At 32.9% G+C, this 60,736-nt stretch overlaps 3 protein-coding genes, 1 long non-coding RNA gene, 1 other non-coding gene and 2 pseudogenes across 11 annotated transcripts; 3 read left to right on the top strand and 4 right to left on the bottom strand.

The window, feature by feature from the left end:
- Positions 1–118: 118 nt before the first annotated feature.
- LOC129295967 (uncharacterized) lies at positions 119–6,387 on the bottom strand (annotated as a pseudogene).
- An 18,215-nt stretch (positions 6,388–24,602) lies between these two features.
- LOC129295970 (DNA mismatch repair protein MSH5-like) lies at positions 24,603–39,333 on the top strand. 6 transcript variants are annotated; one of them, XM_054934561.1, is made up of 35 exons: positions 24,603–24,642; positions 26,068–26,099; positions 26,775–26,869; positions 27,007–27,087; positions 27,161–27,236; positions 27,852–27,915; positions 28,430–28,584; positions 28,837–28,938; positions 29,020–29,047; positions 29,129–29,160; positions 29,229–29,286; positions 29,440–29,526; positions 29,902–29,958; positions 30,127–30,228; positions 30,318–30,362; positions 30,705–30,782; positions 31,026–31,076; positions 31,151–31,232; positions 31,950–32,023; positions 32,103–32,202; positions 32,811–32,907; positions 32,984–33,073; positions 33,174–33,238; positions 33,360–33,418; positions 33,733–33,809; positions 33,902–33,988; positions 34,197–34,258; positions 34,365–34,426; positions 35,511–35,564; positions 35,654–35,739; positions 36,230–36,261; positions 36,339–36,362; positions 36,691–36,806; positions 36,907–37,033; positions 39,203–39,333. In XM_054934561.1, exons 1-34 carry the CDS (start codon positions 24,607–24,609, stop codon positions 36,982–36,984), a joined length of 2,424 nt encoding a protein of 807 aa, XP_054790536.1. In that variant the 5' UTR covers positions 24,603–24,606; the 3' UTR covers positions 36,985–37,033; positions 39,203–39,333. The 6 variants fall into 6 exon arrangements, with proteins under 6 accessions (XP_054790536.1, XP_054790535.1, XP_054790534.1 ...); XM_054934560.1 differs by having other exon boundaries at positions 39,181–39,327; XM_054934559.1 differs by lacking the exon at positions 39,203–39,333 and having other exon boundaries at positions 36,907–37,155.
- Positions 37,790–39,220, bottom strand: LOC129295971 (uncharacterized). Its single transcript, XR_008589671.1, has 3 exons — positions 39,169–39,220; positions 38,521–38,589; positions 37,790–38,066 (listed from the first exon to the last, which is right to left on the bottom strand). It is a non-coding gene; the product is annotated as an uncharacterized LOC129295971 (long non-coding RNA).
- A 1,718-nt stretch (positions 39,334–41,051) lies between the features above and the next one.
- On the top strand, positions 41,052–41,124 carry TRNAF-GAA (transfer RNA phenylalanine (anticodon GAA)). The gene has a single exon. It is a non-coding gene; the product is annotated as a tRNA-Phe (tRNA).
- A 951-nt stretch (positions 41,125–42,075) lies between these two features.
- LOC129295969 (probable tetraacyldisaccharide 4'-kinase, mitochondrial) lies at positions 42,076–49,110 on the bottom strand. 2 transcript variants are annotated; one of them, XM_054934556.1, is made up of 8 exons: positions 48,864–49,109; positions 48,617–48,740; positions 44,961–45,182; positions 44,551–44,700; positions 44,231–44,440; positions 43,254–43,313; positions 42,697–42,777; positions 42,076–42,456 (listed from the first exon to the last, which is right to left on the bottom strand). In XM_054934556.1, exons 1-8 carry the CDS (start codon positions 49,034–49,036, stop codon positions 42,295–42,297), a joined length of 1,182 nt encoding a protein of 393 aa, XP_054790531.1. In that variant the 5' UTR covers positions 49,037–49,109; the 3' UTR covers positions 42,076–42,294. The 2 variants fall into 2 exon arrangements, with proteins under 2 accessions (XP_054790531.1, XP_054790532.1); XM_054934557.1 differs by lacking the exon at positions 43,254–43,313 and having other exon boundaries at positions 48,864–49,110.
- On the bottom strand, positions 46,062–48,014 carry LOC129295968 (pentatricopeptide repeat-containing protein At3g21470). Its single transcript, XM_054934555.1, has one exon. The coding sequence runs from the start codon at positions 47,949–47,951 to the stop codon at positions 46,062–46,064; it is 1,890 nt and encodes a 629-aa protein (XP_054790530.1). The 5' UTR covers positions 47,952–48,014.
- An 8,090-nt stretch (positions 49,111–57,200) lies between the features above and the next one.
- Positions 57,201–60,728, top strand: LOC129295965 (SWR1 complex bromodomain subunit bdf1-like; annotated as a pseudogene).
- The last annotated feature ends 8 nt before the right edge of the window (positions 60,729–60,736 follow it).

The following is a 60,736-nucleotide window of genomic DNA, read 5'->3' as shown; positions in this document are numbered from 1 at the left end:
CGGATATTAGGGTAAATGTGTTTAACTCTTAATTAGCACCCTCATCAGCCTAAGCCTACAAATGTACAAATCTGGCATCGGATTTGTGAGTTGGGAAAAAAAAAAACAAATAACTCACCAGGGAAATAAACAGTTGTTCAAAAAGCTCAGAAGGCTGGATATCCTCAAAAGCATTCAGGATGCCCTCCCTACAAATTAATGTCAAAAGCCATTTAAATGAGATGAGTTAAAGAAAAAAAAATTGTTAGTAATACCAAGTTGGTTATCTAATATTTAAACTCACACTGCCAAATCCTCATCAAATAGAGGTGCCTGTTTAACAGCTGGCACTGGTTTAGCTGCTTCCCACAATTCACGCCACACAATTACCTGCCATTAACATCTAATGAGTTCAGAGAAGGTTTATGAAATGACAGGAGTATAAAGTAACCGTAATTGCTAATGCCTTTTGTATAAAGCCAAGATAGATTATCTTAACAGATGCTAAAGGTCCATTGAAATAAACAATAGACCACGAAATTGTGTTGCAGAAATTAAATGATGGGGCAAACTATACTACACCTTCTTTTTGCATCCGCAGACTTAGAGAACCTCTGTTAGACAATGAGTCACTACTATCCAAACATTCTTGAGCCTCCGCACTTGGCTCCCTTTCTTTCCAATCAGGAGGAGAATACCATCTCACAAAATCTTCCATAATACAGCCCGGATTTGCGGCCTAAAAAATGATATTAAGTAGAACTTACTCAGATAGGATATTCAACACATTCAAAATAGTTACGAGCATTCAGAGTATTGGCAAGAAAAAGTCCTATTCAAGGGCGAACTTGACCTTGAAAGCCTGCATATCAGAGAGGAGTTGAGAACATGCAGCACCAACACTGACCACAAAACAATAGAAAAAATGTCAAGCACTGCCAAATTGATACCAATCACGAGAGAAGAAAAGCTATTGCATCATAACTACAATGAAATCTAAGTTAGCATTTGTTTACTAGTCAAACGAGCTCAAAATGAAACTTGTCCATATTTTAAGAGACAGCACATGATCATTGATAAATTATAAAATAACATTTTCATGCCAAAAATTTGTCAATATGATCTGTTGATGAACTACTCCCAGCAGTTCATTTCTTACAACCAACAGAAAAACATACAAAAGTGGACATCTACTGGTTGAGATTTTGGTTTTATTGCTTAAAATATAAGGCAAACATAAACAAGCCAAATTCCTTCACGAGACTTCTTGATCATATCATTCTGTGTCCATAATAACTGATTTTTGTTGCTTTTGTAAGGTTACAAAAATAAGGGAGTTTTGAGATGCATTAAACATTAGGGAACAAAAAAGAAAGGACAACACAATCAATATTGGAAAAGAAATATTTGGAGCTAGCTCCTTCTAAAGCATGCAAACTAGATCCCTTTAAATCCTAATGCACTAGACATCACCATCAAAGAATGCTACATCACAGAAGACAGAATAAATGCATAAATTCTATGCATTCAATCCAATTGCATATTCTAAATTAGCCTACTCTCAAATTATTATAAACTAAAAATTTCAAGTCACATTTACTAAACCACAACAGCTGACTGATCTATAAAACATCATCATACGATTACGATTCACCACTCGATCAAGAGAACATAATGCAACTTTGTAATGCTTTTCTCAATCATGGAGGGAGATTTATTTATATATATATATGTCAAGCTTACAGCAAAAAGAGGGATAAACATAAAGAATCATATGATACCAAACATCATCAACATTTGAGGAAATTTCTATCCATTTTGAGCCAAGTCTTCTTATAAGGAAAGGGTAATGATGAAGTCATTCTAAGAAAAGTCTTATGGCCCAATAAATGAATATACAAATACAGAGCGAGAGAGAGAGAGAGAGAGAGAGAGAGAGAGAACTCAGTTAACAGTTACTGAATAATTAATTTATTTGTAGTTAAATAGACAGTGCCGACCAATTACTGCCTCCAAACAAAGCAAACAAAAATTTCATCAAATAGACAATAAATAACTCCCAGCCATTAGTTCAACCCGAAAGCAAGATGAATTTGCATATTTATCAGAAAATGTGTGTGACTTACATCAGTGGATGGAGCTGAACAACTAAGGGGGTTGTTCCCAATTATATATACATACACAGAAATACGAACATATAGATAAGTAAAATAAACAAAAATAACTTTAGATCTCAAGTTAACTAACAGATTAAATGTATCTCAAATATTGGACAGACCTTCTTGTCTGCAGCAGAAACTCCTCTGTTTCTTCAATCAGATCTTCTGTAAGCAGGGGTCCTTCCTACATGTAAAAGTCTCAGGAATCTCAGTAATAGGAGCAAGTTTAAGTAGTACTGTTCTGAACATGTAGTGATCAAACCTGGGTAACAGGAGAATAAACAGGCTCGCCAGTTTCCAACAATACCAGATCTCCAGCAGGACACTCAGCGCCAAGTCGAGCAACAAACTGCCCAGTACTTAATCTAGCATACTGGTCTGGACTTGAAGTAATGCTCTCACTATAACCAACTAACTCATCAATATTTGAACCAGCTTTTAGTAACACACAGTCCATAGATTCAGTGGCAGTAACACGGTGCCTTTCCGGGAGATACAACAATTTATTACTTGTAGTTGTTGATGTAGGAGGCATGACTTCAAATCTGGAATCTCATTCAAGGGGACTCTAGGTAAATATTGCTCCTCAGACCAAAGTTTTCTCAGCTGCATAAGTTACATATCACATAAATATATATCAAAACATTCTTTTTCATTCGGAAATAAATAAGGAATTTCAGGTAGAAAGCTGGTAGCATAACTGCATCCTATTTCAATTCAAGTCAAAAATTCTCAACCAGGTCAAGAAGTTCCTATAGGAAACCTTTCTTTTCATTTTCACGGACAAGGAGGTATATATAAAAACAAAAGGTAAAACAACAAAACAAGTTAAATAACATTGAAAAGTTTTAGAGGAAGTCTCAGATGCCCACAATATATTTTATATCCTCACTTCTTTAGTACCAGGGAAGGAAGGAAAGAAGGAGGAAGGAAGGAGGGAATAGATGAAGCAAACTTTATTAGACCTAAGTCAACGGGTAATAAGTTTAGCAAATCACAAGAAAAATACTACTCCCTTCCATAGGATACTCCAACCCAACCGTTATCTATGACCAGTTTTTTAACAGGAAATTAATTATATTGCTCAGAATGGCATCATGTGGTCTTGCATGAAGATGCTTATCTGCTTGAGATGATGGGTTCCATTATAAGGTATTTTGTAAAGCCTCAAAGGAACATGTACTTAATGCAAAATCCAACAGCTTACAAATAAGAGAAAATGACCAAGAGGGTAAACTAAATCTTCAGTCCTAGATTGATATCAATTTTTCATAAAAAAATAGGAAATGAGCAATTTTAGTTAAAACATACTTCAACAACAACTTTGCACCAAAACAGAGCCATTTCTCGAAGGTTCTTAAAGTTTCCAATGACTTCAGCAAGCTTGACAATGAGGCTTTCAGGAGGAGCACCATGAATATCTCTTGGAAAGGATGATACGTCAGTTTCCTCAGAACCATAGCTGATCTTCCTTTCAAAAAATCCCCCCTCTGCAAATAACTTGCAAGAATTACAATAGAAGCGAAAGATCATACAGGACAATGCATTAAAAAAAATGACATATACTGGTAGTTCTGCTTAGTAATTAGCCTACCCAAGGATATCACTGGTGCCTAGTGGTTAATTGAGCTGTCTTCGCTAAGATCTTTCTATGTTGGCCCCTTGCCTACCCCTTTTGGATCCTAAGCATTCCATTGGCACCCTTACCAGTATTCATGGACTTGGAGTAGACTATTTTTACTACCATCTTTTGTTTATCAAACAAATATATAAATAAGAGAGAGTATATCACTGGTGTAATTTTATCATCAGCAAGGAACCTTAAAATTCACATGCCTGGATCAAATAGAGAATTAATCAAACAAAGAACTTTCTCATCATCACTGAAGTTGAGTCTGTCCTCCTTTTCACGCAAAACTAATGCCTTCACTGCAGAGAGCCTTAAGCCTGCCCTATCATGAACAGGTGAAGAACCTCCTCTTGAAGCTATAAAATCTTTCATTGACTTTGTTTTGCCTCCAGCCCTGGACAAAAGGTCCAAATATTTAAGAGGATAGGCTAGTTGCATCATATTCTGAAAACCCTCATGAATGACTAAAACAAACCTCCTAAAACTTTATGCTACTATTGGTTTAGCATTTATGATATGATAAATAACAATTGAATACAATTTATTGCAGGATACCACGAAGGATGCATCTGGCTATTGAAAATTCCAAACACAAAAGGACCATTCAATTGAATAAAAAAATTCCAACAAAACCCTCATCCCACTTAGAAAAGGAATGCAATAATAAAGAACCTTTCAATGGTTTATAGAGAAAGAAGCAGCAAAATGAGGAAAGGTAGGCAAAAGAATTGCAAACAAGTGTAACTTACTCAACAGCTATAGCCAGTTGCTTCAGCACAGATGATGGAGGAATGGAATCTTTAATAGCAAATGGTGGACAAAAGGGATCTTTAGTGGCAGCTATTAAGCTTTCAACTGAGGGAACTGCTTCTGAAACCTTAAGAAATTGTTTTATCGTAAATCAGTAAAGAAATGCATTTGTGTAACAATGAATGAGAAATTGTCAATAACTTATCAATCCTTTTGCTGGAAGACTTCTCAAGCATTCAACCTTGAGATTAACAACTAGTTTAATAAAAACCACGCTGCATTGATATTCAGTTGTATCTTCTTATTAGTCAAAGTAGAGGGCACAATGCCACTATCTGAGACAATATGTTGAATATATCATGTTCATAGTCAGTGTACATAATAAGATTTTCCTAATATATCAATTGCACACAGTAGGAAGACAAAATACTTGAACTAGAATGTTTCAAACCTTCTTACCTTGGCCTCGGGATCATATTTCTTATTGATGACGTCCAAATTTTCTTCATAAAATGGAACAGTCAGGGCTACGCCCCTGAGTTTATCCGTCTCTTCAATTTCTTTTCTCCCTATTCGAATGTTCTTAATCCTATCTTGCAAATCCTGCTTTATTCCTATATACGCAGGCCTCCACTTCAGATGCCTCAATTCACTGTGAATCTGCAGCATCCCAGGAAAAAAATTTAGGAAGTAATGAGCTTCCATTTTTGGATCTATGCTATTTAGTTAGAATCGATACATAACAATGACACAAAAGATAATTAACAAATAAACTTGTAATGGGTTTGTCGAAGCCAAGAGGCATTTCAGAGTTCAGAGTATACTTTTCTTCTCTTGTAAAGTTACAAGCATAGGCAAATGGGAGATTTTAAGCCAAAAGAAAAAAAGAAAAATTGCAAATAATCACGAACAAAATTCAGAAGTTTTCTTCATGCTTCGTGTGGATGCCGAGTTAATTTTCAGAGGGCAACCATAGCAGAAGACAGTGAGTTAAGGATTAAAATTTAAAATAAAAAACAGCTTATTATAATCACAAATTGAACTGCGACACATCGAAGCTCGATTAGCTAATCTAGTTTTTTTTCCCCCTTATAGTTTTCTTCAGTGAAAACCTAACAAAACTAAAAAAAAAATTATGAAACAAATAGTTATACTTTTAGCTGGTAATCAAAATACAGTCATCAGAAGCGAATAAGTTGACGCCAGAGGAACCACAATCACTCCGATTGCCATTACCTTTGACTCGCCGTCGTTCTGAGTAGAATAATCTCCTGGATTCCTAGTCAATGCATCGGGCGATTCTTTGTCAGGACCTTCAGTGATGAACAATTGCGTTAATACATAATGCACATTCAAATAAAAAAATCCAAATTCCATTAAGAACAAAAACACAAACATTACACATGTACATGCCAAACAAAATATGATCTGAATTCATATTAGACGGAGCATGAAACACATGCACAAAACATGAGAAATCATGGAAATAGAAAAGAGCATGTGGCAGAAGAACCTCGCTCGGATTTCAAGTCCACAAGAACCTGCTCCGCTTTCGCAGCCGCAGAATGGAAAGCTGACTTTGCTTTAGAGACAAAGGAGAGCTCCACCATTTTCCTATGCTTGTGATGCGCAGGAAAAAAGCAGGCTCGGATGTTCTCTCTGTCAAGAGTACAGTAAGACTAGTAGGAAATGAAATGTAATAAAAGGAGCGAGAGACCATAGCTAATGGACGGCGCTGTGCTGTATTTGTAGCGTGACAGCAAAGAACGCGTCAGAGAAGAGGAAGACGACGACCGAGTAATACTGACGGTGCTAACGATGGAGAAATTCGTCAGAAAGGGAAACTGGGCGGAGATCAAATCCACCATACTGCGCGCTTCGGTTAAAGTTTGAACGCGACGACGATTTCTTCTGTATTTTTTTTTTTTGGGCCAACTCTTCTGTATTTTTTTTTTGTTTAATCTCGTCATTTATTAATTTATTTATTTATATTGCTGTCACATTTGAGTGTGTTAATGGTAATATATACTCTATCAAAAATATAAAACTTTTTTAAAGTAAGGTGTTCAAAAATGTAAAGTGAGTTTTTTAATGTTAAAAAATATAAATTATTTTTAATTATTAAAGGTGTAATTATTTCTTTTATTTTAAAAATATTTTTATTTATTTTAAAATGAAATACCCTATTTTAATATTTTGACAAATTTTAAAGATCCTGTGTTCAAAAAAGTTAAAATATCCAGCTCAAATTTCCAAGGATTATTAGGATAGAAATCAGTCAAATCGCAAAATTTAACAACGGGCACAATGGATCTTCAGCTATATAAGGGATATAAACTTTGAATTATTATTTTCAAAAATGATAACTCCACCAAAAGCAAGAGGGAACACGTTTCCGTATTTCATTCTGTTCTTGAGTTCTGACAAAGTAAATACGAAATAGTACTAACAAATACTTTTAAGTGATGAATACATTTTGTGTTATTCAAATACATAAGTATTTAATAATGACTGAATTTTGAATTTAAAAGTAGAGAAATTAATTATATAAATAATAGATTTAAGAATATTTTGTTCAAAATGAATATAATTTTGTCATATTATTACAATTGAGCAATCAGCAAGGGGAAAAGGGGAGAGACTGTGCATTCCAGATTATTTTAGTTATTTAAAAGATTAAGACTGTGCATTCCAGATTGTCAACAATAAAGATTATCTCTTCCATATTATTGAAAATTGTAAAGAAAATATTTTATTTATTTAAAAAATGTATTGAATTCACATAAACCTGTCAATTAGAGTCGAATCTATCGAGCCAGCCCTTTTAAATCCAAAAATAATTAAGACCAAACCATTATTTTGAAAGAAAAAAATGATAATTCGAGCTTAAAAGGGTCAACCCTAAGCCCTTTCAAGCCCTTTTATTATTTTTTAAAAAAATTATAATATAAAAAATAAAAAATTAAATATGCAACTCAAAGAAATAAACATATTAAATGTACTCATCCATTCCTCATTCATTTATTAAGATTTGGCTGATAATGTTAGCCAAGTCTAATTTTTATTGGTATTAATTTTGATGTTATTATTTGATGTTAAACCTAAATGTTTAAATTTTCTTTATTGTTGTGGTGTAAATTGATTTAAATTTATTTTCTTAAACTTAATTTTATGTATAATGAATTTTTTTATGATTATAAATATATTTTTTATAATTTTAAATTAAAAATAAAAAAATAGGACCAGCCCTTAGCCTTAAGAATTAAGGTCAAGCCTTGTAAAAAAAAACTCTGACATATAATTGAGCTTATTAGGACCAGCCCATTTAAGCCTTAACCCTTTAAGGGCTAACTCTTTACAGTTGGGTTAGCCCTAATTGACAGCTTTAAATTTATGTGACATCCATATTCTAAATATAAAATATATGTTTATATTTTATACAGGAAATGATACAATTATCATACATGCACTAGTTGAAGCTTGAAAACGTGTACAATTGTTCTATATAATTGTTTTATTTTATACTTCCTTCATTAAAAAATATAAGGTATTATTAACTAAATTTTACTTCTTAACAAAGTAGTTATTTTGTCTTCAAATTAACCCTATCTTTTTATATTTACTTTCATTTAATAAAATGCTTCACTCTAAAATAAATATAAAGTAATTTATTTAATAGAAATATTTTTTAAAAAAAGATAATAATTATATATTAAAAGATTAAAAATATCTTATATTTTTAAATATTTAATTTTTAAAAAATTTTTTGTATTTTTGAATGAATATAATACATTAGAGCATGGTAACACGCACGTATGAAGTTTTTCCCCCCATTTTCTACATTAAGATTTAAGATTATTTTAGCAAAAGACATCGGCAGGATGTTTTGCGCACATGCACACAAAAATGAAGGATGAATGGCATGACAAGTATTTATAAATAATTTTATTCATGATGCATGGAAACTCCTTCTTACAATAAAATTAATTAAAAAAATTAAATAATAATTTAATTTCTAAACTATAAGCCTGAATGGCATAGCAATACAACTCTTGCCATTAACAAAAGTGAATTTTGAATGTTAATTAACCAAAAAATAATAAAAAAGGACTTACAAAATTATAAAAAGGGACTAAGAAAATTTTCTCAACCCCTTTCTATGTTTGTTGGATTCTTATTTTGTAATTTTTGAGTCTTTCCTGTAATTTTTTGGTTTTTTATATTATTTTCTGAGATGCCTCTTTATTAATGATAAGGTAGTGTACTGTTTTCAAAATTTGAGAAAAAATATACGCACAAAATGAGTTCTAGGTCATAGACACTCATCAATCCATAGTTTAATCCCAAAAAAAAAAATTAATAAATTGAATCTATAACAGTCAATGTTATTTTAATTTCAATTAAGTTATCGATTCTACAATTCAGTGCAACGTAAAGGAATACTAGTGAAAAAAAAAAAAACAACAACAAATTGATAGTAGAACCCTCATAACCGGAAGATATACAAAGATTGAATTACCCTTCGTGGAATTTTTTTTTTTTTTTATGCATTACCCTTCGTGGATATTAGCCAATATATTGCCGGTGGAGGATATTCCTGACCACGATTAAAAAAATAAATTGCATTAAACAAAACTAAATCAACTAATAGAACCTGTGAAAGGATACTGACTTTGTCTTCGTGAATAGGCTTTTCTGTTTCTCCCACACACACACACACACACACACACACACATATAAATGCTATATTCGTTATTATCGGATGAAGATGAGCGAACCTACCTGACTTTAGTGTTCTCCGTCCACAAGTAACGCAAGACACTTTAATTTTACTCATTCATATCAACACAACATTTCTTATATTGACGTGGGGCTTCCATACTTGGTCCTACATTGGAGAAGGTCATGTTTTAGTTGTTTTACTACAACGTGTTATTGTTCCTCGTTGAATTTTTCTATCTCACCTTTCCATGATAATTATTAAAAACAATTATCATGTGTCTATTTGTTTTTATTTATAAGTAAAACTATAAATTTCAAGAAGCATTTATCACAATATTTCCAAATTGTCTCACATAAAAGTCAAAATATATTTTATTATAAAAATTTGTTTCTTTAATACAGGGATAATTTAGTTCAAAATTTTTAATTTTAGACTTGATTATTATATTTGATCAACTTTTTTAAATTGTGTAAATTAATTATTTTCTTTTCTTTTGAAATTGGATAGAGTATATACAAGTATTCTTTTATTGCTAACAATAATGTTCAATGCCCATTAAATGGAAACACTTTTTCTTGCAAGAATTAAAATCTTGATTCTTATGAAAAATTAATTTATTTTGAAAGATTTAACCCTGTATATCTTCCCATGCTTTTTAATTTAGATCTTCTAATTTTTCCCAAAAAAAATGTGTATACCGTATATTAGAGAAGTAAAAGATAATTAGCACAGAATCATATGCATTTATACATGCTTATTATATATTATTTTAAAAAATACATAAACACAAAAGGATAAAAATGAACTTTAGATACATTGATTTTGTCTTAATTTTTAAAACATTTAGGACAATATTGTGTGATCTAGTAGCTCATTGACATTGATGTTTGGTTATCTTTGACATAGTAATAAATTGTGGGGGCAGGAACTCAAAACTTTGACACTATCTTGTTTATTATTTTATATTGATGATTATGCTCAAAGTCAATAAATAACGAGCCAACCTGGCTTTTCTGGAGTGACTCCTGTATCTGCAAATATGCGTGATACGTTCCCGACCAGTGTCGATGTAATGTAATGTAATGTTAGTACGATTAATAATAAATATACTAGCTTGCAATATATATATATATATATATATAGTAAGTCGTGTAACTCAGACGAATAATACACTTAATATTTAATTTCATCCTCTTCCAATGCATGGAAAGATATGGTTAATTAATAAATTAATAATTTTTTTGAAAATTGCGGCATGCACGAGTGCGTATATATATGGTTAGTAAATAATGTAATTTAGTAATGTTTTTAATTAATGTTTTGTGCATGTGTATATTTGCCCTGTGTCAGAAATGAATGGAACGTTTTTGTTCATGTCATGTGATCAATTGATCATAAGTTCATAGCTCTTAATACTTATATTTTATGCTTCTTTTAAATTTAAGATTATTTGGATGAAATAAGCACGCAATTCTAGCATCAATAATCTTGTTTATGAGTATGATGATTTCATAATTAGTTTAAATTATTCATACGTAGTTAGGAGAATATATGTATTGTAACCTTAGGAATAACTTTAACATACTTATTTAACAAGATATATTTTGAGGTTTGAACTCGAGATCCTATAATAAATTAATTCAATTTTTTTAACTAGTTAAAACCAATCATGCTTTCTTATAAATTTATAAACAATGTTTCCGTGCAAGTTTCACGTTGTATATTATTATAATAAAATAAGTATAGAAATGAACGAGATTATAAAATATTAGATGGTCCTGTCTTATTTTTATTGCATCATCGTCTTATACTTTTGTTAAAATTACAAACAAATAAAGAATTTCTTATGCTTTAAGAAGTTCACAAAAGAAGTATACAATTGAAAGCTTCTCCCCAGCAATAAAAGTGTGCTTAATTGAGAATTAAGAAAAGCCATTTCTTGAAGGCATTCATCATAAAGCCAACAATAATGCAACAGAAAAATATAAACCCAAAAATATATAAAATACTTAATTCATAAGATTACAAGACTTAATGTTCGCTGGCGCACAAAAAAAAAAAGGACTTCAAGTTCAAGCCGAAAAATAAATTTATTGTACGAGCTAAGTAAGCTAAAGCTTATGATATAATTATGTCAATCGTTTGGTTACGAGTTAAGATATGTCATATTCCATCAAACGTGCAAATGGAATTCATTCGCATGTGCCCTATAATTGAATCTTCCAAATGGCCTGCACTAGAAATTTCCCATTCTCCTCCAAAATAAGAGCTTTGTGATAATCCCTTTTACAATAACAAAAGTTAAAAGACTTAATTTTATGTGTATATCTTTTATTCATAAAGTACTAACAAAACAAATTTTAAGAGGAAAAACAGTTCGAAACATTTAAATCAGTATAAATATTTCAAAATATTATAAGATGCAATGATGTATTGACAATCTATGACAAAATTACAATCTTTGTTTATATTTAATTGTGGAATTTATTGCTGTTGACGGAGATACTGCATCTAGAGGAGGAAAAAAAATTAGACGGTGCTAAAGTATTATAGGGACTTAAATCCTTTGAATTTGATAGTGGTGAACTTATGTGAAGTTTTTCATTTCAAGAAAGAGAAAAAGATTTTACATTTTTTAAAAATGATAAAAAAATAAAAATATTAAAAAGAAAAAATTTCGTCCAAATACATCAATTTCAATTTTAGAGGATTCGAATCCAATGTCTAATTAAGACATTAAAATGATCAAGGATATTTGAACTTTTTTTTTTTTTTTTTTTTGCGATAGGCATTGAATAGAATGATATGAAGTATTTGAACAATTTTATTATTTTATTTGCTGACACACACTAGAATGATCTAAAATTAAATACTTAAGTATGCGCCCGCCTGCATATATATATTTTTTCTAAAGATAAATGGGTTGGCTTAACTTTTGAAAGGCTAACTCATTCAATTTTACCCCGTTTGATATATCTAGTTGTCTATATAAATTAGGCAACTGCAAACCTTTTTTTTTTTATGAACAAGCAAGTACTCTTTTAATTTTTTTTATAAGTTATTTTTATCAATTTCATTAATATTAATGTAAAAAAATATAAAGAATAAAAGTGTGTAGAATTCTAGATATGTTTTGTATAACAAATCCAAAAAGTAATGACATGTTACTTTTTCTTTATGAAAGGTAATTTTAAAAATATTTTTTAACTATTATTTAAAAAGATATACCATAACTTACAAATGAAACTAAATAAATTTTTTTAAATGTGATTTATAAATAAGACTGAAGAGAATAAAAACTATCATGAAGTGTGGGCTGTAAAAAAATTAACTTTATTATAATTAAGTTTTACAATAATCTTAAACTACAACTTGTGGAAGAGTAGTTGTAAATTACTCATTCTACTCAGTAGATGAAATCTGGCCAGCCTTCACTGCCAATCATCGGAGCACTCACCGATAACCGGAGTTCTAGCGACAAGTGGTAGATGAGGCATGAATTATGTTTTTTTAAAAATAAAATAAGATAAAAATATTTTTTTAATTATATAAAAAAACTTATTATAATTAAAGAATTTGGAATTTGATAGCAATTTGTATACGTCATAAAATTTTTAGATGATTGAAATTGCTACCAGGAACTTGACAGTAATTCTTTCTAATCTTATTCATCAATAGTGTTTGAAGGTACATCATTTCATATTAGATTTATCACATTATAGATCGGAGAGCCGCTCCCCCCTCCCCCTCAATCAGGTTTCTTAAAAGAATGGGTATTCCAACATAAAGGCCAACCAAAAAATGGACGAACGATGATATAGAAATTGCAATTAATGTCCAAACATCTATAAGGCCCAAAGACCAAGATAAGACCGTTGCATGAAAATTGAAATCTGGCTTTGAACACAGAGATTTGTTTGGTTTGATTTGAAATAATGGTTAATCTAAAAATCTAAAAATAATTTTTACTTCAATAACTAATCAATTTATATTTTTCAAAATTCACAACTGTTGTAAGACTGTCAAAATATAAATGCGAGTGCGCGACTGGTTTAATAAATACCGTTCTTTTTTCTTTTTGGCCAAAATTAAATACCGTTCAATCAATCAATTCAAATGTTTAAAAAATTGACAACTGTTTAACTTTAATAATTAATCAATCTATATTTTTCGGAATTTTCAGTTATTATAGCTTGTAACACTGTCAAAATATAGATTCGAGTGCTTTAATTAAAACACCGTTCAATCAATCAATTTATATTTTTAAAAAATTGCCAACTGTTCAATTATAATAATTAATCGCTTTATATTTTTCAAAATGTATAGCTATTATAACTTGTAAGACGGTCAAAATATTAGTGCGGTCGCTTTAATTAATATATCTTTCAATCAATTAATATTTTAAAAAAATTGACAACTGTTATAACTTTAATAATCAATCAACTTATATTTTCAAAATTTGCAGCTATTATGAGACAATCAAAATATAAATGCAATTTTTTCATTAATATTATTCCGTTCAATCAACATTATATTATATTTAATTAATATTGTGATGAATTTATGCTTATATTTTTTATAAATTGACAGCTGTTATAACTACAATCAATTTGTCATTTTCAACAAGTTTGCAGCTGTTGACTTTTTTTGGACAAAATTACAGCCATTGGTTTAAGTAATTTTCCCAGGCTAAACTTGTAGCATCCTACAAATGTTGGTGGCACTGATAGCGTAAATGTAAACGACGAGCTGCTTGAGTTGTGTTTGGAAAGACACTATCCTTAAAAACTATTCTAACACACCGGGACGATGGACCAACAATTTTCCATGATTAAACAAGCACTTTCTATAAAGCAAGGAAATAAAACAGCAGAAACCAAAACGAACTCAGATGAACAACACGAAGAGGAAGGTGAGAATTGCCTCGAAAACTCAAGAGGCTAGCGAGCTGCTCTATCTGCACCCATGGCTATATATAGCCTGAAGATGGAGATATGAACATTGGCTCATAATCATCGGATTAAAAGCTCGATTACACTGTCATAAATCATGTTTAAACACCTGTCTAGAAATGTTGGGGGGTTACGCAAACGTAAAACACATTTAACCTCTTGTCTGGAAATGTTAGGGAGACAAAACGTTTAGAAAATTAATCTGGTTAATGGTAAAAAAACGTTCATGGTTTGATTTCAAACTCCAGACAGCCAAAAACTGAGCTTTTTTGATAAGCCAAAAATAATTATTTATTTTGTAAAAATAATTCAGTAAAAGGAACCCATTACCTCTTGAACTTGCGTGCAAGGGGGCGAATCGACTAATTTCACTTGCAATTGCCTTGAGTTGGCCCTTCTCATGTGCACGAGCCCACTTTTCCTCTAAATTCATTTTACTAGCCCACTTTATTTCTCAGTATTTATACATTAGGAGAGTCCTTTATTTAGTCAATGTGAGACTTTTGACACACACACAACAAAAAGCATATGAATGTGAGCGAGCCTTACGCTTCCTTGTCATTCTGGAGACACTGAAGTTCCACTGCATTGTATTTGTGTCTTCTATGGAGTTGCTTGCTTTTGTACTTGGAAAGACCCAAGTCCCACAACGGTCATTGCAAAAGTTCGCTGTGATTTCAGTATTTTCAAAGTTTCAATAAGTGCCAAAGTATCTAGAATATGAGAGAGTCTCTATTTCCCTCCAATTCACCCATGTGAACTATTTATTAATTTTATAATTTTAAAAAATTATTTAGTAAAATAATATGAATGGTTGAGGTTGAGGGAAGTGGAGGCAAATGGAGAGAAAGAAATGGAGAGACCCCGTACGCCTAGAATTTGACCCAAATTCATTATGGTCTTTTGTGAAAGGACTAATTTCTAAAAGAACAATTAAAGTCAAGATTAATGGGTTGGGTTTAAAAGCCTTATTCAAATGAAGGTTTGGGTTTGAAAAATATGAGGTTTTTGAAATAATCAGACTTTAGGGCCCAACCCCAATGAGCTTTGAAAAAAATGGGCTCAGGCCCAAATGGCCCTCCAAGCTCGTTTTACTTTGAAACACAGTGTTTGGTAAATGAGAAAAAACCTTAAGTATTTGATTATTTGAAGTTATCTTGGTCTTTTTGTTTTTCAACTCAACCTCTCCCTCTCGCTCTCTTCTTTCCTATAGCTGTCTCCCCTCTCCCTCTTGCCACTCTAGATGTCCGGGATTTTAATTTGATACTTGATTTTAAGATTTTAATTTGTTTTTGAAACTTTATTGTGAATTATAATGATATCAACTCACATGTATTTAAGCTTTTAAAGAAATTTTTTTTATTCATTTTCTAGATCATGTGAGACATTGATTTAGTTTGTGTTGAATTTTAAAATTAAATTATAATGTTAAATATTTGAATTAAATTATTTTTTAAAAGAATAATATTAAATTATAATATTATTTTTTAAAATTGGGCTTTTGGGCCCGACTCTGAATTCTTTTAGTAAAGATTAAGCTTCAAGATTCTATCAAAATTTGACAAATTGAGTTTCAGGATCTAAGTCTTTAAAGGTCAAGCCCGCCCACATTTTCAAATCCAAAAACAATGCTCTGTGGCGGTTCAGTTAGGGATTTTCTTTTTCTTTTTTGTTGTGAAGTAATTTGGCGTGAAAAAGAATTGTATGTTTGGCCAAAAAAAAAAATAAAGACAAAGAGTTGTGTGGTTAGGAAAGATGATAGCTAACCTAGTTTCCGATTTGAAATTTAGTTTCATTCCTACTGATCTCCAATAGCACGAACTAGCAAATTCGGAGTTAGTTTTGATCAGTTGAGACCGTGATAGGGACGCGGAAGCAGAATCGTGCTAGTTTAGGGACAGAACCCTGAAACAACAAAAACACAAGAACAAAAAAAGAAAGGGACGAAATTTATGACGGAAATAAAGAAAGGTATGAAGTAAACAATAAGATAATGATCAAGGAGAAGATCCTCTAGAGCACCTGCCTCTAGGAACCTCAACCTTCGAAGACACCACAAGAGTTGATCACGCTCTTGATCACGTCGGTTTCTCACACGGGATACCACCACAAAGCACTAAGGCTCACAAGAGTTATAAACTCTAAAATGAATAATTTCATTCAACTTCTGTGTTCTTTACAATAGGGAGCATGCCTAATTTATATAGGCTTATAGAAAAATATTTCCTAAAATTAAAATCCTAATTTCCTAATACTAAAAGGAGAAATAATGATAAAATATTTAGCCACATAATTTAGGAGATGTGATCCTAAAATTATGGGATTACAAAATTTAGAAATTAATATTATAATTAATTCTAACCTTTGACTAGACTCAAAATAGAAAATCAAATCAAAGGACCATTAAAATAGGAAATAATTTAGGAGACAATCAAGGGATCATAAAGGATTTGAAATCACGCCACTCTTGACTTCTTTACTAGGGTTTCATGTCTCCTTGCATGCAAGAGGCTCAACTTGTAGTCTTCCTTGCATTGGGCTAAGGTCTGCATCTCTTGGGCTTGACTCTTCATGAGTTTGGATCTTAAATACATTATACACATATAGATGCTCTCCTTTGGACTTGAGGGGAGTGCCCCAATGCTCTCCAAGCTCTTGAACTTCTTGCACAAGACTGAACAAGGCTTGCTTCATAGCTTTGGTTCGGGCTCTTGTCATTGGACCTCCAATATGTTGCAATGGGTCTTTAGGTACGTTGGATTGGAAGTATTGGGCTCCTTCTATGTCACCATGCTCATGATTACCATCCTCAGGCTTCGTTGCCATTAATGTTATGTCACCTGTGCCATGGGGCCCATCATTCCCTCCCAGTTGGAAAGGATTCGTCCTCGAATCTGCAGAATCATATAAAGATAAATCAGAAACATTAAATGTGGCACTAACATTGCCATAAGAGCTAGGCAAATCAATCTTGTAAGCATTATCATTAATTCTTTCCAAAACTTGAAAAGGTCCATCTCCTCGAGCTTGAAGTTTGGACTTCCTTTGATTAGGAAATCTCTCTTTCCTTAAATGTAACCAAACCCAATCTCCAGGCTCAAAGATCACACGTCTCCTGCCTTTATTAGCTTGCTTGGCATATTGCTCATTCTTTCGCTCTATATTTGCTTTAACCTTAGCATGTAAGTCCTGCACAAACTTAGCTTTTTCCTTGCCATCAGTGTTAGCATGCTCAGAGAAAGGCAAAGGTAAAATATCAATAGGAGATAATGGATTGAAACCATAAACAATTTCAAATGGAGAATAAGAAGTAGAAGAATGAACAGCCCTGTTGTAAGCAAATTCAATATGAGGTAAACAATTCACCCAATTCTTCAAATTCTTCTGAATTATTGCTCTTAATAATGTAGTCATAGTTCTGTTAACTACCTCAGTTTGACCATCAGTTTGTGGATGGGCAGTAGTGGAAAAAAGTAACTTAGTCCCTAATTTATGCCATAGGGTACGCCAGAAATGACTAAGAAACTTCACATCTCTGTCACTCACAATAGTCTTAGGTAAACCATGCAAACGAACAATCTCTTTAAAGAATAAGTCAGCAATGTTAACAGCATCATTAGTCTTAGCACAAGCAATAAAGTGTGCCATCTTAGAGAACCTATCAACAACAACAAATATGGAATCTTTGCCTGCAGAAGATTTAGGCAATCCAATTACAAAATCCATAGAGATATGTTCCCAAGGGTGAGAGGGGACGGGTAAAGGAGAGTAAAGTCCATGAGGTTGGATCTTAGATTTTGCCTGTCTACATTTAATGCATTTATCACAAACAGATATGACATCTTTCCGCATGTGAGGCCAAAAGAAATGATCAGACAAAATAGCCAAAGTTTTATCTACACCAAAGTGTCCCATCAAACCACCACTATGTGCTTCCTTAGTAAGCAACTCACGCATAGAACAAATAGGAATGCATAATTTATTTTTCTTAAAAAGAAATCCATCAAATTTAAAGAAATCACCAGATCCATGATTTTCACAAGATTTCCAAATATTTTCAAAATCAGGATCAGTTTTATAAAGATCTTTTAGAATCTCAAAACCAAGCAATTGAGCATGCAAATAGGAAAGTAATGTATACCTTCGAGATAAGGCATCAGCAACGATATTTTCTTTACCTTGCTTATGCTTAATCACATAAGGAAAGGTTTCAATAAATTCCATCCAACGAGCATGTCTCTTGTTTAACTTACCTTGAGACTTGAGAAATTTTAAACTTTCATGATCAGAATGAATGATGAATTCCTTGGGCCATAAATAATGTTGCCATGTTTCTAAGGCCCTCTTTAGAGCATAAAGCTCTTTGTCATAGGTGGAATAATTCAAAGCTGCGCCGTGAAGCTTTTCACTGAAGTAAGCTATGGGCTTAGAATCCTGCATTAAAACAGCACCTATACCAATACCAGAAGCATCACATTGAATTTCAAATGCTTTAGAGAAATTAGGCAAAACAAGTAAAGGGGCATTAGTCAATTTATCCTTTAGGGTTTGGAAGGCCCTTTCTTGTGTTTTATCCCATTTAAAGGTCGCATTCTTCTTAACAAGTTCATTAAGAGGGGCAGCAATGCTAGAGAAATCCCTAACAAATCTCCTATAGAAGCTTGCTAAGCCATGGAAGCTTCTCACTTCACTTGCATTCTTAGGGGTTGGCCATTCACGAATAGCCTTAACTTTCTCCTCATCTACACGAATTCCCTGTGATCCAACAACAAATCCCAAAAAGATAACAGAGTCCATACAAAAGAAACACTTTTGAAAATTAGCATATAATTTATATTCCCTCAAGATGTCAAACACATTTTTAAGATGATTCATATGATCAGTCAAAGATTTACTATAAATCAAAATATCATCAAAGTAAACCACAACAAACTTGCCTATAAACTTTCTAAAAACATGATTCATTAATGCCATAAAAGTGCTAGGAGCATTAGTCAAACCAAAAGGCATAACTAACCATTCGTATAATCCAAATTTAGTTTTAAAGGCAGTTTTCCATTCATCACCCTCTTTCATACGAATTTGATGATAACCACTTCTAAGATCAATTTTAGAAAAGATAGAAGCACCATGTAATTCATCAAGCATATCATCAAGTCTAGGGATAGGGTAACGATACTTTACAGTGATTTTGTTGATTGCTCTACAATCAACACACATCCTCCAAGATCCGTCTTTTTTTGGCACCAAGATGACAGGGACAGCACAAGGGCTAAGGCTCTCACGCACAAAGCCTTTCATCATCAATTCCTCTACTTGGTGCTGGATCTCCTTAGTCTCTTCAGGGTTAGCCCTATAAGCAGGCTTGTTTGGAATAGCAGCTCCAGGCAAGAAATCTATCCTATGCTCAATTCCTCTTAAGGGAGGAAGTCCATCAGGAATTTCATCAGGGAATAGATCTCTATAATCCTGCAACAAAGAGACAACACTAGAAGGCAAAGTGGGGTCAAAAGTATTAGTAGAAAAATAAATATTCTTGGGAATTACAATAAGAGCTTGCTCACTCATCAAAGCCTCTTGAATCTTACTTTTCCCACACAATAATATTTTTTTTTCACTATTTTCCTTCACTCCCACCATTCTATTTTTTCTTTTCTCACCTTCTCACCACTCTTTTTCCTCTCTTTTGATTGATTTTCAAGTAAAGTAATACTCTCTTTCTTTTCTCTCTCACTCATGCCACAATCAAGGAGATCTCTCCTTTGCTTGTAATCTTGAGTAATCTTTAGTTGATCTTCATAGGCTTGGATGGGTCTAAGAGGATTTAACACAACAGTCTTGCCTTTAAAAGGCACCTTGTAACAATTTCTAAAACCATCATGAGTAGCCTTACTATCAAACTGCCAAGGCCTACCTAATAACAAGTGTCCAGCAAGCATAGGGGCTACATCACATAATACATCACAAGTATAAACTCCAACAGAGAAAGTAATCAACACTTGCTTAGAAACCCTAATTTCAGCAGAATCATTCAACCATTGCAATTTGTAGGGCTTAGGGTGTGGAATTAAAGGTAAAGATAATTTATCTACAAGTAAAGTGCTAGCGACGTTAGTGCAACTACCACCATCAATTACCATGCTACACACTTTCTCTTTGATGAAGCATCTAGTGTGAAAAATATGCTCGCGTTGCTCATGTTCATCATCCTCCTTTGGTTGAATATTGAGAGCTCTTCTTGCCACCAAGATAGAGTCAACTACACCATTGCATTCAAGCTCATCATTTGATTCATGGGAGGTAGAATCATCATCAACATTATCAGCATCATCTTTATCACTTTCATGCACACTATCATAGCCACCATCATCTCTCAAGATCATAACCCTTTTATTGCTACAATCTCTCGCCATGTGGCCCACACCATGACATTTGAAACACTTAATAGGAGAAGTGTTAGATGAATAAGAAGAAGGTTTAGGGTTAGAAGTTTTACCCTCATACTTGGTCTTTATTTCTTCCTTGGCCTGGGATGTATCTTTGGCTTTGGAATCCTTCCATTTAGAAGTTGTCTTGGAGTCTTTCCAAGAGGACTTGGAACGTTTGTTCTTATTTCTCTGCTCCAACTTTATAGCCTTGTGTATGAGCTCTTCCTTGTCCACAAAAGTGTACAAGTCAAGCTTATCTCTCAACTCTGGCCTCAAGCCATCCATAATTCTTGACATTGCTTCACGTTCATTTTCTTGAATGTTTGCACGAAACTTCAAGATATTCAACTCATGCACATACTCCTCCACTGTCATAGATCCTTGAGAAAACATTCTCAATTTTCTATTCAGCTCTGTATAGTAGTAGCTGGGGACATAAGCCTTTCTCAAGTACCTTTTAAGCTTCTCCCACGTTTTAATAGGCTTTTTCCCAAGTTGGCTTCTTTTGTACTGTAAATCTTGCCACCAATAAACAGCATAGTCAGTGAAATTCAAAGAAGCAGTTTTTACCTTCCTTGACTCAGACAAATCAAGAGTCATGAAGATTTGGTCCATCTTCATTTCCCAATCAAGGTATTTTTCTGGATTGTTACTACCCTTGAATGAAGGATACTTTACTTTTTGGTCCGGTAAGTCAACACCACGCTTTGAGGATTTCTTTCCCTTAGGAGAAGGGGGTTCTTCATACTCCTCATCATCGCTGGGGATCTTATGCTTCTTTCCTTTAGAAGAGGAAGTCTCCGGCTCATCTTTATCCTCTTTATGGAACCTATGATCAAGTTCCAAGCGAAACTGCTGCAACTGTGTTTTGATAAGTTCTAAAACAGAGTTCATATCAATACTAGGGGATTCATCCTTGTTACTCATGTTCACAGAAGCACTAGAAACCATATAAGATAAAAATAGGTCCTCACACACACAAACTCACGTGTTTACTCTCAAGATAAAGTCACTCGTGATTCACAAAAAAAAAAAGTAATGGCTTTCTTTTTTTTTTTTTAATAATGAAAAACACACTTGCCTTTTACCACTCACTAAGCTTGTGGATAGAATCCAATGGTGAAACCCACAAATCAAGAAACTAAGGAACAATCAAGTGAATATCTTCTAAATTAAGGAAACTAGAAAACAAGCACAAGGTGAAAAGAGGATTTTTTTTTTTTTGCAATTTTGAAACAAATAGGAAAGCAAAATTTTCAAATAAAATTAAGCTTGTTAAAGGAAAAACCACACGTGACAACAAAAAATAAGAAAGAAAGAAATAAAAGTCAAAGAGTCAAATACTCAAAGACAAAAATAAAAAAAAAACTAAATAAAATAAGAGAGTAGCACAAATAGCAAATAAGAGAGTAGAGAATTTGAAAAGTGCTACCAAAAATAAAAAATAAGAAAGTGATCAACGTAAAAGACTTTCTTATCACCCAAGTTGACTTTTCTCTTTAAGTAACCTCTTGGTGACTTGGAGTTCAAGAATAGCCTTTTTCTACAGTCATAACTCACAGCAATATATTTTTTTGTAAATTTTTTTTTTGAATTTTCGGATTTTTTTTTCTTTTTTTTTCTCAACACACTAACACTTTTTTTTTTGCACGAATTTCTAGGTATTTTTTTTTCTTTTTTTTTAGAAGGCTAATAAAATGAAAACTCACATAAGATAAAAAGTCACAAAGATGAAGAAGAAAAAAACCAAAAGATAGAAGTAGATGGGGTAGATAAGAGATGATCACAAAAAAAAAATAACTCAAGATGAAAAAGAAGAAGGAAGGACAAGAATTTAAACCAAAACTAGCAACCAAAGCTCTGATGCCAATCTGATAGGGACGCGGAAGCAGAATCGTGCTAGTTTAGGGACAGAACCCTGAAACAACAAAAACACAAGAACAAAAAAAGAAAGGGACGAAATTTATGACGGAAATAAAGAAAGGTATGAAGTAAACAATAAGATAATGATCAAGGAGAAGATCCTCTAGAGCACCTGCCTCTAGGAACCTCAACCTTCGAAGACACCACAAGAGTTGATCACGCTCTTGATCACGTCGGTTTCTCACACGGGATACCACCACAAAGCACTAAGGCTCACAAGAGTTATAAACTCTAAAATGAATAATTTCATTCAACTTCTGTGTTCTTTACAATAGGGAGCATGCCTAATTTATATAGGCTTATAGAAAAATATTTCCTAAAATTAAAATCCTAATTTCCTAATACTAAAAGGAGAAATAATGATAAAATATTTAGCCACATAATTTAGGAGATGTGATCCTAAAATTATGGGATTACAAAATTTAGAAATTAATATTATAATTAATTCTAACCTTTGACTAGACTCAAAATAGAAAATCAAATCAAAGGACCATTAAAATAGGAAATAATTTAGGAGACAATCAAGGGATCATAAAGGATTTGAAATCACGCCACTCTTGACTTCTTTACTAGGGTTTCATGTCTCCTTGCATGCAAGAGGCTCAACTTGTAGTCTTCCTTGCATTGGGCTAAGGTCTGCATCTCTTGGGCTTGACTCTTCATGAGTTTGGATCTTAAATACATTATACACATATAGATGCTCTCCTTTGGACTTGAGGGGAGTGCCCCAATGCTCTCCAAGCTCTTGAACTTCTTGCACAAGACTGAACAAGGCTTGCTTCATAGCTTTGGTTCGGGCTCTTGTCATTGGACCTCCAATATGTTGCAATGGGTCTTTAGGTACGTTGGATTGGAAGTATTGGGCTCCTTCTATGTCACCATGCTCATGATTACCATCCTCAGGCTTCGTTGCCATTAATGTTATGTCACCTGTGCCATGGGGCCCATCAGACCGTTAGCTGGGGAATAAGAGACTGGGAGTGATCAACGTTTGTGAATTTTTAAGACCATTAGTGAATTTTTCAGTGTTAAGAATATCAACTTCAGAGTCACCCACCTCTTCACTTACAATGCAACTCATTTTGACTATGGCATCATTTTGTTGATCATTTCCATCTGAGTCGGCGCCTCAGGTATTTTCCTCACACGACCTCTGAAGTAAGCCGCTAATGGTGGAGGCACATGTAGTATGGTACTGAAAAAGTTGGCTGGAACAAGATTGGTATCGTCCTAGTTATTTGTATTTCACACTGGAAATATTAACTACCATCGCGAAGTTGGTTCCTTTATCTACACAGTACTAAATTTCCTGTTCCTTTATTGGTTTGAATCTACATTGTCATTATCAGGTGGTCATTGAGGCTCAACAAAATGCTGTTGAGTTCCAAGACAATGTTTCTGTCTATGGTCACTTGTCTTCGGTGGAATGGCGGTTGTTGTCTGTACTGAAAGATCATGGGCTGGACATGGCTTCCTGCTTTATCTTCATCTTCAACTGTGGTATCGTTGTGGACAATCCTTGTTCAATCAGAACTCGAACATGTTCAAATTTCTATTCTGAAACTCATTTCTACAATCTTGATGTGGAAGTATGAAAATGGTAGTATTTAGTAGCCATTCCGCTTTTGGATTCTATACAAAGCATTCAAGTTGAACAGACGGAGCAACAGTACAATATTGAATATTTAGATTTTAGAATTTCAACATCTGTGTTTTAAAATGTAATCCAAGACTATTCTTAGAAAAAGTTTATGCATTTCCCAAATACTGGCTACTCAATTGCTTTATTTGTTGGAGAAGCTCCTCGTTCTCCGTAAAAAGTTGCCATTATTTTTAATTTATTCTTATTAAATTTAAAATGTTATTTACAAAAAAATTATTGGTAATTGTATTTATGAAAATTAAATTTAAATTATTGATATGTAAAAAAATGAAATTTTAAAAATATTTCATTTATGACATTTTTTAACTTTTTGGCGGATATTGATGACACGTGAATTTCGCGCGCACTTCGTTTGTTTTCTCTTTCGCTCTTCCTAGCACAGAAAAAAGATCGCTGAAAATGGAGGAGATGGACGAGATCGAAGCCGTTCCTCAGGTACACCTTTTACGCGCCTTACTTTTAAATTTCTGCCTCTTGCTGTTTGGCTTCAGAGAATAGAAAAGGACATTTTCAATTTCCGTTCCACAGGGATAAGAACTTCATCCGACGTGATTTCATTTCTATTTTAGAACGAGAAGTGACTACAAGTTAAAGAATAGAAACAGGACAAAATTGTTGATTACGCTTATCGAAGTTGATGAACTAAAATTGCAATGAACTCGAATGAGTTGAACTTCCCTGGTTACGCTCAGCTGAATGAAAACTATCTTATATTTAAATTTACAGCTCTGAAAATATAACACTAGAAGAATCTTCAATTTCTCAGGACCTAGTTAATTTTAAATGTAACCTTTTTTTAATTGTAACATTTATACTTATATGTTTTCAACTCTTAATCATAAAAAATATTTATATTCTTAGAATTCTAGCTTTTACGGGTAATGGTTAGTTATCTTTATAGCAGGAAGCATAGCCTTTGTCTTTGTAGGTTATGGATGTGCTTGGCTTTTCAAGAGACGGTACTTGAGTGCTAGTTGATCCGGTATATGATTGTGTTTTTGTTCAATAACAGTGACAAATAGTTTTTGTTCTTTGTTTTGTAACATTTTCAACAGTTGTCTTGAGGTTAATGAGCAGGTATCGCCGCATCGTGCTTGATAGATAATGGAAATTGTCCAATTGTAAGAATGTTGATTGACTTAACTGCAGAGATTCGATAAACTAATACGATTATCAAAAAGGAAAAAAAGAGGCAGGGAAAGTAAAAAAGAATGGAAAAGGGGCAAAAACAATCAAAATTTTAGCCTGGAATTGCATGAGGTTCTGTAAAATAATTATGATTGTTATATGAGAGTACCAAATATGTTAACAGTAGAAATTAACTTCCAGTTGCAATATTTAAGTTTTATTTAATTAATAATGTTCTGATTAACATCTTGTAGTGTGAATTAAAGTGAACGAAGTCTGAATAAGGTGATCCTATAAATTTGAATAGCATACAACATATTATGTGCCAGTAAATAATAAAAACATCAAATAATTTTTCATTTTTTACTAAAGAGTGAAATCACTTCAAGCTAGTTATAAACCTGATCTTTTGGTTTACCACAGGGCTTTGTTAATATTACAAAATGGCATCTGTATAAGAAATACCATATATGGGCAGATGATTAACCATCAAAGAGGGAAGAGAAAATTGCAAAGAAGTGTGTCATCTTATGATTGTTGTTTTAGCAACCAACAGCTTTTTACTTGATACAATGAACGAATCTGATTATCCAGGGAAATAAACTAATTTGTCCTTCCCATGGTATAAGTCATAACCATTAAATGTAGTTCTTCATAACCTACTACCTACGTTATTACATTTTTGTCATCACACCCTTTTAACTCAAATCTAATTTTTGAACTTCAATGCAGGTTTACATGGCATGCATTTTACACGGTCATAGGTAAAAGTTCCTTGTATTTTTAGAAGTATCTGCTACCCAACTCCACAAATGTTTACTTGGTGCTTAAATAAAATTAGATTTTCCTTGCATAGGCAGTGAAGTGTGCGAAGAATAGTTTTATTGGAAGGTCATTTAATATTGCATGGCAAAATTTTCAGAGACTTGAAAAAGCTTGAAAAGAAAATGCAAGGGCAAAAATAATAGTGGTCAGTCAAGCAGCTTTTGTTTGCATTATCTTATTGCTGGTGAACATCTTCAAGGAATGTCATTCATTCCTAGAGATCACTCATCATCGGTTCTGTGTTATAATTCGGGTGTTATTCACTACACTATGTTCTAATTTCCCTCTATTCTTGTTTTTTCTAAGTCTTTTTGGTATCTTGTGGCACTTCAGTGTATTTTCTGATAAAGAAATATTCAAAGTCTGAGTGGGCTTATTTTACAAGAGAAAAAAAAGATTCATTTTAATTAAATTTCCATTAAGCATGAGATTCATTTTGTAGGAGCTCTAAAACAAATAATGAGCAAAAGAATTTGTAAGATAGCTATAAACAGATAATGTCACTGAGCTGAATTGTGTGCACGTTATTTTTCATATATAATTTCTATTTTATCTTCCTTCAAAATGGTCCGTTAATCTTCTGAAGTTGAAGAATTCCAAATCGATTTGTGCAGAATAGGGGTTTCTTATTATGATTCCAGCCATCGCCGACTTTACGTGCTTGAAGCTTGGGATAATGGTGACACAGGTTTCCCACTGATTGATCTAGGTATAGTTTCTTATCATTGTTATATTTGAATATTCCTCCTAGGTCTCACGTTGCGTGATTGATTTAGTTTTCTGCATCTCGGTTTCATTGTAATTTCGTTGTGTTACTGTTTTGTAACGTCAATAACTTTTTTACAGTGAAATATCAAGCGAACCCTTTGGTCATTTACACCAGCACTAAATGTGAAGAAGCCTTCTTGTCTGCTCTGCAACGAAGTGGTATAATGCTTATTATGTGGTTGAGGTCTAAAATATCAGGTTATAGGACCCTTAAACTATTTCAGTGATGCAGAAGGTCAAGTAGACAATGCTCCTACAGTGAAGCTTGTGAAAAGCTCAATATTTAGCTATGAACAAGCATGGCACAGGTATTGAAGTTGTCATGATGTTGAAGGGAAGATATGGTTTTGAATCATTTTTTGTATTGAAATATTTAAATACTAAATTTTGATGTCTGTTCTTGATAATTCACATTGATATGTTTGCTCTATGCAGCACACAAAATGAAAATGGTTTCACTAGCAAAAGTAACAAAGGACCCATGTTGTATTCTTGGTTGGCCTTTAGTGATTTGCAGACACCTAGTTAATGGTGGATGTTTAGGGCCATCCTTTTTAGCATATATAATCGTGACGGGGCATCATCACCTCTGTCATTGCATGTGCACAGATGTGTGCAACAGAGTTTCCTCTGTTAACTTTAATGTATATTCCTTTAGTTGTCCAAATTAGGTGTAATGGCAGTGAATTAGTAGTTTTTTTTTTAATCTAGGTGTTATCCTATAAATTTATAGTAGCTTCATCCAAACTTTTCAATTCTCATCTTAAATTCTAGTTTATTTAATCAGAGCACATGTAACTATTATCGATATTATGGCGCCTTTTTGGTGAATCTACCACAAATGGATAATGAATGAAAGAACAGCATGAAAGTGGGATGCGATCTGAGTATTCTATTGCTCCTTCTGCTTTCTGATTCTACAGATTAATCTATCTTCGGGTACCAGGAATGGATGATGGATTAAATGTCAAGGAGAGGATTTGCTACGTGAGTCAGGATATATCTAGTATTGTACTTGATCATCTATGTCTCTGTATATCATAACAATGGATGGTCCATTTCCTGAGGTTGTCGTCCAATAACTAATATTAATGCATGCACATGGTTAGTAATTGTAGTCTTTCTTCTTGGACTATTAGTTCCTTGTATATGGTTCCAAAATTGATGAGGATTCAACAGCTGGACCCTCAGGGTACAATGCATATTTAATCTATCATCACATGAAAATTAAGGTACTTTTATTGTTGATAAATTTGTTTTATGTTCTTTGCTTAAGTTAACTAAGTATTTTAACCAAAATCTGTATATTTGAAATCTCGACAACAATTTGTATGAGATCTACTTTTATAGTATGTTCTTACTGAAGTCACTTCCTTTGATTGTGTAAAGTGATCTAAATGTGTAATATTCCTATGTTTTCTTTTCCAGTGATTGTTTGATTTCTGCTGTCAATCTCAATATTCTAAATTTCCATGTTCTTACTTCCCTGTTGCAATTGCAGTTGAATTCCGTGATAGACATGAGAAGTGAAGTGCAAGTTCGTGCCAGCGGTGGCCTTCTTGCAATATTAGAGAATGAGAGGATTGTAGACACTCTTGAACAAAAGGAATCTGGCAATGCATCAATAGCAATAGATTCTGTTGTAGAAATTTCACTGTATCCTTTTACTTATTCTTCTTAACTGGGCGTGAGCTACGCACAGCATGGACTTTAAGAAATGAGTCGACGGTTCATGGCTTTTATAAATTATCCGGCTTACTATTGATTTTATTAAAAAAAAAAAAATAGTGAGCCCAAAGTGAGCTCTTATGTAGTGCAGTTTTCTACACTTCAGGCAATCCATCTTTCAATGTGTTAAACATTATCCTTTTTGAGAAGAGATGTTTAAACTTCACACTGACAATACAGAAATAAGTTCCTAAAACTTGATGCGGCAGCTCATGAAGCATTGCAGATATTCCATATAGACAAGCATCCAAGCCATATGGGCATTGGGAGGGCAAAAGAAGGGTAATTGCTAATGCTGACTGAACCTTGAACTTTTTACTTTAAATATGTGAAAATATTCGAGTTCATATTCCTGAATTGCAGGTTTTCTGTATTTGGGATGATGAATAAGGTTTGCTACCGTTGTTTGAATTCAAATTTAGATTATGCCAATGTGGTAGCACGCATAACTAACCATTTGTACTTCATGCAGTGTGTGACGCCACCTGGCAGGCGCATTTTGAGGTAATGAGTGTTAAAATATGGCAGAGTCAACATCTACATCACTCCATAATTTTTTTTTGTCATTTCAGAAGCTGGTTCTTGAGGCCTGTACTGGACATTGAAATTCTGAACTACCGGTTAAATGCTGTATCCATTTATAGTTTAGTATATAAGCTCTTGCTATACTTTCGTAAGCTTCAGATTCATGAGAATGAGGTTAAACTTCAATATAATGTCCCTTTGCAGTCCACTGTATTTTCAATGAACCATTAAATGCAAATTTTCTTTGATGGAAAATAGATATCTTTCTTTCTTTGCTCAGAAGAACTGGTTACTTCTTTACGTGAAACCCTGAAATCTGTGAAGGACATTCCTTACTTGCTGAAGGTAACAGATTAATTCAACTCCTTTTTTCTTGTCTTCCACTAGTCAGACTAAAAATATTAGTTTCAGTAATGTCAGCTCAAGAGTCTCAGGATACTCAAGTAATTGAAAAAAGCATGATTTGCACAACACAAACTATATATATTTGCTAATTGCATGTCGAAATTTTGCATCAATCGTTTAAGTAAAGTGGTTTTCATCCCGCTACGCTGGGTTCCTGAAAGTGTAAACTACTGTTATTTGAAGATTGACCAATATGATTCGGCACGACGAAAAATTATGATGTGCCAATTGTTTAGTGAAATTTGCTTTCGATGCTTCTCTGTTCTGCATTCCTTTCAGACTAATATTTTTAGATATTTGTTTTCAATATTGAAGAAATTTGATTCCCCAAGCTCGACATGTACCAGCTCTGATTGGACAGCTCTTCTGAAGGTAAACATTCCTAATATGAAAAAACTTTGAGGTTCTTATTCGGATGCTGGCATGAAGAATGCTTGCTAATTTTTTTCTTGTTCACCTTTGCTGTGAATCCATGTTTGGTTTTACCTGTTGAAAAAAAAAAAAAACTATTTTTCGTTTAATATTCTTGACATCTTCTAGAGCATTTGTGCACTGTTGCACATAAACAAGATATTTGAAGTTGGAATTTCTGAAGGTCTACGAGAAGAACTGACACGCTTGAAATTGAATATCATTGAGAAGGTGCATATCTTTTTTCTTGAAGTGTACGTGTGTACGAGTACGGTTATATCAAAGCCTAAATGATTTCTTGGTGTTTAACTCTGTTGCAGGCAGTTTCGTGCATAACGACAGAGCTTGCTTATGTGTATGAGCTGGTAACTTTATTTATTTCACTGACTTCACCTTCATTGAAATGGTGACTAATGTTTATCATATTTTTGGAAACTAATATCATGGAAATACATTTTGTATTTGCGCAAAACTTTCCCTTGAATTGGGTGGGCGGAAGTTTAACTTAAGAGTAGCGATAAAATTTCTGTGTTGATGTGGAGGTGCCGAAGCATAAAACTGATTTAAGCAGGTTAATGGGCCTGAATAAGTTATCGGGCTTGATTATCGTCACAAACAAAATTTATCCAATGAAAGGTGCATGCTTAAAAGGCATCTGATTTCATCACAGCTAATAATCAATGCTTGACCGGTGATGTGTTTTGCAGGTAATTGGTGTTATTGACGTAAACAGAACGAAAGAAAAGGGGTATGCTACGGTGGTTAAAGAGGGTTTCTGTGATGAGGTTAAACCTAATTTCCTTGTTTTTTATTTCCACCTTGATATGCCAATAAAATGAAAATATGCTCCTAGTATTGAGCTTTGACATCAATATCTTTCCTCATAAACGGGGCTTCTTGAATGAGATTGTAACAAATAATTTAGTCAATGGATGTTAAGGTTCAATTTATGCATATTTCATAAGATCTCCTTCTTTCATGAAGTAGTCTTTCTTATAGTAAACCGTGAACAATTTGTTATGGAGTAGTTGGATGAGCTCAGGCAAATATACGAGGAACTGCCTGAATTCCTGGAAGAGGTGACTTCTATACAAAATTTAATTCAGCAGAAAACAGTTTAAATTTATTTTAATAATGCTAGATATTTTGACAGGTTTCGTCACTGGAACTTGCAGAACTTCCTGATCTGCGCAAGGGCAGGCTTGTTCCTTGTATTGTATATATACAACAAATAGGTGGTTCTGACTCTTCTGAAGTGTATTTGTATTAGAGAGAGAGTAATAACTGACGATTTTTCATTGCCCTTCTAATATGAAAAAAGTGTGCTTCGTCTACTAACAGACTTCCTTAAGTGTTTATATGTGCGGTGGTAGATATTAAGCGTAGCGTTCCTCTTTAAGACAAAACATGTTCAGAAGGTAAAGTTATTGCTGTACCGTGCGTTGAGTGCACTAAAATTTTTGTTGGATTTTTATGTCACATGCCAAGGCATGTCCGTGTAATCGCTAAACTAGTGAGCTGAAGGGAAGGCTATGGAAGAAAGGTTGGAGACTTTAGAAGGGTAACGAAACTTGTTAATGTGAGGATTCTTTAGGTCAGTGATTGCAGTTGTGGAGCAAAATTAAGTACCAGAAGATTGTGCCTGTTACGTAGAGAAGTCTTGCAGTTTTGTATCAATTTTTTTACGTGATGCCAAGATGTGCCTCTAGGTTTTCAGATGTTGAATTTAGATATCGTATGTCAAAATTTGGTTGTAGAATGTATATCTATCCGGGAAGGAGCTTTTTCCTCCACCACAGATTGGATTTAATTCAGACATGTTAATTTCCTGATTTTTAGCGATGGACGTGATCATCTTATCAACATAAGGCTAGCTTAGATGTGTAATCTACATTTTTTTCCCTTGACCTTACGTAGATTTCATTATTGCATGTTGTCTTTTTTCATTATAGGTTATTTGATGTGCATTTTTGAAGAAAAACTTGAAGAAACCACTATGGAGAAACTTGAAGACTGGGAGTTTACAGTACGTTGATGCTTGAGTATCAAGAGTGAATATCTGCAATCAACACATTCTGCTTCAATGATAATGATTTCAAATGTAGTTTTCAGATGCAGATGGAGAGACTAAGAGATTCTTTTATCGAACACCAAAGACACGAGAATTAGACAGTCTTCTAGGTGACATCCATCATAAAATTTTAGGTATCAGTAGAAAAATATTCTCCATTTTTAATTTTAGGTATTAGTAGAAAAATATTCTCCATTTTTATTAACTTGTGATGTCTACTTATTTTCAAATAATTTTCTCTAAATAATGAACTTCAAATTTTATTTAAAATTTTCTATATCAAACTACTACATAAGCCAGGTATAATAATAGTTTAACTTGACTGTAGATTGCAGCAGCTAAGAAGCATACATTACTTTTTTCTGCATCATCCATATCAAATGCCTGTACTGCATACTCGCCCCTTTATCCCCAAAGGTTCTGGTCAAAAAGTTTTCGGCAATGCCAAAACAGTTTAGAACACCCAAAAAAAAAAAGAAAATGTGGAAAATAAAAATGTAAACATTTTAAGATGCAACATGACGAATAAAAATGTTAAGAGATATTCTTGGAAAGCATTGAAACTAAACAAGACGCTCTAAAATACTCAAAAATGCATGCTCTAATCAAGTCAGAAATTGAATTGAATAACTTTTTAATGATGGATATTGTATTATATATTCCACTGCTTTTTTTCATCTATTTTTATTTCAAATTACACTGTAATTTTAATAGTTTATTCATGATACCCTTTTATAACAAGATATGGAAAGGGCAATTACTAGAGATTTGCTGTCACATATACTTTTGTTCTCATCCCATTTGACAAGGGCAACAAATTTTGCAGCTGAACTGGACTGGTAAGAGAAACTTCATCATTATTATAACTAGTACTTGCTGTGACTTGTTCTTGATAACTTGATTATTCTCTTTCAGCCTTTTGTCACTGGCTCTGGTTGCTCGTCAAAACAACTATGTGAAGCCTTTACTGACTGAGGAAAGCTTGATTGACATAAGAAATGGAAGGTGCAAGCCATCTTGCTTTTTGGTTCTAAAAATTAAAGTCAATCTCTGAAAAAGTAGAAGTACTAGTGTGGTTAATGGCCAATATCTGTGCTGTTTATAGGCATGTTCTGCAGGAAATGACTGTGGACACATTTATACCTAACGATACGAAGGTTCTTCAAGATGGTAATGGATGTTTACATACATTTGAATGTTGTGCAAATCTCAATACAGTGGAAACCTGCCTAGTTAGATGATACTTACTCGTGTCCTTATTCTTTATATATTTTCTCTATGCCTATTTCAGGAAGAATTAATATAATCACTGGTCCTAATTTTTCTGGAAAGAGCATCTATATAAAGCAGGTTGGTTGTCAGTTCTTTATCCTTCCAAGATATAGTAGTCTCTAGGGCATATGGTTGGTAATTTCTTCCTTTTCGTTAGTTCTTTACTTTCTCTGATATGTGATCTTTGGCATTAGAGAGTATAACTACAAAGTATGCATCCTCTTAGCAAGGACCCTTCTGTAACAATTATTCTGGGCCTTTCCAACAGATTAAACTTCTGGGATGTTTATTTCCTTGACATACTCTCCCAAGTGAAGCTACTGAATAATATCAAAGTGCATCTTTGTTCCCTGTTGCTATATGACAATAAGTATGGCAAAACTGTTTTTCAGGTGGCATTAATTGTTTTCCTATCCCACATCGGTAGTTTCGTGCCAGCTGATGCAGCAACTGTGGGTTTGACTGATAGGTTTGATTAACTTATAACCATTGTATTTCTTATGCCAGTAGTTAAGTTATCTTTGTAACTTGGTGACATAAATTCCAATCTTAATGTTGCAGAATATTTTGTGCAATGGGAAGTAGGCTTATGACTGCTGAACAATCAACTTTTATGATTGATCTTCATCACGTAGGATTGATGCTAAGGTATAACTAGAAAAAAGCTGGTTGGAGTGGCTAAAATACATTGAAAAATGAACATGACATCTCAATCGCCTAGAATTTGAATTATTTCATTGTGTCTAATGCTGGACAGTCCTCTTTTAATAATTATTGATTTCCTAATAGTAATTCTCCTTCCACGTGCTTGTCATCCAAATGATTAAATAGCTCAAAGGTTTTACAAAACTTGCAGGCATGCAACCTCACAATCTCTCTGTCTGGTAGATGAATTTGGTAAAGGTACTCTTACAGAAGGTTAGTTCTCTCTAAGTTAATGTGCTATGTACATCATTAATATCGAATATGAATATCTACATTGCAGATGCTAGTTTCTAGCATACATGTTTTTATCTCCTTTCAGATGGCATTGGCTTGCTTGGTGGGACCATAAGCCACTTTGCCAGTTGTAATGAAACCCCAAAGGTTAATGGATGTTTCTCTTCCTAAATTTTTGAACCTTGCTTGGTGTGTACTATAGTTGGTTAATTTTTGAACCTTACCATCCAGTTAGTTTTCCCATTGCATTCTAAATTCAACTTCCATTTCATTCTCCTGGCCTGCGCCCTTTTGCATCTAAGTGGCAGTCAAATCTAATTGGATTGATTATTTCAATGTAAAAATACATCCAGTTTCTTAATTAAAATTATGGGTTGTCTAAGAGGGAGAAAACCATGTGAATAACGAGGTACTAACATTTGTTTTTAAATAGTATAATATCGACTGATCTCTTCCATTATATTTTCGGTTTTGCATCCGCTTCAATGAGTGGTTTCTCCTATATGAAGCTCCAAATCCTATCTTTACATCTTAGAGGAAGGTGAAGATCTAGTTTGCTTCGTGATGACACCACCAAGTAGGTACCGTAATAGGGAAAATGCAGAAAAAGATATAACTAAAGGAAGCTCAAGATGGTCGACATCATCAAGTAAACGAGTTTGCAATGCTATAGCAATTAAAGTAAAGCCTTTTGCCATTTTATAGAATTAATAATCCCTTGCTAAGCTTTCCGTTTTTACTGTGACTCATAAGTCAGTTTAAACTAGAACATTGTAATCTTCCTGCACTACAACAACAACAACAGACCTTATTCCACTAATGATGGTGTCTTTTTAACTGATAGTTACTCTTGTAGGGGCTGTTAACTTGCAATTAGGTTTTGATCAATTCCAAAGTCCCCTGTTTATTCCTATTTAACTGGTTAAGTTCCTTCGACTGGCTTGCATTTGCCAACTAATTCTCACTACCCGGGACATTAGAAGTTAAAAGCCAAATTCCTTTGTCTGTGATAACATGTAGATTCAGTTTTACACATTTCAAAGCATCAGTTTTCAGGACACCCAATACTACATATCCAGGAAATCTTTAATAAGGAGGAAGTGTTGTCTCATACTGTAGATGAGTATATGCACTTCCCCATTTATCTCTAGAAATTACCAGCCCCAACTCAAGAAGAGAGTGATAGGGGACTCTAACTCGGAGTTTGCTGAGTGAATTTTGTAACATGCAGGTATTTGTGTGCACTCATCTCACTGAGCTATTGGAAGAGCCTTACTTAACAAAGGTTATGCTAATGCATCTTTTTGTGGTTCAAGTTTTTGAACACTCATTGTTAAGTCATCGCTAACATGGCTATCTATTTGTGTATTTTAGTCCAAGAAGGTTCAGTTGTACACAATGAGTGTACTGAGGCCTGACGACAATTCCTCACAGATGGAAGACGTTACATTTTTATATAGGTACCTTTCTATCGCCTCTGCCAAGCCATTGGGCTAAGGATTCTATCTACCACGAGATGGTCGCTTTATTTTGGAAAATTCGGTTGGATGGAAATCGCAAAATGTTTCATCAAATTCATTAACTTAAGATATTTACAGACCTAATATGTTGGAACTTTTCTGCAAGATTGGTTCTATCATAGAATAAGGAAAGGGGAAACAGTTTCCTAAAATGTTAAATTTGAGCATGCATGTGTCGCAATAAGCTCAGTTTTAGTTCTTAGCATGTTTATATAGCATTTGGATGAATAAACGGCCGGTGACTCCTCCCACTTTGTGTATTGTGATTACTTGGCACTACATTGATGTAGTCCTACGACCTTACTTGAACAGGATCTATTCTATAGGCTCACATCTCTGTGTCCTTGAGTTTCAAGACAAGGACCACAGGTTGATATAGTCCTGTTGCTTTAAAGATATTTAATGTTTGTTTTCATATTGTTCAATGCAGGCTTGTTCCCGGGCATGCACAATATAGCTACGGTACTCTTTTGCTTTCTTAATCTGGGTATCCTCTGAAATGTTGATGAAATTGACGCTAGGTTTTTTATATCCTGCAGGGCTTCACTGTGCACTACTTGCTGGTATATCTACTACAGGACAACTTATGTCTTGATAATATTCCTATTTCCAATAGCAGATAACTCTATAAGAAATTCTGTTTCTTTTTATGATTGCATTTATATACTCCGAATGCATAAGCATTAGCAAATAACTGTATAAGCATTTGTACGGGAGCTATTGACACTTAGGTCCCTACTTCAATCTCAAAAGGGTCATTTGTTCCAGAAACTAAATCGTCAATAGTTTCTTTAAAAAGACCCAAATAACATTCACCCTAACTTTAATTTCGCTCTGTACAGTCCATGAACAGTATCTATGAACCATAATACAAACCACACGTACATGCAGGCGTTCCAAATGAAGTTATAGAAAGAGCAGAAGTTGTGTTGGATGCGGCTATAAATAATAAGCGTGTTGAGCGGCTGTGCAATGAGAACATATCAGCTCAAGATCGTCAATATAAGGTGTCATTTTAACTTTTAAGAGTTAAATTTCAGACATGTTTGATGGATTTTTTTTTTTGATACTTTTTAACTTGAGTTTATATTTACGGATTGAATGCAGGATGCCTTAGAGAAGTTGTTGCAATTTGATATTAACAAAGGGGACTTGACCACTTTTTTCCAGGACTTATTTCCTTAGCCTGTGACTGTGTTCCTTCATTGAGGAAAATGATTGCTTTTTCTTCAAGGTATTTTCTTTCTTTTCTGAAAAACTAATATGAATGTTTGTCTTTACTATCTTCGGATTCTTTAATTAAAGGATGATAAAATAATAACTACTTCCATTTTAAATATAAGACGTGTTTTGAAAAGTCTCACAATTCAATGTATGCAAGGCATTTTACATATATTTCTATAGGGCAATTAATGTCTTCCTTCTTAAAATGCTCAAAAGAGCATGTTAAAATTATTTACTCTCACATCACTATGGTTCATTCATTTCCCATGTAAAGAAGGAAAAATTTGAAAAAAAAAATTAAAATCTTAACTGCCTAATTGTCTCGGTAGGTGTATTTGAGTATGTTAGATAAAAATGTCTTATACTCTTTCCATCTTATTCATTAATTTAAACTTACTTTCAACATGTTTACTTAGAAATGTTCACTCTTGTAAGAGCCAAGAGGCATTGCTTTAAAATTTTGGGGCCATGGACATTTGTGAGCAAACTTGTAGATGTTTTTAGAACGGATAATGTAACACACCAAATTTTTTTTTTTAAATAATTTAACTCAACCATAGTTGGGTTACAGACACCCAACACATTTTTATATCAATAATTTCAATATAAAATATTTTATAATTAACATTTCAGATAAATTTTTACCTCCCACATGCCATTAGGCTAAATCACATTTGTCCATCCTTATACTCCCAACAAGTAAATTAAATCACATTAGTCCATCCTTATACTCCCAACAAGTAAAATAAGCAATTTAATAAATTTTCAACACAAACCAGTTATTTGGCCTTATAATCATGCCATTTTAACCAATCCAAAGTAAACCAAATATTAAAATTACAGTCATCCAAATTGTACTAAAAATAGAAATAGTTTGAAAGGCATGATTACATTTATATATTCATATAATTGACAATAAACAAAAAGCCCTAATATTGGCAATATAACACATTATAAATCATAAATTAAATGCCCAAAAGAGACAGTGGATCTATACCACTAAGCCTCTGGGACTCCTCCACGTGTCACTCTTGGCTCTTCTCCTGAAAATTGTTAACCACATAATGAGACTCAAAAGTCCCAGTAACCAAAGCCAATTTATGATAGTGTATACAAACAGTTAAGTGTGTGCTTACTAAGTGAGAATTAAAAATAATATAATTCCAACAAATATAAGAAATATTACAATACACACAAACAACCATCCTTATATCCCTCCATTAACCTCGAGTCGTAGCCCTCACTCGGTGCTAAATTACCCGGCCAAAGGTAGATTAGCCCGAGCCCTTACAAATCACCTATTGAGCTCCAATAGGGGCGTACCACGTGGCACATAAATACAACAATAATAGCAAGTCTCCCAACACCTCCCACAATAATTAAACAAATTCATAATAATATTGCACAATTATACAATATTAAAAAATTTCATAATTTTCTCAATAATCACCCAATTAACATGAAGTAACACTAATCGCAAATTAAAAGCATGGTTACCTTGTGGCTTTTTCAATAAATTATTCCTTAAAATTTCTCTCTCACCACAATCTTCACCAGTAATACAATCTACAAAATAACATATTATTTATAAATATTAGTTTCAATTTTTGAAACTAATAAAATAATTCTAATAATAGAATTAAAAATATACATAATTCCTAATCTCAATCTTAATACAAATCTATAGTTAATACTATTAAGTATAATTTTTAACTCCTCTTTTAATTATCAATATTTTCTTTTTATTTTATAAATTCGCACCTAAAATACTCAAAAATTAAAAATTAAGTCTCTAGCTTAGAATCATAATCCTATAGCCATAATAATTCATTTCTCATCCCAAATAATCATCTAAACCTCAATAAATCAACATATATTTTCAGATCTAGTCTAAAATTTTATCCATAAGCCATAAATTCAAAGATCATTAACAAATTTATACTCTATAACATTTATTATACTACTAACAACCTCAAAAATCATATTTATTCAACATAAATTCATCCCTCTTTCAGATGTTAAATTTTCTACCACTACAAACTCAGAAACCAAAGAAGAAGGATGACTAAGAAAAATTTTTAGAACACTTACTTAGTCTTGAAAAGCTTAAAATCACATCCTAAATATCCTATTAAAAACTCTTACCTTAAAACCCAGCACCGGTGAATTTGGCTCACAGATGCTCTCTCTGCCGAAGCTCACGCACGAAAGAAGGAATGAAGAAATGAAGGAATAGGTGAGTTTTTATAAAAATTCAGTGGGTCCCACATTTTTTTTATTATTTTCTCTCTCTTCTTCTTCTTTTCTTTTTATTATTATTTTATTATTGTTACTGTTGAGGCGGCGGACGAAGCAAATTCGTTTTCTTCTTCTTCTTCCTTTCTTTTCCTTTCTTTCTTTTTATTATTATAATAATAATAATTTAATAATATTTTATTTTTTTATTTATTATTATTATTTTTTTTATTTATTTTTTTATTTATTTTTATTTTTATTTATTTATTTTTTTATTTTTTTTTATTTTTTTTGCATACCTTTTTTTTTATAATAATAATTTAATAATACTTTTTAAAATTTTTATTAACCCAAATTAACTATTAAAATTTAAATTGGGATGTTACAGATAACATTTAGATATTTTGCGAGAAAAAAATTGAACACGTTCTTTTATAATCATTTTTTAAAATTCACAACTATTCCATTTTTATTAATAATGTCCCTTTACAATCACATTTTAAAGATTCACAATATGTCATATCAACCAATACCTATGTTGTTGTAAATAGGACGTTGTAGATTTAATCTACTTGTTATCTCAAATTGTTAGCTTTTCTTTATAATTCAAAAAAATAATGTCATGCCATATTAATAACATCCATTTTAAAATTGGGGGAAAATATTAAAGGAGCAAAAGATTGAACTGGTTTAAAATAAGGACTGAATTTTTTTAGTAGATTAGTCTAAAAATGTACTACTCTCATTTCATGTTTACAATTATCAAAACAAGAATTTACAAGTGAAATTCACTAATTTGTATAGAAAAAACTTGTTAAATATATCATTTTTTTGTTGTCTTTTTTATAGAAACATCATTTACAACTATTTGCTATTGCTACTTTTGTACTCTTATTTGCAATCTTCAAAACATGAATTTACAGGTAATATTGGCTAATTTGTAAAATAAAACAATTTTCAAGTAATGTTATATTTGATAAGTTTGTTCTTTACAATGTAACCAGGTTTATGGTCTCTATTTGTCATTGTGGCCAATAAACCATTCAGGATTACTACCCACCGCTCAAAAAATATAAAATAGCCCCTTTCTGCCACCCGTTTGCATTGCACATAATGAGACAACCTAATATATGGGGAATGACAATTAGGTCGCAGAATTATAAGTTAATGACAATCAAGTTTCTGACAATTTTTTTTAAAAAAATTAGTTAAAAATATGAAATGAAATAATTAAAAATTTAAAAATTTTATTACAAATAAATATTTAAATATTAAATATAACTTGAAATTATAACAGAAATTTTTATTTGTAACTATTTGAATTAATATTTATATTAATTTTATATAAAATTTTGTTAAGAACTTAATAGTTCTTAATTCAATGTTATGAGATCTCATTATCATTCTCCCTAATATCAAGCCTAAAAGACAAGAAGAAATCAAGCCAAAATAAATGAATAAATAAAGCAAAGCAAAGTATCACGGAAGAAAACACATTATTTGGCAATATTGATCTCTCGCTGCTCAAAAATAAGATTTCTCATCTGCACAATAAACCCAGCAACCAACCCGGTATCAGATTGTTTCCATTTTCACCATTTTAATTCTCCAAAGAAGGCGATCTTAGAAGTTCCTCAGAGAACTATTGATAAATTGTCTTCACCACTAATGGAGCTGAATCCACAAGTTCGATTGTTGTTGGAGGCTTTGTTTCTTACGGGGTTGATGATAGTGGGGAGATGAATCTGAAGCATAAATGATAATGAAGAAATATTAAAAAGACACCAGATGTGGCGGGGATAGCTCAGTTGGGAGAGCGTCAGACTGAAGATCTGAAGGTCGCGTGTTCGATCCACGCTCACCGCATATGCTCCTTTTTTCCCCCTTTGTTCTAGCCTTTTGGGCTCCCTTATTAGGGCCTTTTGCTATTATGGATTCGGGCTCACCTTTTGTCCTTATCCATTGGGGTCTACGGGTAGGTGAAGGCCCATTTGAGGGATGCCGCGCTACTATCAAGTAGTATTTCTTATCCAAATAGCAGCGTGTGCATCAAATAAAAAATTCTTTAACAGCGGATGCCACTACAAAGCCCAACTTTTTTTTTTTTGGCCAACACTGTAAAGTCTAATATGATCAATCAAGAGTCAAGAAAGTGACATTAATATTATGTACTGTTTCAAGTCTGCTATCATTTATCCCTTCCAATCAGAGAAAAGTAACGGAAAGAAAAAAGGAAAAGGAAGTGAACCATGATCCTTCCTCCAATCAACCTCCCATCCTTTTTTTCTCTCTTTATGATCCTTCGTGATCAGAAGACCTGCAGTTTTTACTTTTTAGAATCTTTAAATATAAGCAAGGGAGATATGAATGCCACTACGTCGCATGAGTATTGACTTTATACTCCTGTCATATTTATAAGTTGTTTTTTGTATGATCTAATAAATTTTTATTTTTACTTCCAACACTTTCTAATTATTGATCTTGTAAATTGTGAGCAGAGATCTTTATAAAGGTAAAAAAGATAACTTAGGATGATTTTTTTGACAAATTTAATATTACAGCAAACTTTTTTTAATGTACATGAAAAATTTTTAAACATTTTATAAATAAAATTGGAGAGAGTATACATAGCAACATAAGCCCCTCAAACACGCACAAGTCAAGTTTTAATGTACTCAATTTATTACCTTGAACACACGCCAATTCAACCATCTTAACTCGCATTTCTTTCCCACCCAGATGATTTGATTGGGTTGCACTGGACCAAAATACCCGCTCTCTCTCTCTCTCTCTCTCTAGATCGAGAAAGGTCAGATCTTTAAAACGTAATCAAGATTTTAAATATGTCAAAATCTTACAAGATCGCGATGAGACTGCAATCCAGATAAAAACTCTTTCTTCGAACCTAAACCATCTTGATAGACACAACAGATAAATAACTAATCTAAAAACTTAATTGCAATACTAAGAGGGCATACAAATCTGAATATTTTGAGCATTTGCTTGTAAGGGTATGTTTAAAATAAGGAGAACTAGCTAGTTCGCAGCAAGAAATTTGAACTTCAGCTGATCCCTCAGAAACCTCTTAAAGCTTTCCTCTGAGCTGTTGCAGCAAGGCACCACCTTTAATTTAGAACACAGAACAAAAACTTTGAATGGATATAATTGCTTAAGGATCTCTCGGTCCCTATCGTAATCCTGGCAACAAGAGGATGAGTTCAGGTATCAGCATAAGCATGCATTGTGTGTGTGAGTCAGATGGGTGAATTTAGAAGGGGATTGATAGGAGTTACTAGTCAAGGTGAGATTAAAAAAAAAAAAAAAAATCTTTGGGAGGGTTATCCACAATTGGACCCAAAAATACTCGAATTTGACTTGGTCAAATAGCCATATAAAAAAAAAAGGTGTGCTCGAGTGCAAGGGAATAGTTTTAGCCACCTTTTCGGTCACTACAACAATTGGCTTCAAGCCAAACTTGCTCTCTAGTTCTCTAATCCTGGCTCTGATCATCTCAATATCCTGCATTAATCCAACATATGAAATTAACATCTCGGTCTTAAATGCAAAGACATGAGGGAAAAAGAAAACACATGAAATTCTCAAAGTAGGCAGCTTAATTCTAGTGTAGTTTTCTCTGCATTATTTATTTAATGCATGACATGAATTTACAACGGAAAAGCCTTAAAGTTCTCTCACTATGACGTTTGAACCATCTTTTTAAGAGAGTTAATGCATTGCTAGGTTGAGGAAAAGGGGGCGGGGGGTATTCACATGTCATAGTTTTATCAAATAATTTAAACATCGATAACTCCATCTGCATTTTGTCCTTCAATGATATCCAAGAAATAACATGATAAGTAGGCTTTAAGCTTAATATCTGTATCAAGCTTCTTTAGTGTTTTGCCCCCTTCTTATTGTTCGTTTTTCTTCCTGGTTCAAAAATGCAGAGACGTGTCAAAACAATCATTGTCAAACACCAAACCAGGAAATTACACCTCAGCATCAAATATATGATGATCGCTAAAATCAACTCGATCAACATAGACAGCTCCCATCTGCATCAAGTTATATGCAATTTAGAGTGAAAAATACTCATGGATGTAAAGTAAAGTCAAACATCCACATAGAAGTGCTAGAACATAATAAATATCAAACATGATGACTTAATTCAGTTTCTTTGGTCGTCAGCGATACCAAGAAAAGCATTAGCATGTGTATACACATCCTAAATTAGTAAAAGCGTGATTGAGTATTATTTAAAAAAAAATAGCGTATACATGATCACCATTTGGAAATTGGATCAGGAAAGAAAAACGTAGTCATTTTCATTATGATCTATGCTACATTTCTTGCATTTTTTTATTTTTTTAATTTTTTGGGGAATAAACGTGCTTTAAGCATTATGGGTCAGCTTGATCTGCAGTATAAATTTCTTTATTTTAAGGAAGACGATAGCTCAATGGATTAGACAGATTAACGTAATAAGATAGCCCAAACTTAACAAGAAGACTTATCCATTTAAACTATTTTTATGGTTATAGTAATGTATGTCTCTTTCGTGTCTTGTCCGTGAGTTAATATTTTGCAGTGTTTCAATGTAGAATATTGAAAAATTTCACACATTACATGTTATGTGAGTGTTTGGGGGGTTTTCAGATCACAGTTTCCCAGCACCTCAAGAAGCAACTTTCATGCAAACTAATCCAATTGAAATAAAATGAGGGAGTTAGTTAGATGAGTTAAAGGGTACTTAGAAGGGTTACGTTGTTAATAAGTAGGCTATAAATAAATGGTCATTGATAGTTGTAGTTAGACTCTGAATAAATAAAATTTGTCCAGTTCTCTCTAGTATCTCTCATCTTCTACCTATTTATCTATCTTTCGCTCTATTTTCTCTCATATCTTCTATTTCCTATTCTACCTTCTACTTCAAATCCTTCCTACACATCACAAACAAATTAAGGAAGAATACCTTTTGGACCTGCTTCACAAAAGAATCTGCAGAACCGATGGCAGAAACACATAATACATGAGCATCATGTAGAGCCCTCAAAGATATTTTAGAGTTGATAATTCTCACGTCAAATAAGTAAGATGGATCCATTCTTGTAAAGAACACAGGAACAGACTCTTTAACTTTTCGAACAATTGACTTGATATCATCAAGAGTATCTTCAGAAACCTGTGAATCTCCCAAAGTATTAGCTTCATCACATCGTAATTTTATATCTGGAAAATGTGCGGAATTAAAAATTACATCAACAGCATTGGAGAAAAAATATGATAACATACTAAGTCAGCATGATGTACAACAACTACATCTGCTCGTCGAAGTGCAGTCAAAGGTTCCCTTAATGGTCCAAGTGGCATTAGTTGAAGGTTACCCCAAAGAGTTAATCCATTAACCATCACAATCTCCAAATCTCGCTGCAAGCTCCAATGCTGCCTTGCATATAAATTATACAATTCAAAGACAACAGCAGGTCAATGTAAAAATATTTTTTTCATCGTAAATGTCTTTTGGCAATTACCACCAAAAATTTAAATCTCAAGCAATCAAAGTGCAGCAGACAAAACTGAGAATGAACATAACTTAAGGAGCATAACTTAGCCGGGACATCAGATGTTTAAATAAACAATATAGAAGAAAATATGTAACAGTAGATCAAGGAAAGAGGAGAGGGCAAGGAGAATCGCATTACCTGCATTGCATCATCAAGAACTACAACTCCAACTTTTTTGGAATCAGGATAACTTTCCTTCTTCCTATCAAGGCAAAGTTCTTCATGCCATGAACTAATATAGCCGTATTTTTGGATGAATTGACTTGCAACAGCTACTCGATTTGCACCAACACCAAATTGAATTGCTGTCCCAAATAAACGTCTTCGAAGCATGTTGACTTCATCCCCACCTCCATATCCCTGCCAGGCAAATGAAAAATGTGGATCACTGAGCATGCCTATTTCAATTTTCACACAAGCTGCCTTCAGAACTAAACAATCTATCCCGGTCAAAATGAGCCAAATAAAATACACAGTGGTTTCTCATGGAAGTATCCTATTATTTATTATTTGAAAATTTTGGATATGATCAATAATTGAGATAAAAAAGAAACAGACGTTATTTTAGTAGTAATGCAGCGACAGGTCATTAGAAAATCCTACTGAAAAATGAAAGGAGTTGTATCATGTTAAAATGATAAAGCTCAATTGCATAATATAATACACTTAAGTTGGAAAAAAAAATACACTTAAGACATCATAAATATATAAGCAAGGTTGTTATACCATTTCTGACTCACCATATGCAGTAGCCAATAAGACTACAGTTCAGACACAAAATAATCTAAGCCCCTACGCTAAGCCTTTTATTGCCTTGTATTCTCTGAATTAAGCTAAGAACCTAGCCAAAAAAAATATTTGATAAGCCTAGACATCAAGTTCATTTTCAAACAATCTTTGGAGCACTTTGTCAGTTCAAAGTCACATTACTAGAAATTATTGTTGCCAAACGTCACTCTATCAGGATTGATTGTGGAAACATATGGACAAACTTACAACTAATTTTCAACCCCCTGCTTTTGACTTCAACACATAGTATATCTCTCACCTTAAACTCTTGACAAAATTGTAATCAGTAAACTATCTAATTTCATGTATTTGTGCAGTTGAAATATTGGAATGTTAACCTATGGCGGGAGCAGCATCAACAGATTCAATCTTGATGTAGAGCTCCAAGACCTATTACAATAAGCTCCTTGCATGTTTCTCACTAAGCCATAACTGAGTTTACAACAGTGGTTATTTGGTAACAGCACAAAATTGACATTCTGAGCCACTAGATATAACTGAGCTACAACCAGGGGTTTTTTGAGATCCTTCATTCGCCTTGGCAATCCTCACCCTTTCAGCTTTCTCCCATTTTTCAGAAGCCGCATAGATATTGGACATAAGCACATTGTAAGAATTATTGCCAGAAAGAGAGTCCAAACTTTGTGCCCTAATAATATCCTTCATTATTTGTTCAGCCATTTCCAAAGCTGAATGAATCTGGCATGCACCAAGCATTGCCCCCAGAACTGTGTCATTGGGTTTCATTGGCATTTTTTGAATTAACTCATAAGCCTCCTTTAATCTCCCTGCCCGCCCCAAGAGGTCAACTACGCATCCATAATGCTTGATGCTTATTTCCAATCCACATTTCAGCATTTTGGATATTACTTCTAACGCTTCATTGACAAAGCCCCCATGAGCACAAGCTGTGAGTACAGTAAGAAAGGTGATGCCATCAGGCCTTACATTTGAATTCTCCATTCTGCCCAAAAACTCAAGAACCTCGAGACATTTTCCATTGATAGCAAAGCCAGATATCATTGCATTCCAGCAGAAGATATTCCTTTCATTAAACTCTTCAAAGACCAATCTTGCATTGATCAAGTCCCCACATTTTGCATACATGTCAATTAATCCACTCAGAACAAACTGATTCGTCTTCATTGCTCTCTTTCTTATCATATGGTGGATTTTCTTACCAGCATTTAGAAGCCCTAGCTGGGAACAAGCAGATAAAATACTAACAATAGTAAACTCATCAGGTTGAAACCCTTCGTCTTGCATATCATCAAATGCTTTCAGTGCTTCCTCACCAAATCCATTCTGGACGTACCCAGAAATCATGGAATTCCAAATCTCCAAATTCCGTACTGGAACCTGCCGAAAAATGGCCTCAGCCTCTTTGACATTGCCTATCCTCGAGTACCCACAAATCATACATGACCAGACAAAGAAATTCCTCTCAGGCATCTGCCCAAAGATCTCTCTGGCAGCTTCCATATTCCCTTGTCTAGCATACCCATCAGCCATCACAGTCCATGTCCCCACATTTTTTAACTCAGGTGGACCATTATCAAACAATTGCCGAGCAGTGGCAATATCCCCACTCCTTGCAAACCCATCAATCATTTGATTCCAAGTTACTTCTGTTCGTCCTGGCATCTTGTCAAATAGAATTAAAGCAGAGTTTGTGTCCCCATTCTTTAGGTATCCATTAATCATGGCATTCCAAGTGACAACATTTTTCTCAGGCATAGATTCAAACACTTGAAAGGAATCAAGAACAGCACCACACTTGGCATAAATACTGATTAATGTGGTTCCAATCATTACATCACTGTCTGAACCAGCCTTAATGGACTCTGCATGCAAAGCCTTCCCATAATCAAAGAACGAAAGAGAAGCACAAGCTTTGAGTAACAAAGGGATCGCACCAAAAAGGTATACTCCTTCATGGCGAATTTGTTTATACACGACTAGAGCCTCTTTCCATGATCCTTGGTAAATGTAATTATTAATTAAAGAAGACCAATTTGGTACATACGGGAAGCTTCTGCTGGTGCAAAATTGAAATGTTTGATTGACACTTGCAGGATGTGGGAGCCAAAATCTTTGAAGGTTTCGAGGTAGAGGTGATACTTTTGATTGAAAATATCTAGTAAACGGATGTAGGAGCAAAGAACGTTGAAGGTTTAGATGTAGAGGAAGCACTTTTGATTGATAAAATCTAGCAAAAGGCTGTATGTATTGCTCAAGACTATGTATTCTAGCTATTCTCTTTTCCATGGCCCCTTCTAATCTAGAGGGGGCGACTGGAGATGAAGAGACAGCAGGTGAGGAGGATGAGTTCGAAGTCATAATTGAAGGTGCTGAAGAAGCGCTCCATCATTGAGTTTTTTGAAGTTGAGAAGCAACTGCAGACTGAAACCATTTGAGATTCTGGCGCTTAGTTAGGATGCAGATGAGATGTCTGTTATGGTTACTAAGTTCTAATAGTGGTCTCACAGCTCAAATGTGCCGGGATCCAATCAGTTGAGAGAAATTATATTATGTAACAGCCGCACCAGTTTATTTCAAGAATCATACCAAACCAGCTGAATGACCTGGTTAGCCCATAACATGATACAAACTTTTCAAGTTAACGATTAAATTTCGAGAAATGAAGCCAAATTACTAAATCGCATGACTGTGTTTGGGAAGAAAAACTGCAAGCAACTTGCATTATTATAGTAGTAAATAATAATAGGCAATAGATAAACAGGTTTTATATTCAGACGAAAGTTGAAACAAGCCAGTCACATAGTATGGTCCCACTCATGAACAGTTCAGTATTAAAAAAATCAGAAAATTTATGAAAGTAGCATGTCTTTGAAAACGGAAGGTGGGCAGGTGGATTTTGAATACAAAACTTTGAAAGTTCTCTCAAGTAAAACATCAAACTGACCAGCTAAATGTCATAAAAAAATTGGCCAGAGAGGCCGCACATCCAAGAAATTGGAAAACGGTGGAACAAATGAAAATACCCTTGAAAGAATCAGAGGCGAAATTCCACAATCAGCTAACCAGAGTGCGATGAACTCAACCATCGGTGTCTTCCCATTGCCTCCCCATGTCAAATTCCCGACACTAATAACAGGAACGGGCAACCTTCCAGATTGAATAAGCATAATAATCAACATTAATTTTCCTACTGACTTTCTTAACGACCAAAAAAAGCATTGGAGGGGAGAAGAAAGAGAGAAAACAATGAGATAGAGAAAAAGGGATCACCGGTGCCTTTGAAAGAAGCCAACTTCGTAGAGAAAGTAGCGAAGAGAGAGAACGAGCTTGTAGAGAGAAGAGGCCGCATAAAGAAAAGGGACGAGAGAGCGTTGAAGAGGAGGAAGCTTAGCGAGACTCTGAGCGTAGGCGATCTCAGTAGCAAGTCTTCTCAGTTTCTCCATGAAGGCATCTGAGGCACCATCTTCCCCAATCCCCACGACGACGAGAATGAGTTTTGAGGCGCGCCAAATGTTTATTTGGGGGAAAAAAAAAACAAATATTCTAGTTTTGGCGTTCATTCGTTCCTGTTTTTTTCCCCCTCTTCCATGGGGAAAAAAATAAATCAATTATCGATTTCATTATATCAAACATAATAATGGATTTTTTTTTACAAGTGTCCAAATATCCATAAGTAATGCTCGGATAAAAATAACATGTCATTCAGAAATAACAACAACTAGTTGAAATACTAGAAAATTAAATTTATAACATATATTATTTTATTTAACATTATATTATAATTTGTCTCAAGAAAAAAATTAATCTTTGACAATTGACAACCCACTTTATTTTAATATTGACAAGTTATATTTAAATATTAAAAAATAATTATTTAAATATTAACAATCTATTCAAAATTAATAATTCAGAAATATTTTAAAAACAAAACTTTATATATATATATATATATATATATTTTTTTTGTACTTTTGGTTCAATGATTTTCTATGGTTTGAGGAACCAAGATTATTATGACATGGGTTCAAACGCCTTGCTCCTTTATTTACTTGCTATTTAAATACAAGCCCAATGTCCTACAGTAAAATTTTAAATTATGCGGAGCTTGATTTAAAAGGATCACATCTTTAAAATCCATAAAATCTATTTCAATATATATATATATATATATATATACACATATGTAATTTGTAAATTTTTTATTGGAGGTATATCTTCTAAAGATGTATCTGCAAGCTGCCAGTTCCTAAGGTCAAAGAACAGGAGAAAAAAATGTATTGTTAAATAAATATTAAATAAGCCTCACCCCAAATTACATAATATTAGGCAATAAAGTAAATCGATCCTTAAATTATATCTCTAAGAATGTTAGGAATTTTAAACTCATTTTTTATATAATATATCTTTCAATTTTTAAAAATAGTGTAATATAATTTCTACCAATAATAAAAATTAACTAAAAAATGACAAAACTATCTAATTTTTTTATCCTTTTCTATAATTTTTGGTCTTTTTATAATTTTTATATATTTTTTATTATTTTTATGTCAAATAACATTTAAAATTAATTTTTATTAATGATAAAAGTTAAATTATATTATTTTCAAAATAATATCAAAAAATAAGTTTAAAATCTCAATATTTTTAGATTTATAGTTTAGAATCAATTCGCTCTCTTATCTTATATAGTTATAATTTAGAAATTTATAAATATCATAATCTATCCTCCATACTCCAGAGTCCCTCTTTTTTCCATATAAATATGGTGGCTAGGGTGACAATGCATGTATTTGGATAGAAGAGAAAATTAATTTTTCAGCCCACAATTAATTTTTTTAAAAAAATTATCCAGATATCACAAAAAAAAAATCGATTAAAGAAGCAAATGCACGTTTTCACGTAAGCTCCTTCCATCGCTTTTTGCCAAAAATTTGTAAAAAATGTCAAAAAAAATTATAAAAACGGGCCCAAAAAATTACAAAAAAAACACATAATTTAATAAAAATAAAATTAAACTCTCTTCTTTTTTCTTTTTTTAAATAAAATTTAAACTTTGTATCTTCAAATAATTAATATTTGATATTTAAAAATTAAATTATATAGTAATTTATATAATTAAAAATTAATTTTGATTAAATTATTTAAATATTTTTATTTTATTAAAATTAATTTTAAAAAAACAATATCCAAATAAATTATGTTATAATATAATTAATTATAATTAAAATTTATCACTTAATTAATTATTTTTATAATTTATTATACCCACTGAAATTTAAATTTAAATGGACACAATATCTTTTTGGATCAAACGAACCCCAAATCAATACGCTCCTCCTTTGTCCTCCCACAAATCGCTCTTTCACTTTCTTTATTCGGTGCCTGTTGTGTTCAACTTTCCTTGTCAGCAAAAGATACAAACATTATTACTCATTAATATATATATATAGAGAGAGAGAGAGAGAGGTGTAAAGACCTAATGCCGAACGAAAGGCAACAAACAATGCACATGTGACGTGTGAAGTAAGCACCGCACTTGTCTCCAAATAACAGGAGATCCCACCACCTGGTGCCCCCCTCCTTTTTTTATCTCTTCTTGATCTTTCCACATGCTTGTTAATTATAACCTTTTCTTCTTCTTTTTATAATTTAAGTATCTTTCTCTTAATCAGCCACCAAATGACACTATCAATATATTATTATTATTTATTATATACATTAAAAAAGTGACTTTGCTAAGCACAGTTAATGTCTTAATGAGACTGATGTGTTAAATTTGATGCCTCCACATAAACTTCTTTTCATTAGAAATCGAGAAGAGGGCTGTATTTGGAACGAAGTGATTAATGCTCCACAGACTCTTATAAGGCCACTTGTATAAAGGATCGAATATATTTTTTTTAGAAGATGTTAATGAATTTGGTTTTTTAAAAGGGAAAATACAAGTGTTAGTTTTTATAGTTTTAATTTATTTTGATATAGATCCCTTTTTTTTTTGTTGTTGCGTTAGGCCGGTCTCTTAACTTTTGATAAAATGACACTGGCAATATTAAATATGCTCTAACTAAAAATACTAATCTATTATTAGTGAAATTATGATTCATCATATTAATAGGACCGTTCAGCCTTGTTATGTTTCATATTTTAGGTTTTAATGTGTTAAAACATGACTTCATCTTAATACAAATATTAACGACATTAGTCACATATTAATATATTTAATATTGCTAGTATCATCTTATCATTTTTTAAATATAATAAAAAATAATAAGAAACTCGAAACAATGAAAAAAAAAATTATAAAGACTAATAATTATATTATAAATCAACTTTAAATCATAAATCAAATTTAAACCAGAGCCTTCAACTTACCTTTGTCTCCATCCCCCTCCAACCAAACGGATAACATGCCCCGTGACCTGAAATATTATGCGATGCCACAAATTCTCAACCCTTGTTGACGTCATCATTTACATTTTTAAGAAATATTTGCCTCGTTGAAAATCATATTAAATGCGTTTGACTATTGAGATTGTCACAAATTATTTTTTTTAACCCTTTTACACAAATTACACACTTTTTCCAAATATTTATTTCTTTTTTATCTGCAACTTCGAAAATTCGCTTCTAACCACCATAGCAATTCCTTGTTTTTAATATAAAAAATATTCAGAAGATAAATTGTTTAGTTTCTCACTCTTCACTCAATTATAATTAAATCACTGAACTTTAATCCAATATAACCTAATATTTATAATTTGATTCAATTATAACTTTGGTTGGTATAACCCAATTCTTAATTTTAATTGTTTAAAATATTAATTATTAGAGGTGTCCACATTTAATATTCAATCATATAATGAATAAGATATTTTAAATAGAAGGATGTATATAAGTAATAAAAAAATTAATCATTAAACCTCAATAAATAACTTTACTATTTATAATTTTTTTAAAATATATGAATTAATATTTTAAATAATTAAAATTATAAAGTTTGAGTTGTGTCAAGTTAAAATTTAGGGATTAACTTATAATAAGACAATAATTATAAAAATTAAATGATTAATTTTATTTAAAAAAAATTTGTAGATGACATTAATTGACTAATTGTACTACCATTGCGTGAGTCAGTGTGTACACAAGAGTGGGGTCAAGTTCCAATTAGTAAATGAGAATTGACACATAATCGATGGCCTCGTTTTTGACATGCCGTGTGCCACAAAAATGGGAGTCGCTTTCTACATCCTCTATTTATTTTCTTCATCCCCGTAAAGAAAGTATCAGCCTTCATTAAAATTTCCTCCCTCTATTTTTTTTTTCTTCATTAAGTCAAACGTATCAAATTTAATATCTCTATTATCCAAATAAATATTTTATATTTCCATGATGTTTTTGTTTAATTTTCTATTTTTCCTATTAACTATGGTGTTCTCCAAAATTTTCACAATCCCAATTTGCAAGGGCCAAAACTCAAATTTGGAATCTAATAATGATAATGAAGTTCCAAATTTCTAAATTTGCATTTTCAATAGATAATTATAACTTATTTTTAAGAAAAAATTGTCAGACCTAATTGTTACTCTTTCGATAGAAAATCAAATTAATTAATTATTTAATCTATGCTAACCTTTACCAACTTTGCTTATCTTTCTTGTCCATTTTTTATTTAAGTCATTTGACAAGGAAAACATAAAAATGATGTACAAGTTAAACCCAAAAATATCAATTTTTTTTTATTCCTTGTCCTTCCTCTTAAACACAGTTATGAACTTCTACAAAGAAGTTTTCACAACGCGCAAACTATTAGTATAAGCAAACACAGTTCAAAGGGAGAGGGCTCTCTTCATTTTTCTCTATTTCTTCCATCCTCACCATTCAAATTATTTTATTAAATAATTTTTTTAAATGATAAAATTAATAAATAGTGGGGATGGGAGAAATGAAAAGAAATTGAGGAAAAAAAAAGTAGAAAGACCCCTCTTCCCAATTCAATAATTATTGTGGTCAATTAGTACAACAGTTTTAAATACTTAATTTTGTATACTTAATATATTTTATCCAAACAAATTAATATAAATAGATTTTAATGTGTTGGTAATATTAATAATAAAGGTTTGGTATACAATAAATAATTCATAAAAAATACGCGTGTCATTGTTTAATTGATAATAAATACTTTTAATATATAAGTCTAAGTATATAATTTTTTATTTTAAATTAATTTCCTAACTGTTTTTCTATAACAATCCTGAGAGTAATTTAAACGTATTTTTTATATGAAAATGATCTTCAATATGTATTGATGAGTAGTACGTATGGAGAGGAGAGAATAATGAGAACTTGCAAACTTGTATTCGTTGGAATTTTTAATGAACAACAGATTTTTAATTAGGCCTTGATAAGAATTTTTAAGTCAATAAACAAAGGATACATCTGCAGCTGTCTTCCAGTAATTTTCTTGGCATCCTTAATGAATACTTTGAAATTCACATGAGGCGTAGAATCTTTTTTTTTTTTTTTTTGACCAGGTGAGACGTAGAATCTAATCCCTTGAACTTTTGGTTGTGTACATACAACGAAGCGGGTTCAAGATTTCTCCATTTCATTTTCTCTTGAAAGCCCACCACATAGTGAATCACACACACACAAATGTATATAAACGCTTCCTTGCCTCATAAAGTACGTATGATAACGAAAACCCCTGGGATGGGTTGGGACTAACCAATCGAATCCCATTCTCATAAATGCGCACCGAATTTTTACATATAATATATATATTAGTTTTATCCATAAATTACTTTTAACATATGTTATTATAATTTAAAAAAATTTAAAACTCAATAAATTTATTTAAAAATTTAATAAATTTTTAACTTTACTCCTAGTAAATATACATACTTTAATAAAATATGTGCTCTGTCCAATATTTAATGAAAGATAAAAAAATTATGATAAAAATTTAATAACGTGACTTATAAATAAAAATAAATATCAATATGCACTTTAAACCTTGAACTATAATATTAGGTGTGATTTAAATTTTAAATTTTTAAAAGATACATTTTGAACTCTAAATAATTAAAGTTTGACAATTCCGCTTTACCGTTAAATTTCGACAAATGTCAATCAAATTTGGCCTTAATATTTGATTTTTTTCAAATTTCACTCTCTCTTTTTTCCCACCCTAATTTGGTAAAAATTACATATTAGGCCTTAATTTTACAAACGTTTATCTAAACTTAACGGTAGGAATAAATTTTCTCTAACTTTAGTTGCTTAAATTTCCTAATGCACCTTTTAAAAATTTAGGATTTAAATCACTCTTAAACTTATAGTTCAAGGTTTAAGTTACATATTAACCCCAAAGATAAAAAAAAAATCTCTTTCTAACATATAAATAAAACTAGAGGGAATACTCCCTTTTATTTTCTGTTTTTTAATTACAAGTCATTTTTAACTATTTTGTTGAAATCAAGAGAGGTTGTTAAATCATTAAATTTGTATCAAGATTATAAAATATTTCAACTTTACTTATATTATAGGGGAAATGAAATATAGCACTTGAGGGGTCATATAGAAATATTAAATTAACAAGATTATTTTATAAATAATTTATTAGGCATAAAATTAGAAAATTTTAATTAATAATATTTTATATAACTTATATTAAGGACCAATAAATTCAAAAGAAGAAAGTATCAGCATTAAAAAACTCCCTCCACCACAGGACCCCATGCAATGCACAATCAAACTTTTATTTGGTATACAAATATTCCATTTGATCTCTCTTAACATGTACAAAACTTACCAATGTTTATTTTATACTCGTATGCTCTTATTAAAGGTAATTTGTTCAAGATATCATTGAACATTAAATGCAGACATATCTCATAATGGGTTTTTATATTTTGATTTTTCACACCATGAAGAACTAATTTATTCTTTTACTCTCAACCTCCCTTGGAGTTTATTAGCCCTTGATATCATAAAACGGATAGTTGGATTTGAATATGATAAGTGGCACAAATCTGCTTACTCAATGAATATTTTAATTATGACCATTAGAGTCTATTGATGTTTAGAATTTATCAAGATGCATATGTTTTCTTTCAAAAATTCAGAACGATTTTTATGATCATAATACCTTTTATGTATATTGTCCACTTCAAAAATTCAGAATAGTCAATAGCTTGATTTGCAATTTGATTTGGTTGGTGATATTTAGTACTTTATTTATTACAAAATGTAAGACATCTTTAACCAAATCTCACTCCTAATAAAATAGTTATTTACTTTCAAACTAACATTATTTTTTTATATTTACCCCTATTATATACCTTATAATAAATATAAAGTTATTCGTCAATAAAAACACTTAAAAAAATAATAATTATATCTTAAAAGACTAAAATATCTTACATTTTAAAATGGAGGGAGTAATTTTTTTTAGTATCATATGAATTAGAGGGAGTATATTTTAGGAAAAATAACTATTAGGTTTTAAAAATTTGAATTAATAACAATTTGGTCATTGACAATTTTTTTTTAAAAAATAATTTGATAATGATGATTTAGACAAACAAATTCAGAAGTTTTAAACACAAATAAAATATTTAAGTTTTAAAAAACCTGTATACTTATGTTATGCTTGGCAGGAGAGAAAAATAGGGAGAAGGAAAAATTAGAAAGAAAATGACATTTTTTTATACTCAACTAATGAGAGAAAAATAACATAAGGGACTAACATATTTTTATTTTTGGCTTTTCTCTCTAAAAATGGAAAGCTTTGAAAAGAAAATTTAATTTTCAAATTTAACTGTTAATATTCTTGTTTCCTACATATTACTTCCCTCAATTTCCATCATCATTTTCTTTCCACGAATTTAAATTATTATATATTTAATAATTTATGAAATAAAAATTAAAATTGGACAAAATAATTTTTTGCTTGCATCGGATAAAATAATTCAAAATTATATTTGTATTTAATCAATAAAATATGATAAAAATTATATAAATAATATTTTAGAATATTAAATTTATCATATATAAATAATAAGATAATGTGAAATTAATAATTTTTCTTCCTCCTATTTTCTCTCATTGAGCCAAACATAGGAAGAGAAAATCATACCCTCCACTTTTTTCTTCTCTTTAATTTTTTCCCTACATTTTCTCTTCTCCCCATTTTTCCTTATGAGCCAAGCATATCATTAACCTTATATACTCAAGATGTTTAGTTTTTAATTAAATCTAAACATATAAATTTTTTATAAATTAATATCATTAACAGAGCAAATCTATTCGTCCTGATAAAATTACAGGAACTTAATCTTTTCCTTTGCCACTTTAACGTTCTTCCCACATTTTGTGGATTATATTTATGCATATGCTTAAATGTAAAAGCAGGGATTTATTACGGGAGGAGGGTTGGGTTTAGTGGAAGCCGGTAAGGGAATGGGGTCCGAATCTCTATAAATTTTGTGCTGTGTGGCCGCCCTTAGCTGTTGCCCCCACTATCACGTTGCCACGTGGCCATCACTATTGTCCAATTCCGGTGGGACCTACCATCAATCAATGCCCACCCCCCAACTTGCCCCTCGAAAATAATGTAACCAAACCCCAAGAGAGAGAAACAGTAAACGCTTTGGGGTTTCTAGAGAGAGAAAGACAGAGCAAGCGAGAAAAGGAAAAAAGAGGCTGCGGTTCCACCCATCAGAGAACAAAAGCCGAGTGAGCTGAGTCGCAGATCGTCGTCCATGGGTCAGATCGTGAGGAGGAAGAAGAAGGGACGCCCTTCCAAGGCCTATCTCGCCCACCGTTCCGGCGAATCTCCGGCTCCCGCTCAGCCCGACCTCCGCCGCAGCCTTCGCCGACGAAATGTGAGGTACAACATCGAGTATGACGACTACCTTGACGAGGACGACGAGGACGAGGACGAGGACGAGAGGAGGAGGGAGAAGAAGCTGAAGCTAGTTGTGAAGCTTAACCAGGATAGGGATAGGGACGAAGAAGAGTCGGCGCCCAGCCGCACGCGCGGTGGGGCGCGTGGGAGTCACTCGCGGGACTCTTCGGAGGAGGACGAGGGTGAAAGGAAGCCCTTGAAGAAGAGGAGGATTAACGGCGGCAGGGTTGGGAATGAAGACGGCGAGGAGGAGGACGAGGAGGAGGAAGGAGGGGATGATAATGATGAAGAAAACGAAAACGAGGAAGACGAGAATCTCCGTGACCATAATGATGATGATGATGATGGCGTGGTAAGTTCTGTATCATTGCCGTGAGTATTATGATTTTTAAATTGTGGCTGTGATCGCCAAAGCAGCTGCATTTCGATTGCTGCAATTGGAATAAAAGTATAAAGCGAAAGAACAGCTGGGGAATACAGATCTAAACCTAAAACTCCATGGAGGAGACCAAAGTGTCTGGTAGAGCAGCAGCGTGGGAGCCAAAGAATTTCAGCAGAGTGTCCAGCTCAGCGAAAATCACTGAGTATTTTTATTTTGGTGCTACAATTGGTCCATAATTCAGCATCCTTCTCTATCTCTCCGTAACTCCGTTTCTCTCTCTAGGTCTTTCTCTCTGTCTGTGTCGGGATTTTTGAGAGAGATAACTAACGGGTCAACTGTCAAAAACTAACACCCGCAGAATCTGATAAGGGCTCCCACACACTCTCGCACACTCTCTCTCTACCCACATCCACCTCTCTATATCTTCTTTCTCTCTCTTTTACTCTTACGTTTTGTCTGCCTTGTCTCTGTCTCTGTCTCCATCGAACGCTCTCATAAACGCAGCCTTTGCCTTTTTATACCTGTATTACATTATTAATTATGTTTCTTGGGGGCTGTGGTTATGACAGGTAAAAGGCAGAAAAGTGGATTCGAAAGGGCTCCACTCTGTTTCAGGTATGTGCTGACTTATGGGTTTAGGTTGTGATTCGTAAGTCTCTTTAATTTTGATGCTGAGCAGTACAGGTTCTATTTGCATAGTCATTTGTGATTTTTTTGAACCCTTTTTGTTTTATCAGGGACTCCGAGAAAATCTTCATCTGGAATTCCGTTACCTGATAAGAGGACATTAGAGTTGATCCTCGACAAACTTCAGAAGTATGGAATTGGAGTTTCGTTTTTGCATTTCTTCTGCTCTCGCTCTTCTTTGTTTAGACACGAAATCTTTAGGAGAATTTGATAAAATTGTGGCGAGGGATGTATTTAGCACTCATCTATGGCATATATATACATTTATTGGCATTATTTTTCGAATGTGATCATTGCCACGTGTCTATACGATGACAGGAAGGACACATACGGTGTGTATGCGGAACCTGTTGATCCGGAAGAGGTGTGATAATTTTTACAGTGAAAAGTGATGATTTTATTGTTGGAATATATTCTGAGGTGAAGGTTGAAAGTTTGTTTGAATGCAGCTTCCTGATTATCACGATTGTTGAGAATCCAATGGACTTTGCCACAGTACGAAAGAAGCTTGCTAATGGATCATATCCCACGTTAGAACAATTTGAGGTATGTAAATGTATCTACCCAACATAAGTTGACTCTTTCTTTTCCTGTTCAATGATTTTGGTTATTGCTTCTTGTTGGCTTATTGACTAGATTTGGATGTTTATGTGTACTTCTTTTTCTGCTCAGTGTTGTGATATATATTACCTATACTTGTGACTTGAAAGACATAGTTACTCATTTCTCTCTTTAAAACTCATGACTCATGATGTTTGGTACCTTCAACAGCACCACTTCTATCTACTAATCATTTCCTTGGTATATTGAATGTGATTTAGATATAGTGGTCGAATTCATTTCTGTCTGTGCTGAGTCCTGCCTTTTGCTCCATTTCTTCAATGGGTTTTATTGAATTATTTTTACTAGGAAAGCAGTGGCATTTATTATCTATGTCATATGATGCACCTGATGACCCTAATTATCCTTATTACTTTGTTGCACAAAAGGTGGCAATTATTATCTATGTCATATGATGCACCTGATGACCCTAATTATCCTTTATTACTTTGTTGCACAAAATTCTTAACTCGAAGTTTTCCCTGAAAACAGTATACTCTCATTAGAGGATTGTACTTATTCGACTTTAACAATGTCATGAATATGATCAGTTGCTGTTTATTAGCCACAGGAAGACTTGTTTTAATGCTATTCTGGATTTTATACAGATAACTCCAAAATGTTTCTTACTCAACTGTGACTGATTGTGCTCAACTCTTGAAAAATTCTTGAATGAATTTACTGCTGATTGGTCTGTCATCTGAACCAGTTTTATGCCAAGTATTGATGCCATTGTCCTAATCCTGTAAAATACTGGAAGAGCAAATATTTTATTATCATCACATTGACTTGTTAATGGCATTGTTAAATGCAGAGTGATGTATTTTTAATATGCACAAATGCAATGCAATACAATTCGGCGGAAACTATATACCACAAACAGGTATAAACTGTTTCTCCTTGTTTACTACTTACAAAAGATCATGTTTAAAATAACTGGGTGTCGTTAATCTTTCTGTTGTTTATTATGACTATTATATTTGTACAGGCACGATCAATACAAGAATTAGCTCGGAAGAAGTTTGAGAAGTTAAGGGTTGACTTTGAACACTCACAAGGTGAGCTGAAATCAGACCAAAAAGCGAGATCAAATTCCTTGGGCAAGAAGCAGACAAAGAAGCCAGTTGGTCATTCCTCACAGGAACCTGTTGGCTCTGATTTCTCTCTGCCGGCGCGACTCTCGCTAACATTGGAGATGTGCTGCCAACTTCACACCCTATCCCAGGTGGCATGTTTGAGAGGCCTTCCAACAATGATGCCCTTGGCCGATGGTAATGGTTTCTTAATTGATGCAAATCAAGAAAAGCAGATGATGTTTTATCAGGTATTACTGTGCAGGTCATTTCTCTCTTCTCTGGTTATCTGCTTACATTTTGTCTAAATTATCAACTTTTATGTATATTCTCCTGGGTAGGATACTTATGTTGCTATCCACTTTATTACTTTGTAACCTCATTTCTTTCTTATTTAAGGGAAGAACCTTCTCTCTAAGTTGGGAAGAAAGCCATTTGGGCTTGATGATAATCGTCGTGGAACTTATAATGCCTTTATGCAACCTGTCACCAA

The sequence above is a fragment of the Prosopis cineraria genome, unplaced genomic scaffold, assembly GCF_029017545.1.
Source record: "Prosopis cineraria cultivar Desert tree isolate PC_DT_omini unplaced genomic scaffold, ASM2901754v1 PC227, whole genome shotgun sequence".
NCBI lineage: Eukaryota > Viridiplantae > Streptophyta > Magnoliopsida > Fabales > Fabaceae > Prosopis > Prosopis cineraria.
The sequence above is the reverse complement of the archived record's forward strand: the minus strand, read 5'-3'. Positions and strand labels throughout refer to the sequence as shown.

What these genes read in the sequence shown, in the direction of transcription:
- LOC129295970 (XM_054934561.1), top strand. Translation starts at nt 24,607, where the DNA reads ATGGAGGAGATGGACGAGATCGAAGCCGTTCCTCAG. An exon ending in AGATCGAAGCCGTTCCTCAG is followed by an intron (nt 24,643 to 26,067) that starts GTACACCTTTTA and finishes ACTTCAATGCAG; the next exon opens with GTTTACATGGCATGCATTTT. An exon ending in GTTGTAATGAAACCCCAAAG is followed by an intron (nt 34,427 to 35,510) that starts GTTAATGGATGT and finishes TGTAACATGCAG; the next exon opens with GTATTTGTGTGCACTCATCT.
- LOC129295968 (XM_054934555.1), bottom strand. Translation starts at nt 47,951, where the DNA reads ATGACTTCGAACTCATCCTCCTCACCTGCTGTCTCTTCATCTCCAGTC.
- LOC129295969 (XM_054934556.1), bottom strand. Translation starts at nt 49,036, where the DNA reads ATGGAGAAACTGAGAAGACTTGCTACTGAGATCGCCTACGCTCAGAGT. An exon ending in TTGTGAAGCAGGTCCAAAAG is followed by an intron (nt 43,314 to 44,230) that starts GTATTCTTCCTT and finishes AACTTGATGCAG; the next exon opens with ATGGGAGCTGTCTATGTTGA. An exon ending in ATCATATATTTGATGCTGAG is followed by an intron (nt 42,778 to 43,253) that starts GTGTAATTTCCT and finishes GGATTAATGCAG; the next exon opens with GATATTGAGATGATCAGAGC.